The following is a 72,089-nucleotide window of genomic DNA, read 5'->3' on the forward strand; positions in this document are numbered from 1 at the left end:
TCATTGAGTAGCCGATTGACTAATAAATCATCCGATTAATTGATTCAATTATTGATTAACTTATTGATTAGCCTATTAATCCCTTACTCGTCAACCAACCGAGCAGTTACCAGTTAACGATTTCCTCAACAATGCACAGAACACCTACTTTATGGTTTATTGCATAAAATACTGCTCTCTTCGTTTCAAAATAAATGTCTTAAGCTTAATACAATTTTATACTATCTTTAATACAAAGTTGAGTTAGTTATTTTGGGACAGAGGGAGTACATATTAATGTACTCTGTTGCAATTAGATCTAATCCAGCATTAGGTACATTGATCTGATTTCTTACATATAGATCCCACTTGTAAGTGGACGGATGGTAAAGAAAAACGGCCATCAATCAACCGGATTAGCATGGGAATGTTAGTTAGCCCTTTTTAAATTTAACATTTTCAGAAAAAGGAAAACAATAACAAATCATGTTGGGCCCAATACTAATTAGATGCAGTTTCAGCAGAACTGGGCCAAAGGTTTTTTAGTCGGCCTGTTGATGTGGCTGATTTCTTTGGCTAACCATGCACTTACCAATTAGATTCACTTGTCTCAAATCATGTAAACCTATCTAAATGCTGGATTAGACTTAGCTGCAATAGATTACACCAATATATGATGTTTTCTGCAAAATCAACAACAACAGTAGATGTTTGTGCAATTACCCCGGTTCGGTTATGTCGACTCGTGGGAAGAACAAAATGCATGATTTAAGCATGGCCGCCCTGTCATCTGAACAAGTCCTTAATTAAGCCACTCGTGTATCTGATGCCACCGCTGATTCTCCATTATATATTTGGTCATTTTTCGATCGATCTTCCGCAGATGGAGGGTACAAGGTGATGGCGACCCAAATCCAAAGTTTAACCCGCAAGTTTTGTTCTCCTCTTCCTCCTAATACACTACACAGTATACCTGTAGCTAATTAAGAACGAAAAGTGGAGTCCAGCGCTCGACTGTCGGCGAGGAGTATACACCATCAATTCAGTACAAAAGCCGCTGGGTGAGCTGACGAGCGAGACAAGGATGTTTACTCTGCTCTGATGTGGTACTTAACAATGTCGCCGACAGTATCTGTGGACACCTCCATCAAATCAGGTACACAGAGAAATTAGCGATGCATCGACATCTTGCGGTGACGAGTGCAAGATTAGTATAAGCAGCAAGTTTCGCTAACAAGGAGGCGGGCAGGTTCAGAGTGAAAAATATTAGGGCAGAAAACAAAGAAGTTTGTAGGAGACAGCAAAAGGGCTCCGATTTAAGATGCCGCGTCATATCAGGTGGGCGTGGTAGGGTGTGAAGGCCACACGCGCGCTGTACCCGTAAAAGATTGTCCGGATTGCCATGAATTACAGGCAAAGCAACCTAAGATCAGCTGTTTTTCTAGCTGTAACCTGGGAACTAAAAAAGGGTCGAGCACTACGCATAGAGGAGATAAAGAAGCAGGCTGCTGCAGTTATCCCAGGACGACGACTTCTGGGCGTGCACCTATATACTTTCCTGGGTAAATTACTGGCGGTACAAGGTGTTAAATCTGCAGAGAACAATTCGGCGGCTAATTAACTGAGACGGGCAACGGCCGGCAACCACTACACTGTGCTGTACTACGTAGCTGTAATAGCCATGCGGCTATTAGTCTCCGAGCTGTCTAATTAGGTAAAAAGGGAGTTGCTTCATCAGATCATAATGGTGTGCTCATACTGTAGCATCTGTTGGGACGGTACCACGGCACGCCGATGAGTTGCATTGGCTTTCTTTCCTTGGGCTGTACTGGTGGTCAGTGAGCGGGTGACTGGACCAAGGACGCCGGGCCTAGATCACTGTACTGGAATCCGCTCCTGCACTGTCCACGGATCTTTTTTCTCCAAAGTTGACAGCAATTTGTTTCCCTGAACAGGCTATGGCATAATGGGAGCCGAAGGTCCCAGAACCTGGCTTATAATATTGAAACTCGTACAACTCTGCACGAATGACCCCAAAGAATAAGTAAGTTAGAACCATGTCCTCCTGATGTGCAAACAAGACCCGTAAGAAGTAACTAAAATACAAATGGGCTTAGGTGGTTTCGGCCACCTCACCGGATACGCTATGACCACCATCGCCGGCCAGGTCCGTGCCAACAGGCAAGGAGAAGAGGGCTTTCCACGTCGAGGTTGAAGAAGAGGGGATCGGTCTTTGCCAATAGAACAACATGAGGTCGGCGATCCACACTAGCCATCCAAAAAACTTGTTAGAGGCGTGTCAAAGGTTGATCTGGAGCTTCAACAACCGAGGTCGGAGCAAAGGAAGGAGATTGGAGTACACGAACATCAAAGCTAGCTTCAAACTTCCTTGCAGCTTCAGACCAAAGATGACTACCGCCACCACCACGACTAGAAAAGGTGACCAAGATGTGATCGACCAGATTTAGCATCTCATTGGACTTATTGACGGAGATATCAGAGCACGGCACCACCGTCTACCATGAAAGATGACATGAGAGCCAAATCGTCGTCCACTGACTGCAGTCCATGCACTCCAGTGGTGAACTCTAAAATGACATAAAGCCAAATGCCTCAACATAACATCCCTACGACTACTTTGTACAGAAGCTACACGGCCTCCTCTATCATCCTGGATCCTATCGGTAACGATGACACATGAGAAAGGAAGGGAAGCCACGGTGAAGAACATGACTCCCAACGGGGTGTGAGGGAAGTGGGAGAGAGGACAAGAGAATAAATGACCTCCCTTCACTTGTCAACAATGTTGTCATATCTACTAGAAGGAGAAGAAAGGAAGAAATGTTTACAACTCAAACCTTACATGCATATTTTGCATAGAAGATAAAAAAGACCCACCCCATTAAAAATAGGGGGCTTGGAAGGAAGCGAAGCAGCCCACACGCCGTCGTCGCGGGATGTCGATGGAGCCCGAGGAGGACAAACGCCTCCTCGCATGGCTGTACCGCTGGTCCCTCACGACGGTGGAGACGGACTCTCGGCGCCTTCAACAAAAGAATGCCAAGGTGCTCCTGCTTGCTATTGAGTAGTCACAACGCGAGACGAAGGAGCTAGTGGAGGAGAAGGCCTGGCTCGCAAAGATGAAGCGGGAGCAGGACATGGCCGTCCGTCGGATGAAGGGCCTCATAGTCCTCTCGGACTTTGACTTCGATAACGGCGACAATGGCACCTTGTCCTCTAACCCTCCTCGAGTCGCGGATGGCTACAACTGCGCGGGGGACCCGAAGGGAAAAGGGCCGGCGAGGAAGTGGTCATATGCCCCACTCTCCTCCCTACGCAATGTTTATATAGTTTTTAGTAGTAGTAATTTAAGAAGTATGTCCGATGAACCGGAGATGATCTTTTGGCTTATGTTTGATGTCCTTTTGAAGCCGATTTTGTGTTTGTGTGTTTTTTATTTTGTCGTCTGATGTTTGATCACTTAGGGCGTGTTTGGTTGCCTGCATCGTTTTTTGCTCATTTGCATACCTGTCCCACTTGGGTCTGGTTGAGCATATGCAGGAAAAAAAACAACATCTGCATGTTGATTGGTTGCCTACATGTCCTATCCCTGCATCGTAGTGACGCCTCTACGCACCGCGTATGGTTGCTCCCACTGTATGTGGTCACACGAGTGCATGTTGTTTGGTTACATACAAGCATAGACTTGTGCTCACCTTATACCCTACTTGATGAGCTTACCAACACCACTACATCTTACACACATTCACACCGAGCACACCAACGCACAACACAACTATGACGATGAACTGGACGAAGATGATGAAGTTCTTCATCCCTAATGGTCAATCCACCTTGCCAACCGCAACCTTGCTGCATGAATGCTCTCACACATACTTGGAGTAAGCATCTTTTGTCGCGTGCCTAATCTTAAACCCTCCTCTGTGGTTGCTGTTGTCGTACCCTAAAACTTGTTTGTTGCAAGCTTCCCATGAACTGTAACCCCCTGGAACCCTACCTTGGAACACCACATACCACTTGCCCTGGCACAAGAGCAATAAGTTCAAGTAACAAGCATTGCAACACACATACAACAAGCAATGAAGAACTCTAGGAGCAACCAGTGGAGCAGAAGAGCATTAGTAAGCATGCATGATCATAGCAAGTTCAACCTACACTACTTTGGTGTCATCCTACCACCACATCCAAAAGAGGGTGTATTCCTACCACCGCAGGTTCGTGATCACCGTGAGGATCACTGTGAGGGGTTAGTATATACCACCTTGCCAAAATATATAGACCATAAGATTGTTTCTAAGCCCTAACTACACAAATATACATCGTCATCGTCATCGTCGTCCTTACTGCCACCGCCATTGAGGATCATGCACGCCGTCGCCACCAGAAGAAGCAACACTAATAGTAGTGTTTGCCGAGACAGGTCCTCAGCCAGAGCATCGTGTGGGCTGGTCCCATGGCAACAAACCCAACGCCGTGGGCTTTGTTGTCCAGCAGGTGGCTGAGAGCCACCATGAGAGCCTCTGGGATGAAGCCTATCTGCTCCATGAGGGTGCCGTAGAGCTGAGCGTGGATGTCCACACTCTTGCTCTCCCTGATGGCGGTGACCACCTCCTTCACTGCCTCAGTCATGCTGCTGAAGACGTTGAGCTCCTCGTCCATGAAGCTTGCCCTCTTCCTCTTCCTACCAAGCACAAGAACATTCTCACCATCCTTCTCATGATTATCGACGTTGATGGTGTCTGACTCCTGGGTGTTTGGATACTCGGGCATCGGTGTGACAGCCCGATGCCGACGTTCCAGAAGATTCCCCTTTTCTTTTCGTTTTCGTCGTGTGTCTATTTTCTTTTGGCGCATCATCATCGCATCATGCGCATCATCTGCATTGCATCGGCATCTTTGTTGCCGCCAGTTTTCAAAAGTTGCATCCGTTGTTAGTTGCCGGTTATCGTCGTTGGTCGTTCCGAGTCCGACCGCACTCGCACGCGCCCGCGACATCGTCAAACCCTGTTTTAAAAGTGTGCGTAAAACTTTCTCTGATCGAGGTGAAACTTGGCACGCGGTCGTGATTAGTTATAGCCAGACCGCATGTCGAATTTTGTCGCGATCGGGGTCCGTCTGGTACCCGAACGGTCAACCGTAGCGGCACCGTATTCGGTCTACCGTCAGACGTTTGTCGGTGTTTTAAAACTCGTTGCCACGCCGCCCGTTCTTCCTCTCGTCTCCTGTTTTCCCCTCTACACAGCCTCGTACCCGTTCCCACGTTCGGAATTATCCGATTCCGACTGCGCGGTTGGATCCGGAACGCGATTCCAGTTAACCTAGCCCCCCATTTGTCTATATATAGGCCCTCCTCCTAATTTTTAGACAGCCATCCCTCTCCACCTCGAAAACCGCGCCCCTAACCCTAGCTCCCGCAGCCTCTCTCTCCCACCAGCGCCGCCAGCTCGCCAGGCCCGATCCAGGCCCACCTTGGGCCCAGATCCGCCGCCCCCGCGTGCTCCCCCAGCTCCAGCGCCATGGCCTCCCTCCCGAGCTCCCTGCCCACCTCGCCTGCGTGCCGCCCCAGCTCCCCGTGCCGCCCCGCAGCCGCCGCCGGCAGCTCGCCGGAGCCCCGCGCCCCCTCAAGCCCTGCTCGCGCCGTCGCCCCGCCTGCTCCTCTCGCCGCCTCGCCCCCGTGCAGTCCCGCCGGCCAACCTTCGCGCCGCCGCTCCCCTAGATCCGCCTAGATCCGCCGCCCCTCGCCTCCCGGAGTCCACCTCGTCGCCGCCTCCCGGCCCCCTCCCTGCCAAGGCCGGCGCCGCCATGGCCGAGCTCGGGAGCGAGCAGGAGAGGAACGAGAGCGTCCCTGCTCGTCGCGTGGGTCTGCTCCTCCGCGTGGGCTGGCCTCGCCTCCCGGTCCAGCTTGGCCTCCCGTGCCGCGCACCGACCGGGCCAGGTCCCAGCGCCTCCAGCCGGCCAGGCCAAAGTGGCCAGGGTGAGCTATCCCTCGCCCCTGCACACCTTATCTGTATTACACCCCGTTCGGCCCATTAGTGATTTAGCTTGATTTAGGAATTAATATAAATTCCAGATAAATAGGTAACATTTAGATGCCCGTAGTTTAATATCCGTATGTCGGATCGGAACGTATATATATGTTTTTCATGTAGTTTCTCGCGTAGAATCCGATTATAAAACATGCATAATTGTTTGACATTGTTTAGCATGCCATAAGCCTAGAAATGTGTGCTGTCTATATTGTTTCGTCCCGTAGATATTTTTTCGCGCGTGCCCGGATTGCTCGAATGCCTTAGGTAAAATGTCTATGTTTTAGGAACCATTTTTCCATGCATTTTAGAGCGGTCATTTGTATCTTTGCATGTAGGGATTGCCGCTAGTTTATTTTCCCGTGTATAGGTTATTTTTCTCGCATTTTCGTGTGGCATTATATTGTTGTGCAACCCCACATATTTTATATGTTTCCGGGATAGAAAAATCCTGTGCAATTAGTTTTCGCTTTTGAGCAAATTAGTTCGCGCGATATTTGGCCATGTTGTCCTTTTGTTTAATTCGTAGGATTTATTCCGTGTTTCGTTTGTCGGAGTTGTCAACTAGGGAGTTGTTCTTGGATGTTTGCTCTAGCCCCTGGTATTTTTGGTTGCAATAGAAATGCATATTTAGGTGTGATTTGCTTGCTCTCAAGTTGCTAGAAATAGTGCTGATTTGGAGGAGCTGAAATATTTTCAAAGTCTGGAATCTGTTATATTTTGTTGCTGTTTTGTTTTGCTTCTATCTGGTGATCTATAGCTCTTTTGAGGTTGGTCCAATGGAGTTAGTTGTAGCCCTTGTGTTTCTCTAGCATGCTGTGAATTTTCATACCATTTGGAGCCCTCTAGCTATAGGTTTTGATGCTGTCAATATAGCTTCAGATCAAAAACTGCACTTTCATGAGGTGTTATTTTCACTAAGTCTGAAATAGAGTGTGAGATGTCATTTTGTGTCTTATTTCCCTAGTGATTCATGAGGCCATGCTAGTTGTTGTTAGTTGTTTGTAGTAGTGATTCTTGCCCTCGTTCGTGTCATGCCTTGCTCGAGTTTATCGGAGTTGTGTAGCCCGTAGTTGTGGGGCGTAGTAAATGCTATGTGGCTGATTTTGGCAGATTGTAGTCATTTCTTGTGTTGCTCGTAGTTTTTGAACCGTAGCTCCGATTTGATCGTGTCCTATATGAAATTTGCTTAAAATCTCGTGTAGTTTCATTTTCTCTTGCTGTTTGTATGTTTTGAAGTGCTCGTAGCCGCCGTTGCACACATATTGCATTCATGTCATCATATCTTGCGATGCTTGTATCTTTTGAACCGTAGCTCCGCTGGAGATGTTCTTTATGTGTAGATTGCTTGAAATGACGCGTAGAATCACGTGAACCTATTTGTTTTGCTATTTAACAACTAATTAAATGCGTTAGTTCAAATCTGGACAGAATTGTAAATTAACATGTGAGGTCGTCTCGGAGGTGCTATATGTCATTTCCGACCTCATTTAAAATGCCTAGATAGGTAGATTAATTGCGCTTCACCTCTTGCCATGTTTAGCCACATTTAATATTGTCGTGTACCTATTCGGGATAGAACTAAATAAATAAACGTGGAGTTTCGTCAATATGCAACTCGTTGCATATCGAGCTTCACTTAATGTGAAGTGTTTGATTGTTGTGATTGTCATGCCTTGCATTAGTCCGTTCATGCATCATATGTGTTGTGCATCGTGTGTTGATTCTTGTTTTCGGTTTCCTCCGTCTCGATAGAGTTCCGCAAGCGTGTCGGATTGTGAGGACTCGTTCTACTACATCGCTTCGTCTACTTCACGGAGGCATTCTTCTTCCAAGCGGGATCTCAGGCAAGATGACCATTTTCCCAGATACCATTACTATCATTGCCAAGCTAGTTTTACCGTTTCTATCGATTATGTCTCGTTGCCTACCACCTGTTAAATATTAGTCTCTGAACAATGCCATGAAAACCTTCAACCTGTTCAACCTAGCAAACCACTGATTGGCTATGTTACCGCTTGCTTAACCATGTTGTCAGCGTTGCTAGTTGCAGGTGCAGTTACTTCCATGTGATAACATGGGTTCCTTGTCATATCACCATATTAATGCTATTTAATTTAACGCGCCTATATACTTGGTAAAAGGTGGAAGGCTCAGCCTTTCTAGCATGTTGTTTTGTTCCACCTTTGCCCCCTTAGTTTCGGCTACCGGTGTTATGTTCCATAAACAAGCGCTCCTAACATGATCGGGGTTGTTGTGGGGACCCCCTTGATAATTCGTTTTAGATTAAAGCTGGACTGACAAGGCCCAACATTGGTACTACATTTTCCCAATATAATAACTTTGTTAATACTGAAAGCATAGGGCGTCATGAACCTGAGGAGTAATTTCACATAATACAGGGAGGGCCAGTGCTGATGGTGCTGGTCCAAAACAGAGCACTGTGCGGGGCCACCGCGAGGAAACTCGAGGTTTGGCACTCGTACGCGTAGCTTATCCGTCGTGTCCTGAGAACGAGATACGCGGCTCCTATCGGGATCGTCGACACGCCGGGCGGCCTTGCTGGATTAGTTTTACCTTTGACGAGATATCTTGTGCATCGGGATTCCGGTGATGCTTTGGGTAATCTCAGAGTTGAGGTTTTCCACTAAGGAATCCGACGAGATCGCGAGTGTCGTGATTGATGATTTCTATGCGGCTTGTGGTAATTTGTGATGGACTAGTTGGAGCACCCTTGCAGGGTTAAATCTTTTCGGAAAGCCATGCCCGCGGTTATGTGGCAACGTGAAAACTTTGTTTAACACTGGTTCTACATAACTTGAAGTTAACTTAATTAAAATATGCCAACTCTGTGCGTAACCGTGGCTGTCTCTTTCGTGAGTTCCTTCTCCGATCGAGGACACGGTGGGGTTATGTCTGACGTAGGTAGGTGTTCAGGATCATTCATTTGATCATGATTAGTACACGTCCGTTATGCGTAGTTCTTCCCCTCTTATTTCTTGTACTTGTATGTTTAGCCACCAAATATATGCATAGCCGCTGCTGCAACCTCACCACTTAACCATGCCTCACCCATTAAGCTTTGCTAGTCTTGATACCTTTGGAAATGAGATTGCTGAGTCCCCTGTGGCTCACAGATTACTACAACACCAGTTGCAGGTACAGGTAAAGGTTACTTGACGCGAGCGCGTTGATTGTTCATTTGGAGTTGCTTCTTCTTCTTCTTCTTCTTCTTCTTCTTCATCGATCTAGGATGGGTTCCAGGCCGGCAGCCTGGGATAGCAAGGATGGACATCGTTCTTCTTTTGTCGTTTGTTTTCGTCCGTAGTCGGACCCTGCTCTTACTCTTGATGATTATGTAATGTACTGATGTGACTCTGATGTAGCTTGTGGCGAGTGTAAGCCAATTCTATATATATCTCTTCCTTTCAGTACATGTACTTGTAACGATATCCATTCTTGCGACACGACGAGATGCGCTTCTATCCCTGACGAGGCCTTCGTCCCAAATTGAAGATAGGGTCGCATCTTGGGCGTGACAATCGGCAAGCCCATCAGCTGACTAGAGCCCATGGCATGCTTGCCGGTTGCCAACTCGAAGGAGAAGATCTGCTGCATGTGGTGGTACTTCTAGATAGGGGTGTTGAGGTACTCTGCGTCCTTGGGGTGAGCCTAAGAAGAAACATGGCAGATAGATTAGTTAGTATGGCAATGGTTCATAGGCTTGAACTATTGGTTTGTTAGAATGGCATGGTTTATGAGCTAACCGCGATGTGGCCATGGTAGTGCTCTACCTCCACAAGGATCGAGTAGGTGTCCTCATCCCATGAAGCACCGTTGAGGTCTCTGAGCTTGGACGCAGTGATCCACCTAGCTCTCCACTTCCTCAGGTGGTTGTACACCTGGGTCGAGGTGACCTCCTATCCACAGAAATCAAACACCTGCTTTGCAACAAGGTTCAAGTGCACCTCCTTGAAGCCCTTGTCAGTCCTCACCCCACTAGATATGATCTCACACATCTTGTTAATCACAAAAGTGGAGAGAAGCGGCTGCCATTTCATGCTATACCCCATGTCATCCTTCTTCTCCTTTGTTGCTGCCTTTTAAGCAGCAGCATGAGCAACAACATTGGGCTGAGCCAGCACAAATGGAGGAACCGTAGGTGACACCTCGAAAACCTCTAAATCAAAATGCATCTGTTCCATAGGAGGCTGAGAGTCCTCGACGTAGGACGGCGGGAACTGGCTCTCGGACAACACGAGGGCCTGAATAATCTCTTGCGTTTGTGTGGTCATGTCCTACAAACGTAAGCGCCATGAATTATCAAATCCATCAAAGCATACCACACATCAACACAGCAGACATAGCACTAATCTTGGACATATATGGATGATCTTGTTCAGCACTTGCACACTACAAGCAAACCATCCATGACCACTAGCTACCAACAGTTGCCCACATGAAAACACCCCCAACATGCTCCAAATCCATCATACCAAGCTACTACAACATCATAGTCAAACAGATCGGACGACCTAACCCTACCACATGGACAGATCTAGCTAGAACTAGTAGAGAGGAGATGATGATTGAACTTACATACGCCATCGGAACGGCCGGGGAGGAGGCACCTGGCACGTCCGAGAGGAGGAGGAGGACCCACCATCGTAGTCAACTGGTCGTCGGAGTTGTTGCGCCGCTTACCTCGTCGTCGAACTGGATCCGCGCTAGAGGAAAGCTAGAGAGGGGCGAAATGGTGGCGGGAGTTTTGCCGCCGCGGTCACCCTCGATATATAGGGCGACCGAATCGGCGGGCGGCGACTCGAATTCGTCCCACCGCTTTTTTGGAGATGCGCCATCGCTCCCGCCATCTCCCTCCCCTGCGCGGCGCAACGTTTCCCTTTCCTACATCGCTCGAGCCTGGCTCGCAAAAAACGACCGATTCAATCGTTCCCAGCGGGCCTGGCTGAGAGGTGCTTTGAGGTTCGTGTTATGCGGGTCAAACAGTGAATGCAGGCTACCAAACAACCCATTTTCATCCCGCGCGGGCGTGGCTGAGCCTAATGCAGGCAACCAAACGCGCGTGTAGGGTAGCTCAACGTTGTATAGATAGTATGGATATAGGGCGCCGGATATGAGATACTTGAATGTGGAGAATGAAATATGAGACGTGTCCGGTCAGTGTCCGTAGACGCGTCCATATACGCGATTGAGGGACCGGATTTGCAAGTTCGAGTGTATATGCTCTTATACTTTGGAATAAGATAATTTTTATATTGATATGGAGCGCCCTTGTGCTCGGCTTTGTAGTGTTGAGTATAACGATATCGTTGTATGCGCTATGAAAAAGGTCCCGACCCGGACAAAATTTTCAAGTAGGATCAAATCATGTTAATCATCATTATTCAAAGGATCAAAACAGTGATTTCGTTCTACTAGGACAGCCAAGTGATGGAGCCAAGACAATGCGTACCAGTCAGACTTTTTTCTTTCACATCGTACATACAGGAGCGTTTATATACACGCGCATACATTATATATATAGATTTACGAAATCATTGTAGACGTCTCATCGTCGACAGAAATGTTTCTTCCACTAAAAATACATCGTTGGAAATCCTAAAATAAATCAACAAAATAATGCAACCGCAGAACTTGAACCTTTATAGGCTAAAGATACCATCACCCCTCTTGCTGTGAGGAGGACTCTGGAGGCATCCTATCACTGTTCCGCGTGGCGAGAGAATACGATACTCCTACCTCATGCTACAATTTGCCTAGTTGCGCACTGAAATCCAATCATTATACTCTAATCATTCAGCATTACGCTCCCCTTAAAAGAAGAATAACCATCCAGCATTATACTGCCCTTCTCCTCCTCCAATCTTTAACAACACTAGAGAGGAGCCCCCACTCGCTAATCTTAGGGAAGCCACAAGCAGCTAATCAGCCAAAAAAGAGGCATCTTCTTCCACAACCGCGCAAATTTCCCGAGGGCGCACGAGACAAGCGCCGCTCAATGCCCCCATAATTAAAGGCGTCGGGGTTTCATACCCGTGCCCCGTGCTTTCGCCGTCCCCAGCTCACACGCAGAGACAAGAACACTGCTGCCGCTGCACCACCAACCGATCGCCATCGATCCGGTCCAGCCACCGGGAAGAAACAGAAGCAAAGCTCCACGATCGCCGGCTCTTTGCGCCGCGAGCCCCGTCCTTGCTTTCCGGCCGGAGCACTCGCCAACAAGCAATCAAATCCCCGTCACCACCGTCCGCCCTGCCCTCTCTCATCGATCGATCGATCAAACTCTGCTCTGCTCCGAGAAAGAAACGGGAGGGGGGCGGCTCCGGGGAGAGAAGCATCGCCATCTCGCCGCCGACGCATGCGCGCAGTAGGCATGGTGCATTCCGCCGCGGCGCTGTGAGCTCGTTCCTCCGGGGAGGGGGGAGATGGCCTAGCCGCCGGATGGGAGCGGCTGGATCTCCATTGGGTTGCAGCTGCAGTCGCCGACAGAGGAAAATAATCAGGGTAAGAAGAAGAAGAAGGCTGTCTTCTCTATTATTTGTTCTTCATCGATTGATGTTAGGTGTCGGTCGCTGCGTGATTGTTTCTTCCTTGAGGCGCGGTTGTTCCTCGTGGCCTCCGCCGGTGGATCGCCTTCCGTTTGCCGTTGCAGGATTGCCTTTCCCCTTCTTTTTTGCAGGTTTTTCGGGCCTGACCCTCCATGATCAGCAGTACCACCTTTACAAACTGCAATGATTTTCATCCTTTATTTTTTTTCTCTCCAATCTTTTCTTCGAAGATAAATTCAGTCTCATGGACGGAATTCGATGATTTCGTGTTCGTCTTCCGCTCGGTAAGATTCGGGAGGGATCTCAGTTTCTTGATGCAATCCCGTTCTCTGAAGGATGTTCTTTTCTTTCCTCTCCCTGCTCTCTAATCACCACTAATAGAGTGTTCAGGCAATCAATGTGGCCTCCTTGTCGCTGGGCTTGGAATTCTTGTGCGCTTTGCGGGTCATCTGGGAGCTGGAGAGTGGTTGGGGGCATCTTTTATTCGGGTGGTTGGGTTTTCTTGTCAGTTGTCACTGCCCACCCTTCCTTTTCTCTATCATTCTTGTTTGATGCTCCATTCATTCCTGCCTCTGCAAGCAACCTCCCTTTCTTATTATTCGTCACATTTTTTTTTGGTTCACTATAGTTTAATAGTAGAAGTAGGATTTTGAGCCGCTGGTGTTGTGAGCTGAAGCTTATGATCTCCTGAACTTCTGCAGAAAAAGCCCGCACATGTTTTTCTTTTCTGCTTTCACTTTGGATAAATTTCCTCTCTGCTCTTCTTTCCTTTTTTCGTTGATCAATTGATCACTCTCTAGATGGATGATGCTGCAGTATAGTCTCTAGTGAGTTTGTGTTGCATACTCTGCAGTTTTGTGATGGACAGCTTTGCTGTTTCCAGTTCATCATTTACTGTGTACTGCTTTGTCCATCAACTCAACTCATATGTTCAGTTCAAAACTAGTTTAGTGATCAAGAAACAAATTCATTATTTGGAGGATTAGCTGCTGCTATCGCTGCCTTGTCGTGTTGTTGATCTTGAGCTAAAATAGTACTAGCAGATAGTAACCCTTTCCCCCAGTTCGTTGGTTATTTCTGTATGTTAAGGCTATTTAACAATCTGAGGGTATTTATTTTTCAGGTAACTGGCTGGTGTTAGATTGTGATTCGTTCTTTTTCCTGTCATCCTTCTCTGCCTGCGTGATCATAGAACACCCTCTGCTGTTTAGTTTGTTGCCGTAATGGCAACGACATCGCCGACCGATGCTAAGCGCAAGTACTCATGGTGGTGGGACAGTCATATCTGCCCAAAGAACTCCAAATGGCTTCAGGAGAATCTCGAAGGTAAAATATGTTTACTTGTCGAGCTGTTTTGCATGCCATTTCCTTCATTCCTTGGATGACTGGTTCCTCTGGGTTCTAAAAACTAAACATGCCTCTGATGCTGATCTGGCATTAGAGTTGTAATCCTGATCCCGAAGTGATAAGCAAACACACACATAACTGAACTGGGTGCTCCTCTGAAATCAATTTGAGCAGACATGTAGAGTTGATATTCGGAGGTGGTTTAAAGAATCTTTACTGAAGACTGAAGTTTATCGGATTGTCCAAATGAGTGTTATTTGGTGATTTAAGTCCGTCACATTCAAAATTGGAAATTCAGAAAAATATGAGACAGTAATTTGTTGTTTAAATCTGAATTGTGAAATTTTAGATTAAAAAAAAGAAAATCATTTTATAGTTGAAATTTTGAAACCGAAAAATCTCCACAATGTACGGATGATTTGACTAAATACTTCTTTTAGGATCTGTGTTATTTATTTTTCAGGGGAGTATAGAAGCACCATTCTGATTTATAGGAACTGTGCCTTGATCTAGTGAGATTATTGCCATTGCTGTTATGTGGTCCCAAGGATGTAAATCTGAGAAAAAAGTTTCAATGATGAATTGCAAATTTCGTGTGGAAGTACGTGTGTGAAAGTCATAAGAATACTGTCGAAGCACATGGGCAACTTCAATGCTGCAAAATAGCAACTTAGCGTGAACATGTTCTTCTGCAGACACCCAGATCTTGGTTTAGTTGCGTACTGTAATGAATAATCAGATGTATGATATAATTGATTTTATGTTCGTTAATTAAGGTTAGACTGAAAATTTACTGCATTAATTTACGAGTACACACCATAGTAGAATATCTGAGCTTAATCAGCAGATCAGCTGTGCAGTACATTCGATGTACATTTCGATTATTATTACGTCTGGTAGATAATTAGCTGAAAATTCAGATTATAAAATCTACTACTCTATAATCTTGTGTTTATTGCTTAACAAGTTTAAAAAGTGAACAATCGGTCCTGAGTTGTGATCGGCGAAAAAATCTGAAGATGTCAAACCAACAGATCATGATTGAGATCTTGCAGAGTCTTATCAAGAACACAGGTCTTAACATGACCATGACTGTGTTAGATGAACGATATTCAAGAAAAATTAATATCATACTCCCTCCATTCTTAAATATATGTCTTTTTAGAGGTTCCACTAGAGGACTACATACGGATGTATATAGTCATACTTTAGAGTGTAGATTCATTCATTTTACTTCGTATTTAGTCCCCTTATGAAATCACTAAAAAGACTTATATTTAGGAACGGAGGGAGTATATACAAAATTGTACAAATGGAAATGCATGACACTTGCCTGTTTAATAATTAACATTAGAATGCAACTTCTGAATGTACATTTTGGGCAAATGATATATCGTAAGATTACTAGGAGTGGGACATCTTGTAGAGGAAAGTTCAAATGGAGTTCAGGCATTATTGCAAAATTATGTGTACTTGCAAGTTTTATGAGCAAATATGCATTTTTAGCTGTAAAAAAACTTTAGGTGCGACTAATTTCTATTTCAGCCATACTTCCTTTTTTTTTTGGTGCAGACGACAAAACGAAAAACACAAAGTTTGTGTTGTATTTTCACATGTACACACATATTGCTTAACTTAAGAATGCATTTAAAAATAATAATAATAAAGAGAACATTGGTTCCTGGGATCCAAATATCTTCTGTATTCTTTTAGGCACTAGTGACATGTGATGTAATGTGATAATAATACGGATTCTCTTGAATTGGGGGAATCCCCACTGGCTCCATTCCATGATTAAGATGTCATTTCATAATCAGTCAAGGGAATGCTAATTTACGCTGCATGTTTTAAAAGATAAATATTTAATAAGAAAGCATAAATGAATGTTATCGTTCCCTTTGTATTTGGATGATGCTTCAATTTTTTGAGAAGTTCGCTGCAGTTTGTACTGGGCTCATTTCTTTTAATTCGTGATCACACAGACATGGATAGCAAAATTAAGCTGATGATCAAAATCATTGAAGAAGATGCAGAGTCTTTTGCAAAAAAGGCGGAAATGTACTACCGAAGGCGGCCTGAGTTGATGGCCTTGCTTGAGGAGTTGTACCGTGCATACCGAGCTTTAGCTGAAAGATATGATCATGCAGCCGGGGACCTCCGACAGGCCCATAAAAAAATAGCAGAAGCATTTCCTGATCAGGTGCTTATGGACCCGGATGATGATCTGCCAGCTGAATCTGCAACCACTGAAACTGACCAGGACAATGCAGAAATGGCTCGATATTTCCTCTCTTTCATGAATGCTGGTGACCCAAAAATGCATGGCAAAGGTAAGAGTTTTTTTAGGAAAAAATGCAAAACACACACACACACACGTGGAAAATAAGTCGTGACAAGCAAAATGTGTTCTTACAGATGACCAAGATTACGAGAAGCTGCAGAATGAACTAGCAAGCCTGACACAGGAAAACCAAGACCTGAAGAAGAGGATCACATCAGTGCTAGAACAGAGCAACTGCGCAGAGTCCGAGGTTCTTTGTCTCAAGGAGGCTCTTGCGCAACAAGAGGCGGAGAAGGAAACTGCAGTTCTGCAATGCCAACAATCCTCTGCTAGATTACAGAACCTCCGGTCTGAGATATTGCATACCCAGGAACAGTTCAACAGACTGAAAGAGGAGATGCAAACTGGATTACTGCCTTCAAGCGCAGCGGACGAGCGTTTCCTCATGCTCGAAAGAGATAACCAGGACTTGCAGTTGGAGTTAGAGAGGCTGAAACATTTGCTGAAACAGAAGCACGATGAGCTAAATGAGAAGCAAGATGAGCTGGAGAAGCTTAACATCTCCACAGAAGAGGAGCATCTCAAGTGCATGCAAGCAGAAATGGTGAGCCTCTCTTTGGAGAAGAAGCTGTTGATAGCACATGACAAACTGAGCCATTTGGCTCTTGAGAAGCAGAGAGAAGAAAGCAAATTGAAGGACATTGAAACAGGCAAATTTATGCTTCAGAAAGAACTGGACAGTATTCTAGAAGAGAACAAAAGGCTGACTCTTGAGAAGCAGAGAGAAGAAATCAAAGTGAAGGACATTGAAACAAGCAAGATTAATCTTCAGAAGGAACTCGACGGTATTGTAGAAGAGAACAAGAAGCTGACTAGCCAATATCACTCTTCTTCAGCTGTGATAATTCGTCTTCAGGATGAGATTATTTCCATGAAGAATGCGCAACGAAAACTTGAAGAAGAGATTTCTAAACATACAGATGAAAAGAAGACACTTCAATATGAGCTTTCTAACCTGAAGGAGGATAGGAGTGAACTGGAGAGGAAACACTTTTCGATCAAGGAGCAGATACAATCGGTGAACGTAAATGTGGAATCACTTCAAGCTCTTGCACATGAGTTAAGGGATGGCAATGTTGAGCTGAAAGACATTATCAAGAACCATGAGAGAACAGAAGCGCTTCATGCCGAAAACCTGAGGCAGTTGGAGAGGATGTCTGAGAAGAATGCACATTTGGAGAAGTCCTTGACAGCTTCAACCACTGAGCTTGAAGGGTTAAGAGAGAAGAAGGCGGCGTTGGAAGAATCATGCAAGGAACTCAATTCCAAGATATGCATTCATTTGTCTGAGCGAGCTGCGCTTGTTGCGCAGCTTGAGGCAATTTCTCAGACCATGGAGGTGCTGCTCGATAAGAATGTTGTTTTGGAGAATTCATTATCTGATGCCAGTGCTGAACTCGAGGACTTGAGGAGGAAGTTGAAAGAGCTGGAAAAATCTTCAGAGTCAGTCAACAGTCAGTATTCGGCTCTTCAATCTGAGAAGACAACTCTTGTTTTTCAGGTATTGCCATAAATTATGTGAATAACCTTATTGTTTTCTACCAATTGCCATAAATTTTTACGTTTGATTGACCATCTTAATTATGTACTTACCTTAATTATTGTTCCAGGTTGATAGCATCAGCAATACTCTTCTGAGCTTAGAAACACAATACACGGAGCTAGAAAGACGACACTCAGCTCTACAAAAGGAGAAGGACTCGGTGCTTGACAAAGTGATCAAGCTACAAGAACAGATAAGGCTCGAGAGGAAAGAACACAAAGATCTTGCACTTTCAACAAGCAAGACTCGGTTTGATCTACAGAACAAAATTGACCTATTGCTAGAGGAAGACAGAAATAGAGAGGAGCAGCTTCAAGAGGAGAAGATGAAGATCATCAAAGCTCAGACAGAGATCTTTATCTTAAAAGAGAGTTTGCGCGATATGGCTGAAGCGAATTCAAGCTACTCGGCAAAGCTGCAGAAGAAGGAAGAAGCATGCAAGGTTCATGAGGAGAAATTGGACTGCTTGTCACAGGATAATCAGAAGTTAACCGAAGGGATCGGTTCATTACGGAGTGTCCTGCACTTGGATGAGAAGTATGAGTCCTTGGACCAAATGAAGCTTGACATCATTTTGCAGCTCATCCTGCATGAGGTCAACTGCTTAAGGAGTACAATATCTGATGCCCAGGATGTGAGACAGAAAGAACTTGTTGAGAAGTCACTTGTTGTCACACTTCTGGAGCACTTTGGGCAGGAGGTGGCCGATCTGCGGTCCGAGCGCAACATCCTCAAGCAAGACCAGCAAGCAAAGAGCGAGGAGTTGCTCCTGCTGCAGGCAGAAAGGCAGGAGCTTGCGGAGATCAGCGGTGAGTTCTGGGAAGAGATGGAGTCTCGTAACCAGAGAGTTGACGACTTGAGAGCCGAGGCGAAGTTCTTGGTTGGACAGTTGTCAGAACTTCAAGATTCTCGGAGGTCACTGCAGAGTGAGATTATAAAGCTGATTCAACAAAATTCTTTGCTGGCAAATGAATTGCATGACTCCAGGGAGAAAGAGATGATCTTTGAAGATGATTTCAGGGTTCTCATGAGCGAAGCCGTTAGCAAAGATATCCTTCTTGTGATATTTAGAAGCCTTCATGAAGACAGGTCCCTGGAGTTGAAGTCTTTGCATGATGATTTTGTGTCTCTCCAAGCTGTAGGAAGTGAGCTTTGTAAGGACATCAGGATGATGAACAAGAAGCTTGATAATTTTGAATTCCTGGATAACCACCTCGGCAAAGATACAACCATGAGCATTTGTGACCGGTCTAGTGGAGAAAATAATCACACAGAAGTTGACGACGCTGGCCTTCAGGAATCAAATGAAATGCTACTGGAGGAGATACTCAAGTTACATGGAAATGTGGAAATGCTTATTAGCAAGGAGAAGTCTTCTGTCGACATCAGATCCTGCAATGAAGAGATCACAAAGTTGGTAGCTCACATGCAAATGGCCTTGATGAATGCAGCTCTGTTCAAGGAGAAGATCGTCGAGCTCATCGTAACATGTGAGAGTTACGAGATAAGCGCCATGGTGCAGAAGGAGGTGTTCAAGGAAGATATCACCCGAAGGAACTCGTATGTGGACGAGCTGAAAGACAAACTAAATGCTGTGGAGATTGAGAACAGAAGACTGAAGGTCGATCTGAATGGCGACGTCACGATGTTAGGATCATTGCAGACCGAAGTCAGTGCCCTGGAGAAACAAACCGTGTCCCTTGCTAATGATTTCTTGCAATCAAATAAACTCAAAGTGGAGGTACACATTCCCTTTTCCATGTATTTTCGGCGATTACAAACAAGACGCGCACATGCACACAAAAGTTCAGCAGTCGGTTCCAAAAATTTAGTATTTTTCAGAAAATGCCATCTATTTAGTAATATAGGATTCGTTCTTCTCCTAAAAAATTCTTTTTAGTAGTGCCTTAGTACAAACAAATAAAAAAATTCTCCTTAATCTTCTGTTGAAAAGAGATATTAAAATCTTTAATTCTTACAATTACTCTGTTATTGGAGGATCTAACTACTAATGATAAGCATGGGAAATCTCGTATGCTTTCACTCAAAATGATATATTTCCCTAAGAATAAACCTGGCGCTGTGTACATTTCATGAAGTTATCCTTTTCATTCCAGGACTTATTTCACCCTTTTCTTCTTTTTCTTAGGAAAATGCATCATCTTCTCAGCCTCTGGAAACCATAGTGGGATCCAGTGATCAGAATGCAAATGAAACAGTGAAAGACATGGAGCTGCAAAAGTTGCGTGGAACAATCAAAAGGCTCCAGAATGTGGTCGCGGATGCAAGCGCCCTTCTCGAGCAAGAGAGGCTTGGTTTCAATGCCAATCTGCAAGAAGCGAGGAAGCAGATTGAGGCGCTGAAGCTTAAGGAGATCTTGGATGATGACTTGGTCGAAATGAACTACGAGCAAATGCTGAAAGACATACAGCTTGATCTCATCCAAACTTCTTCAGGCCGTCGAACCGAGGAGGCCCTTGGTCAGCAAAACAAAATTGCAGCACAGGGAGATCACAGGGTTCATGGCCTTGCTGGACCAAGCAACGGCCATGCGCGCGATGATTTCGGACCACCGCAAAGTGAGCCATTTGACAGTGGCAGCAGCAAACAGTCTCCTGCTGAGCTAGTGGTTGTGAAAGAGCTGAGCATTGTGAACCAAGAGCTACCAAGGTCCATCACCACGGAGCCGCACCAGGAGTGGAAGAACAAGGTGATTCAAAGGCTATCTTCTGACGGGAAGAGGCTCAACACCCTCCAGTCCAGCATTCAAGAGCTCAAAACAAACACCGAGGCGTCAGAAGAGAGCGAGCTCGAGGACGTCAGGTACCAAATAAAGGAAGCCGAGAGCACCATCATCGAGCTGATCGACACCAACAGTAAGCTGGCCAAGAAGGCCGAAGAGTTCACGTCGGCCGACGGTCTCGACGGGGACAACATTGACCTGAGGAGCAGGCACCAGCGCAAGATCCTGGAGCGTGCAAGGAAGATGTCAGAGAAGATTGGGAGGCTGGAGGTGGAAATGCAGAAGGTCCAGCAGGCCCTGGTGAAGTATGAGGAGGAGCAGACAAGCAGCGCGACGTCGAAAACCGTGCATCATCGGTCCAAGGTGCAGCTGGTGGACTATCTCTACGGGCGAAGGCGGGAGAATCGGAAGCCGCGATGCTCACCCTGCGGTTGCATGAGAGCGAAAACCATCGATGACTAATTCGGCCTTCGTTCGCGCCGCTCCTTTTTTGAAGGCGGAGTAGGGAAGGCTGGGGTTTTCAGTTTCAGATGGCGCGACTCATTATTAGTTCATGTTTTTCTAGGTAAATACAGAAAAAAGAAGTGGTAATGTAAGGGTTGTAAATGGTAGTCATTGACTGTAAGCATCTGCTATAAACTTACTGCCGGGCTTGTAAAATCACTGCTAACATTTGCTGCGTGTAGCTTTGCGCCGGCCCTGCATCGTCCCGGGTGAACATTACAGTGGAAATTGTTTGTAAACAAGAGAGGGCATAGAAATAAGTACCCGGAGAGCATTTTTGTGTGGTATTTTGTACATTCATCAATATCTGATCATTTGTCAATTTGACTGTTATCACAAGAATGCCGACTCGATTACGATTCTGAATCTAATGAACATAGTCTTTTTTAAACATCTTGTGTACTGGTCACAGAGATGTCAGGGGAAGGATCTAGTGCACCGTTGTTCAAATCAAAATTCAAAACATCATCAATATATGTTGTCACAGTTTTTCTTTGTTTAAAGTCCTTGGTTGTCAGATTGTAGTCAATCTGAACTTCATACATGCTTCCCCGCCCTTTTCTTCTCCTATCTATAAAGTTCGTATGCAGTTCCCCTGCATGATTCAGAAAAACAAAACAAAACAAGGCTCTGGATGCAAAAAATGACAAGTTCGACACTGAATAGTGCATAACATAAGTTGGTCTTTTGATTTGACCCATTATATCTATTGATAGCAATTTGCCATCTTTGTGCCTCGAGCTATCCTCTGAATTTTTGATTTGGAATCCTGTCGAAGTTTGTGAGTGCATCACAGCCATTTTGCAGCATGAAAGCATTAACATGGGGGCATCCTCCCTGTAAAGAAAGCATTAACATGGAGATTAGCAGCGTTCACATCCCTTTTTATTCTCAGGTTGTGTTGGTCCTTGTATAACTAAATGGTGTGAAAAACTTATGTAAAGCCTTGTGTACTGTCCTACTGCATCCAGTTGTCGGAATTTTCACATCAAGAGAACCGATTAAACTATTTCGAGGGGCCAATGATCAGTGTTTGCCGTTCCAGTATTCTACAGCTAACCTGTCAAGAGGTGCATGTTTTAGCCATGGCATTATTGTTATTGGGTTGGCAGGGTCAGTCAGACACTGGAGGCCGGTCTCCTCTTGTTGCCATGGAACCCACTCAAATCCAGTCGGTGGGTACCTAATAACCTCATTTCTCAGAACCTGCCGCGATCCCTTCCTCGTAACTTTGTAGTACCAAGTTCGATCGTATGTCGCCGAAACCGAAAAGCACAAAGTTGTTGGGGGGGAAAGAAGAAGCGCGGCATTCGTCGTCTGGGCTTCACGTTAATTACATTTTACAATCCTAATTCGTGGCTTGGGATACAGTTAACAGGGACCCGTGGCTTACCTCTCCCAGGGAGCAGAATTTCCAATGGAGTATTTGACTGCACAGTTGATGGATCGACGGAGCTGTCGAACCCCGACGTTTGGCCTTCATTGATGACGCCATTGGCTGTTGCTCTGACGGTTATATGTCATCCGCCTCATGGCCCGTATCAAGGCCAAGTCCCAGCTGAATGCGGCGACATGTTGATCCAATCGGTCGATCGCTTGCTCCAAACTCTAATCGGATGATCGGGCGGCCTTTCCAGCCGAAAATATGTTGATGTTAGGAAAAGGAAAAGCTAACGATGCATATCTGCATGGTGAGATTTCGTGTCTGCTGGACGGCCTCGTCTTTCAGAATAATAAACTAAGAAGGCGCATGGACGGACGTCACCGTGTACCAAACAGAATGGAGGCGACAGAATTTCTCCGCCGGGGTTCCTTTGTCTGCAATTAAGATCGGAGCAACATGCGTGCGTGAAAGCTCAGTCTCATCGACTACAGTTCTGAATATGTGGACTTCCTGTGTAGAAAGCACCAAGATTTTTTACCAGCTGAAAGAGATGAATCATCTCATCCGACAGGCAGAGCAACTTCCTAACTACTGTTTGCTTGACAAATACTCCTATTATTGTACGTACATGGAAAGTAAATAAGCTGTCGGCCGCTAAGTCTGAAGATTAACCTAGCTCATCTTCGTGGGCTAATCAACAATTAACAACCGAGGGAAGTAAAAGGAACGGGTCCGTAAACATTTACCTAAAATCGCATTTGCAGAGAGAGATCAGGCAATGCAGATGCATCCTCCCGACCAGCTGCCATTTTCACTCACCTACCGGATCGCATCAAGCTGCAGGACGCATGAGAGAGAGAGAGAGAGAGGGAGAGAGAGAGAGAGAGAGAGAGATGTTTGATGCAAAACACTTTGGTCTTCTATAAAGTGTCAAAGATATGCCAACTGCCAACAAGAGATAAGCAAACAAGTCATGTTCCAAAACTGCACTGGAAAAAGTGGCAATTAAGTGGGTATTAATAGTGCCTTTGATGACCTTTCTTCACGTAGTACTAGATCATCAACCCATTAACGAAGCCAATGATTACAGCAAGCAAAATGAATGAAGAAAACCACGCCATATCCTAAAAGTTCAATGTGGTATTATCAAATTTTAGTACTTCCTACGTCACGGTTTAGAAGACACAGTTAGACTTGCGTGCGTTTTAAAATAGACAAAGATTAAGGCACGTGGCATTTACTCATATCAGCTAATTAGTACTCCGTTGTACTACTTCTATATGCATGCGTAGTGTGAATGCAATTTTTTAACTCATTTCACAACCAATCAATAACCACCTAGGTCCTAGAGAATTTGCATGCACGCATTCTAAACCGTGACGGAGGAAGTACCAACAGAATAAGTCTAGGAAGGCAGCATCACTCCCAAAATTTAAAGAAAGTAAATGAAGAAACCATACCATTTCTTCTTGAGAATTGCAAACTGGATGAATTCATAAATTCATGCCTGTGTCCTGGTAAACGTCTCACCTGCTATTAGTCTTAGTCATGTTACATTTTTTATACATGATTTTTTTTATCTTGTTTCTGTGAAATATGTTGTCCGCACTTCTTCACTATTGCAGTCTTTTGGTGGAACTGGCCAGTGCATGAATTCAATACGGTTATCAGCTGATAGATCTCAGGGTCAATACCCATGCACTATTAATGAAAAATAGTTGTGACCTACAAGGATCCAACATGTGTTTTGTGTGAAACGATTCGTGCATGAATTTGATAGTTGCATGTTGGTGTAGTAACTGAATAAAGAGAACAAATAATTTATCAGTTGTCATATATAATGAACTACATATGTCGGGTATTTAAAATGAAAACACGCTACGATTTTTTTGTCACGGCCACCATAGTGCCAATACTTGCTAGCACAAGTTCAAACACGCATCACAAGAATCTTCAATTCAATCCTTGGAAGTTGGCACTGTTATAGGAAAACATTGAGCACTACCTTTCTAACCTCTCCTCGGTAGATTATTCTTAGTGATAATTCTCTAGTGCGAGTTTCCTTTTATTGGCACAATTTTTAGTGAAGTTGACGAATCAAATCATGTTTATAATGAAAAAAAAATCCTCTACACCCATTTAAGATGAGTCTCCTTTTGTTGTAGCAGAATGTATGAGGGAAACTCCCTTCTCTACTGAAACTCTCCCTCCTAAAAACCCTCTCTCTCCTAAAAACCCTATACCACCACCAACCCTCTCTTCCCTCTCTTTCTCCCTCACCACTATTATAGGCGGCCATCGGGAAGGAACACAGAGCCGATGAAGATAGTGGTGAAGCCCTCATTGATCCTTCACAAGGAGAAATCGAGGAGCCAACTTCGGGTGGAGATGGCAGCGGCGGTGCTACCCTTCTCTCACGCAATGGTGTCGAGTAGAGTGGGTGCGTCGACAACGAGATATGTTGTGCGACCTCAGGCACAGTGGTGCCTGATGGACGGAGCCGCGGTTACCCTGTGCAAGATGGCGTTCGATCTATCTTAGTGGTGCCCATATCTGGCGGTTTAGTCAGTGTGAGAGGCTGCAACGGGCAATGACCATATATATGTGACCTCCCTCAGCGTTGTTCCCCTTGCCTAGGGGTCTGACCCAATCGATCGAGGTTGTGGTGGTGTATGCCAGGGTGGCGGAACCGAGGATGTGGTCTACAAATCTGAAGTGGCCACATCAACGAGTGGATCTGGGTGTAACCCTATGTCAAGTATCCCCCTCTCGCTCATCAAAGGGCATTGAAGGCGTTGCAACAGTGTCCAAAAGCCAGACGATGAGGCCCTATATATGCTTCAGGTGTTTAGTGCGGCAACATGGGTGATATTGGAGATCTCACAATTCCGAGATCCTTCTTATGAGTCGTCGTCACATTGTAGAATGGTTGTTGCAAGTGACGTCTTCGGTGACATGTATGGGCATGCTTCAATAGAAAACGTGTGATCTCACCTCCTCTACTTGATCAGGCAATGTCGACGTGCATGCGTCTTGCCCTTGTTGAATGTGTCGGCTTGAAGCTTGGCTTTAGGCTGCTCATAGTGGAGAGTAACATATAATAGTATCATGCATGTGTTGCTATTGTATGATACTTTCTTCATAGTGCATAGTATCATAAACTAGTATCATAGGGGATCTCATTTATTGACATGCATGACACATAGTAGCATAGCATTTAACATTGTTACGGTATCTACCTATGTTACTCTAATCCTCTCTCTCTTCTTTAATTACTTGCCACATCATCATGTTTGCTAGTCCCAAGACTATGTTACTAGCTATGATACCCTCACTATGGCCAGCCTTAGGATGAAAATCATAAGTCCAACTCTTGGTTGGACCCATCAGCATTAGCGCATGTGCGACAATCCATTCCTGAAAGTGTTTAGAGTAGTGTATTTATTGTTTCTTCAGTCATTTGTCATAGGATTTGATGCCCCCCTTTTCCTATCCTGGAGGCTCCCCAGACACGGGGGCAAAGGGGGTTGTTATTTCCACCCTTTCTCCTTGTAGGTTCGTAGAGATACTGTCGTGAGTCGGATCCTTTTGTGGATTGCCTAGGGTTTCTATTTAGAAAACCGTAAGTCGATTATTTAAGCATCGACGATGAGCTTTGCTTGGCATCGTTAAATAATCTATAAGATATGGTTGAGCACATTACCAATGCAGATGTTGAGGATTGATCCTTCTTTTCGGGAAAAAGAATGCTCTAATGGGCAGTTTATCAAGCAAAAGTTTAATATTTTTCTTAAATATTTTTGTGACGAAGTAGTAACACATTAGTTGTTTGTAGAAAATTTGGCAACAAAAATGCATGTAATCATCACGTGGATTATATAGTTTAACTCTTGCACACACCATATTTTCTCTTGAAAAGAGAGAACACCTCCCGCATCTACATTTATCAAGGCACAAACCATCTCTTATTAACAAGTGTCAAGTACATCATGAAATCAAATATATCCAATAGTAGAGTAAAGCTAAGACAACCAAAATGCAAGTGAAGTTACATGAGACACTTATTTTTTTATAATCATATTACTAGACCGTCATCCAAATTGGTTGAGTATGGTCCGTGCAACTATATTTTTTAGAGAAAAGGCTTGACCAAGCCCGACGCGGCTTTGAATTAACAAATCCATTAATCAGCCAGGATATAACAAACAACAACATACAAACATAATAAAAAAGTAGAATAAAATGGGGATGCAACCCCAGAAGGCAAATACAAGGCGAGGAAGTTAAGAAAACGACACGGAAGCTCAAAACCGAAGCTAACATATCACAGTCTCGCCCATTAGTGCACCAGAAGCACAGGAATCATCGATGCCCCTAACACGAAGCACATCAGTGCGCTACAAAGGGACAGAGTCACCACCTGAGACATGACTCCCCGCTAATTGCGTCGATTTGCCTCCAAGCTTAAAGGATGATGTAGCACAACGACGGCAAGTATTTTCCTCAGTTATGAAACCAGAGTATCAATCCAGTAGGAAGATCCACAAGATTATGTAAGCAACACGTGCACACAAATAGCAAATCCTCACAACCCAACGCGTGGAGGGATTGTCAACCCCTTGTGTGTAAGATAAGGATAGATTGATAGATGCAAATAAGAGTGATAGCAAATAAAACGCAACAAGGTATTTTTTTTTTTTTAAATATAGATCTGGAAATAAAAGAGCAAATAAAATAGAAACATGAATAGCAAAGTAAAGATTGCAAATAGATGATGTGAAGTACACTCGGGGGCCCAAGATTTCACTAGTGGCTTCTCTCGAGAAAATAGCAAACGGTGGGTAAAAGAATTACTGTTGGGCAATTGATAGAAGAGCAAATAATTATGACGACATTCAAGACAATGATCATGTATATAGGCATCACGTCCAAGAAAAGTAGACCGACTTCTGCTTGCATCTACTTCTATTACTCCACACATCGACTGTTATCCAGCGTGCATCTAGTGTATTGGGTTCATGAAAAAACATAGTAATGCCTTAAGAACGATGACATGATGTAGACAAGATCTATTCATGTAGGAATAGACCCCATCGTTTTATCCTTGATAGCAACGATACATGCGTGTCATGTCTCTTTCTGTCACTGAGATTGAGCACCGCAAGATCGAACCCATCACAAAGCACCTCTTCCCGTTTCAAGATAAAAGATCAAGTTGGACAGACAAAAACCAAATATCGGAAAATAAATAAGAGGCTATAATAATCAAGCATGAATATGATTTCATAGATCTGATCATAAACTCACAATTTATCAGATCCCAACAAACACACCGCAAAAGAAAGAGTTACAACATATGGATCTCTAAGAGACCATTATATTGAGAGAAAAAACGAGAGAGAAAGCCATCTAGCTACTGCCTACGGACCCGTAGGTCTGATCTGAACTACTCACGCATCATCGAAGGAGCACCAATGAGGATGGTGAACCCCTCTGTGATCGTGTTCCTCTCCGGAACGGGTTCTAGATTGGATTTCGTGGCTTCTGGAACGTGCGGCGCCTGAAACAATTTTTCGTCGACTCCTCTTGGGTTTTTCGAATATTGGGGTATCTATAGAACTCAGAGGTGGTGGACGACGTGCCCGAGGGCCCCACTAGATACCAGGCCACGCCAGGGGCCCTAGGCGCGCCCTGGTGTCTAATGGGGCCCCTTGGGCCTCGTCTGCTGCTCATTCTTTTCTCCCATGTTCCTTTCTGGTCCAAAAACAATCTCCGTAAAGTTTCGTGGCATTTGGACTTCATGTGATATTGGTATTTTGCGAAGGAAAAAAGGAAAAAAAAAACAGCAAGTGGCACTGGGCACTGTGTTAATAGGTTAGTCCTAAAAAAGATATAAAGTTGCTATAAGATGATCATAAAACGTCCAAAAATGATAATATAACAGCATGGAACAATCAAAAATTATAGATACGTTGGAGAGTATCAGCATCCCCGAGCTTAGTTCCTGCTCGTCCTCGAGTAGGTAAATGATAAAAACAAAATTTTGACGTGGAATGCTGCCTCACATGTTCATCATATTCTTTTTCTTTTTAGCATGGACATATGGACTTGTAGATGATGCAAAGCAATAGTCTATAGTTTGACATGAAAATTTCAATACTCAAGCATATCAACAAGCAACCAAGTCTTTCAAAATGAAAATATCAATGCTAAAGAACACTATCCCTAGCCCATTACACTCTATCATTTATCCATTCATGCAACACACTCACATATTAACTACATCCAATGCCCAAGTATGATAATTGTGTTCCTTAATTGGCGTTTTATAAAAGAAGATGGAGACTCAAATTCAAAAATAAAATTAAATAAAGTAAATAGATATGCCCTTCGTAGAGGGAAGCAGGGATCTGTAGAGGTGCGAGAACTCAAAGTGAAAAACTTAGAGATAACATTTTTTGGATAGTATGCTTTTCCTGTCAATGAAAACGACTAAGAGTTTTCAATATCCTCCATGCTAAAAAAATTATAGGCGGTTTCCAAATTGAAAATAAAGTTTATTCTTTTTCCACCATTCTTTCACATTCCACGGCTAGCCGTATCCACGGATACCGTCCATACCAACACTTCCCAAGAAATTAATTATTTGACAACATATTTTTTTTTTTGAATTGGGTATCCCTATTACCGTCTACAAACTAATGATTTCCAGACTTCGGTCCCTTAAGAAAGCATCATGTGCCGGTTTAGTGTGTGACCTTATGGATAACTTGTTTTTTTTAATAAAAAATTTAAGTTGCCAAACAAAAAGCGCACACTTCCACTCGAGCTTGGGGTCAGTCACAACTAGCCTTTTGTCGAACATATTCTCGATGCTTGTAAGTGAATGTAAAAAATAAACAACATGAATAGTATGTCAAATCAGGGTGGTGAAATGACAAGACGGGAATAAATATTTCTGTTTTCATCTCGTCACAATAGCAACACTTCTTACTCCCGTACCATATGTGATTTGCCAAGTTATCTTCCGATAAGATCACTCTTCGACATAGACTTTAGTTTCTAAATGTATTCTCTACGAAAAAGATTGCCCTTATCTACCAAATCGGCGTACATCGACCTAACAGAGAAGACACAAGATGAACAAAACAAAAAAACAAGTGCAAAGATGGCATCTCCGTCGTTACTACCGCTTTAAAAACCTATTTCTATTAAACAATATTATACAAACACGGTGTAGATCACCTAAACTAAATATCTTCTCAAAATCTTGTGGTGATTGCTCAAACCATATGCGTGAGAATTACACCAGCCAGGATGAGACCGCGCATGAACCCTACCTCGGCCTCTAGCTATAGCTAGCGCACTGTGAGGCTTAAGCCTGACCTCACCGTGATCTTAATTGGGATGGAGACCGGGGCCATATGACCTCTCACCTGAATCCCTCCTTTTTTGTGTGTAGTGCTGCTAGAATCGCTTGTCCTGGCTAGTGTTGCAATCAAACAAATTTATTGTCCTAGTGTACAAGCACTTATTCATGGGTCGATCTCCAAAAGTTGGCAGCACAAATAATGCCCATACTAGGTACGGAGAACACTATAATATCAGTGCACCAAAGAGTGTCGAGGGCCCGGTTGGTTGAATGAATCAATAGAAATTGCAGGTTGATGTAGTACTAACTACTAACTAATATTCCGTAGACCTTTAATTTGTGTTAATCTTCATTGCACGGGCAGGGACTTGCTTTTGGCTAGAAATCAGTGGGTTTTAAGCAGTGACCAATCATTCATCTTAGCCACGCATGCTGATAGAAGCAGACAAGATAAGATATTTGTTTGTTGCGTATATCACAAAGTCACAAACTATCAATTGCTTTGAGTTGCTTTTTGCTAACTTGAGGTCGTGGGGTAGTTTATGCTACTGAACAATACCGCATTGTTTCTTTTTCATGAATACGCAAAGATTGCGTATCCTTACATTGATAGAAGAGATGAAAAAGTATAGTTTTTGGTTACAAGAACCACACGTACATAGGACGGCACGGGCCCAAAGAACCGTAACAGTGAGAGGCTTGTCCCCAATACAATAAAAGAGTTCTATCTCTCAAAAATCATTGTTTTTCTTGTTGTTACCTTTGGTTTTTGTTTGTTGTGTTCTGTTGTTGCCCAATTTTCCATGTTAATGACAGAGTTCGTAGATGTCGTCTATTTCAGATTCTCTACTTTTCTATCATCCATAGGAAAAGGAAAAAGAAAGCCCATACATACTTTTTTTTGCTGGGACATCGTGTACTTGTTATGTTTTTTTTTTCCTTTTCGAATGTAATGTAGAACTAAAAATCCCTTTACTACATGGTTGAAAGGTAAAACGACCTACCTCGCAAAAAAAAGAGGTAAAACGACCTCAAAGTTGAATAGGGCCATCCTACTTCTTAATTATGAACATATCCCCCGGACCAATAAGACGGCCATAGGTCATCAAGGACGAGCACGAGGGTATGTAAGCATAGATGACCAAGTAGATGGCCGACGGCAAATCTGGCGACAGGAGTTAGCAGGGACGAAAACTAATGCCAGGTTGAAGTAGTGGAGAAAAGGTAACGGCGAGGGTAACCACTGGAACACAGTGTTGACATGATGGCCCATTAGACCCATAGCTGGTAAGGCTATGGTGATGAATATGACTCATATAGGAAGGGACGGTGGTCGCCGAATAGTGTAAGCAGTGTGATGTTTTAGTCAAAGGCTCGAAGCTATTCAACTCTGAGGTCGTTTTACCACGACAAAACCATGACCAACATTTCGAAACGGAGGGAGCATATCATTATTAAAAATTGATCAAACAAAAATAATACCATCTAATCTTTCAAGAAAAATATTTCATGACTTTGTAATTTAACCTTTTATACTAGCATGCACATGTTCATTCTTAACACATCACCAAAAGTTGCCCACTAAAAACTACTCCCACCGTTCCAAAATAAGTGACTCAAAAGTGACTTTATTTTGTATTAAAGTTAGTATAAAATTAAATTATTTTTAAGTCACTTATTTTGGGACGGAGCGAGTATTTATCTGCATTAAATGTATGCAAGTTGGTATGGAAGTAATGAATACTTGTGACCGACTATTTTCAAAATATTTTAAAATAGTTGTTTCTCAATCAACATTCTTAGCCGCGATGACTGTAGTCCCGGGCCAGTGGCCCTTAGGGGCAGTGGCAGAACTAAGGGGGTGGTCCGGTGGGCCACGGCCGTGGCCCACCCTTGGACCCATGACGATAATGATCCTTTGATGGTTTAAGGACCTTGATGTATTTTTTTAATCATGTTTGGTTTCTTTGTACTTTCGATGAACTTATATAGTAGATCCTAGGTCCTGGTTGTTTTGAAAGAAAAATGCAGATGTAAATATAGATAATATCGATCAAGAATATGATTCAAACCAGTCACATACGCTTGAGCTAGAGTCACTTTAGCAATTGTGCATTTGAGTGCATGCGAGCATTTGTAGTTGTACTGTATTAAAAAAATGTATGTTTAAAATATGCCACCTGTTAAGGTATTTCTTTTGTGTTAGTTAATCAAATGGTAACCAGTAAACATGGCATCCCGGTGCCAATTAAGGAAGAAGATTCCTTAAAAATGTATAGAGATTTTTTTACGATAATCAAGTCACCATCCATGACTAATTAAGCAAAACTAGTGATCATCTTCTCCAACCCCTCACCCAAAAACCAGTATATATAACCACCGGAAAATCCAAGACTACACCACAGCAGTACACACATTCCATCTCTCTCCCAAAGTCCCTAGCTCATAATTAAGCACCCAAAATCTAGACAAAAATGTCGCCCCTCTCAAAGCCAAGATCAGCCACGAGAGCTCTCAAACACATCATCCTTCTCTCTCTCCTCCTTCCATGCCTCCCCCAACCTCTCCCTTCCTCTTCTCCTTCCCCCTCCCCGACGCCGGCGCAGCCGTCCCTGCCGCTCTCGCCGTTCAACGAGCGCCTCGACGCGGCCTACATCGCCTTCCAGGCGTGGAAGCACGCCATCACCGAGGACCCCAAGAACCTGACCGCTGACTGGTGCGGCCCCTTCGTGTGCAACTACACCGGCGTGTTCTGTGCCGCCGCGCCGGACGACCCGTGCATCCTCACCGTCGCGGGCGTCGACCTCAACCACGGCCGCATCGCCGGCGTCCTCACCGACCACCTCGGCTTCCTCGCCGACCTCGCGGTCCTCCACCTCAACTCCAACCGGTTCCACGGCACGCTGCCGACGTCCATGCAGCACATGCGTCTCCTCTACGAGCTCGACGTCAGCAACAACCTCCTCTCCGGCGCGTTCCCGTCGTTCCTCACCTCCCTGCCGTCGCTCAAGTATCTCGACCTCCGGTTCAACGACTTCGACGGCGAGCTCCCGGACGCCGTGTTCGGCCGGCAGCTCAGCCTGGACGCGCTGTTCGCCAACGACAACCGCTTCAACGTGTCGCTGGCGTCGGGGAGCCTGACCAACTCCACGGCGTCGGTCATCGTGCTCGCCAACACCAAGCTGGCCGGCTGCCTGCCCCCGAGCATCGGCGACATGGCCGACACGCTGGTGGAGCTCATCCTGCTCAACACCAGCATCAGCTCCTGCATCCCGCCGGAGATCGGCAAGCTGAAGAAGCTCAAGGTGCTCGACCTCAGCCACAACGAGTTCGCGGGGGAGCTGCCGGAGAGCATCGGCGACATGGAGAGCCTGGAGGTGATCAACGTGGGGTACAACATGCTGACCGGCGCGGTGCCGGAGACCATCTGCTTGCTGCCGAACCTGAAGAACCTGACAGTCGTGGGCAACTACTTCTGCGAGGAGCCGGTGTCCTGCCTCCACGTCCCCCGCCGCGACGACCGGATGAACTGCATCCCCGACTGGCCGCACCAGCGCTCGCACGAGCAGTGCATCGCCTTCGAGCACCGCCCGCCGGTGCACTGCGGCGCCGACGGCTGCATCCTTCCGCCGCCGTGAAAGGCTTGCTGCCTGTTTCTGCAGCGTGCATGGACGCGCCCTACGTACCGACGTACGCATGACGACGACGCGTGGTTGGTGTTAGCGGTACACGTACGTACGACAATTCTAAGCTGCATTTGTGGGGGTTAGGAGCAGTAAACATGCATCAAGAACCATCTAATTAATCATAATGTTCTCTAATGCACAGGTTAGTTTGGATTATGAATTTCTGTCGTCGGTGCGCGCGTGCGTGTGTTTGGTGGGTGTAAGGTGAGAAGGAAGGAATATTGAATTGCAAGTGTGGTGTCCTCTTTAGCCTTTTGTTGCTGCACATAAGTAAGTGCCACAGCTCATGTAGCTCTCAAAACACAAGTGTGATATGTAAACTTATACTAGCTAAAATAAGGATTTCAGCAATAAAGTCTCTTTACGACTGTTTTGCCATGCACATTATTTTCTTCTCTTTGTTTTTTTGGTTCTAATTGTATTATTAAGTCTGCTCTTTTCTGTACAGATAGTACATGTCACCATATGAACATCGAAACTACCTTGCGTACGATGATTTTTCATACGATTTTTGTACGACAAGACACATGCACGTTTCAAAAGGTTTGGGCCCACACCACCAAACCAGTCTGGTCGTACCAAAGTCGTATTGATTTGTATCGTACGTATACCAACTCTCTATGAACATACAGCTCACAGGTGCTGCATCGTCTTGGACATGACTACACACATTGTTTTTTTTGGCGAAAGAACCGTTATAGGAATTGTCCACGACCAACAAAAAACTTTAAAAGGGGTAAAAACTAAGAACACTTTCGCTATGGGGTGCTCCTGTTGAAAAGATGCTAAATGGGGGTAATTATATAAAAGCGATGCTAAATGGGGCTGGAATTTATTCTCTAATGATTTTTTTTAGAAAAAGGAGGTTAAGACCCCTGCCTCTGCATCAATCGATGCATACAGTCATCTTTATTACTTATTCAACAAAGGTCTGACAAAACATACATCAAGTCATCCGAAGCCCCCACTCATACCTACAAAATGCGATAATGTAGAGTGCTCTCATTCACCATATCTAAAACCGGTGTCGTTGTCGATCCATCCACATAACGTATCGGAACTACCAACCGATGCAGCAGACCTAAAGCGTACACCACATGCACACGTTTTAGAAGTCGCCATCATCGTCAAACCGCTGACCCATCTTTAAGAAAGAAATCCACATCATCCATGCCATGCCAGTCCGGCCATCCGTCGACGCCAACACAACGCCTAACGGCGCCACCTCCCTGCGCTCATTCATCCAAACGCGAAGACTCTGTAAGATCTATCATGTGTAGCACCTGCCAAACAGGCATGACAAAGCGTAGCGCCTGTCGGCCAGGCATGTGACCTGACATCACCACCGAAGCTCCGTGCAGTACGAAGACGCTCCACCTCTTGCCTCTGTCTTCCAGCGCTGCTCCACAAATGATGCTCCCTAGAAAGGAACGACACCGCAATGCCGCCATCGTCCGATCTGGAAAACCAGATCTTAGGGTTTCCCCTGGAGTAGCACGAGTGGATCGACCTCCCTGCGCTCCTTCATCCAGACGCGAAGACTCTGTAAGATCTGTCGTGCGTAGCACCTGCCAAACAGGCATGACAAAGTGTAGCACCTGTCGGCCAGGCATGACCTGACATCACCACCGAAGCTCCGTGCAGGACGAAGACGCTCCACCTCCTGCCTCTGTCTTCCAGCTCTGCTCCACAAACGATGCTCCCTAGGAGGAACGACACCGCAATGCCGCCATCGTCCGATCTGGAAAACCACATCCTAGGGTTTTCCCTGGAGCAGCACGAGTGGATCGACCTCCCTACGCTCCTCCATCCAGACGCGAAGACTCTGTAAGATCTGTCGTGCGTAGCACCTGCCGAACAGGCATGACAAAGTGTAGCATCTGTCGGCCAGGCATGACCTGACATCACCACCGAAGCTCCGTGCAGGACGAAGACGCTCTACCTCCTGCCTCTGTCTTCCAGCTTTGCTCCACAAACGATGCTCCCTAGAGAGGAACGACACCGCAATGCTGCCATCGTCCGATCTGGAAAACCAGATCCTAGGGTTTCCCCTGGAGCAGCACGAGTGGATCGACAATAGTTACAGGACGAAGCCTTCATCAAGGTAACGGCGCAGAACGCCGCCATTGTCCGCCGTTGGCTCGGTTTTCACCGACAACTATGTCCCCCCAACTCGCGGCCAGTACCCCAGTGGAGGGGACGCCGCCACCATGGTCGAATCCGTGTTAGCCATCGTCGTCGTCACTGCCAAGACCGGATCCGGGCTGAGCGCCGCTGCTTCCATCCGTCGGCGCCCTGCATCGCCCCTCTGGCAGCTCCCCATCTCCAGCCCGATCCAGATCGGGGACGAGGGGATCCACCACCACCGGCCAGCCCCGCCACCACAGCTCCGCCCAACACATGGCCTGAGCTCAGCCGCCGCCGAAACAACGTCGGAGAGCCGCCACGTCGCGACGCTAGAAGCCAACGCCGCATCCCACCATGGCCGCCATGTCCCGCACCAGAGCAGCCGCGTGAGGAGCCGATGAAGGCCCCGCCGCTGGCGGCGGCGGCCAGGCTTTGCCCGGCCGCGCCCTGTGGCGGCGGCGAGGAAGGGGAGCGCTCCTAGCGGCGGCGGCGCAGACGCCCTCCCCGTCGCAGGCTGGGCGACGTGGGAGGGGAGAGGGGGGGGGGCAATTGAGTGTAAGTGTGTAACTATAATCCTTCTTGTATATTATATTGTTTTGACAAGGGATTACCGTAGATCTCTATGAAAACATTTTTATCAATTTTTTATGCTTACGCCTCAACTAGAAATGTTAAAACAATAGGGAAGTAGAAGTGACCAGAAATGCATGTCCACTAGTTGAAAGACCTGAGCGTCCGTCGCAAACGTAAATGTGGCAGCATTTTGTTTTCACACTGCTGACTTCCTCCTATGTTGAAGAACTAGAGTTCTTTCCCGTAAAGAAGAAGAAGGAGAAGAAAAAGAAGAAGAATACACATATACACATGACTAATGGGACTGGACAAAGTTCAGCTTGTACCATTTTTGGTGATTACTTTCTTGAGACAAATTAAGGAGAAGGTTTTGCTCCTTGTCATCTGAGTTCTTTTTTTTTTGCGGGGACTTGTCATCTGTGTTTATAGATGCACACGACTCTATTGGTGATTAATTACTTGAAATGAACTTGACTATGGAGATGATCGCGTGTGGTTTTATAAAATAACTTGAGAAAAAAAGTATTATGACTGGTTGTTAAGCCTCAAAGATGGGTATATATTGTACTGCTAAATACTCCATCCGTTCCAAAATAAATGTCTCAATTTTGTATTAGCTCTAATATAAATTTGTACTAAGTTTGAGATGGTTATTTTAGAACGGAAGGAGTAGGTAGTATGTGATTTCATTGGGCGATGTGGAAATAATTTGCACATAAACGAGGATAAAGCATGATACGACACAGGGACATTAACAACCGAAGATTTCTTGTGCCTTCTCAAGATTGTCCAAGGTGTATCTTGTGACCTACATGATCGTCTTGATGTTTGTACATACATATGTGGTGGATACCTTTATTTGACTAGCAGGCCCAAGGTCAAAAAGTGGAACTTCACTTTTGCTCTGTGCCCCACATCCTGATTCTTAACTTAAGCATCCACAAATATAAAGTTAACTAGGTATAAGGCGCACAACATGACAGTGACAAAAGGGCGATCCAATGATGAACATCACACTCACAACGTTATGTGTTTCTGGGAAGCTTCTTTTATATATAATCTAGGCAAGTACTTCTCTTGGCACTCAGTGACACAAATGTCAACTGATTAGCCATTCGAGTAGAATGGAAAATGACTAAATTTAAAAAGCTATGGAGTTAAAGAGAAGGCAACTAAAAAGGTAGGGTAGTGCTAGTTCTTTGACGAAGCACCGCATGTGCTCTATCTTAATTTTGTTCTCCCGACTCATACTTCTCTTCCCCCTTCCAAGATCTTTTTTTTACATTATGGATGTGTCTTGTAAGTAAAAACAACTTAAAAATTACTATTTTAAAAACTATTTAGATTGAAGAACTTGCAAATCATATGTATAGATTGTTTTCCCGCAAAAAAATATGTATACATTTTGACATTCTGGATGTGTCTTATAAGTAAAAAAAAGAGTTAAACATTACTATTTTAAAAACTATTTAGACTGGAAACTTGCAAACCATATGTATAGATTGTTTTTCTGCAAATAAATATGTATAGATTTTTATCAAGGAGTACTTTTAGAACATTATAGTATTTTGGGGTCGTTATATATATATTATAATACGAAACTAGTGGACAAAGTTAAACTTCGAAGACATATTAATATCAAAAACACCAATTTTTCTACCGCAATCTAGGAGTAATGAATTTTGTTTTCTTTATGAATAGAATATAGTTTTAGTTAAAGGCATCATGGGGAAACAAGACAAAATATATGCAAGTTTACTATGCAAAGTCGCCACAATTTTTTCTTCCTAAGTGTAACTTTAGACTTCCTTTGATTTTGTATTTGCGCCATTTGCTAGGCCCATGGCTTCAATTGATTTTTCTTGGAGTTCGTTTTGTGGGGTGGTTGGACATATATAAGAGGCATTTTGGTGAGCAATATCTTTCTTGAGCAAATATCGTTGGAGCTATTTTCCACTATATAAGCAATATACATGAGTGAATTTTCCTTCTTTGTACAATTATGTGCCTATCAAGATTTACAAAAAGGTGGCAAGCTCCATCTTCAACCATGTAAATGACTTCGTACATATCCAAAAGGCTAGCAAAGCAAAACATAGAAATAATAATCATGTAAGAACTCTAATTGGTCTTAGCTCTTGTTCATGGTTATTATGGCTATGTGGTGATTGGTGGTGAACCATATATGAGTAGTTACATATATATCAAAAGTAAATTTGGCCACTATTTATAAGGTGTCTAAAATTAAAATAGCTCCAACTATCCTTTTGACAACTAGATCAGCATCCAACGAACTAGATATTGTCTTTTCTCACTCAACACTCACCCCTATCTTTCCTTCAGTGTGCAGTCGGAGCCGCCCTCATATTAATTTCTTGCCACTCTCCATCACAATGACAACCATGAGGGCTAAACACATTCCATCTGCTCTAGCTCGTCGAACCATCATTACAAACTAGCCCACCAATTGTCCCTTCATTGGTTTTGACAGTCACCCATTCCTATAAGGAGGTGCAACATGTTCTTTTGGCAACGGTGAGCATCCTTGTCTCACCCTAACACCTAATCTTTGAGCCTTAACCCCACTTCAGTCATGAATGCCTCCAACTTCATATGGCCTTATTCATGGCCAGAATTGATGAAAAATATGGAGATGAGCACGATGTCGATAGAATCCATTCAAGCCAAGTAAAGATATTTATCTAACTAAATAATAGTAAAGATGATAGTAAATCACTCTTCTCTCTAAACTTTATCCTTAAGTTCTAGTTTTTTTCCTTTGTGTTTTCATGTTTGTAAGGTCTACTTTGATTCAAGGAAGGTTTCCTTGGAGGATTTGGATCCTTAGAATTTTCCTTTTTACTATGGTGGTCATTTGATTTGTACAATTGGAAACCTTAGAATGTTTTCCAGATGACTCTTTGTACTCTATTTTGGAGGAAAAATTTCATCCATTTAAATTTCTTGGTAAAATTCCTTTGTTTCCCAATGCTATCATACACTCTTCCATGCAAATTCTTCTTGTTTTGTAATCTTATAGATAGAGCACTCTTTTTTGCGAACAAGCCTCTGGATTTATACTGAAGACTATAAACTATACAAGACATCCCAAGAAGAACAGAAATTATAACATGGTTCTTAATGAGGCAGACAACTCAATTTCCAACACGAGTCAAAGGCGCATCGCCCCTGCTCCATAAATGAAGTCATCCTGACATTGTATCTTGCAGTCAAGGGTCCAGCTGGACCAATGCCTCCAAAGAATAAGCCCTCATCGTAGAAGCCTTGTGTAGATTACAAATCCTAATGTTGAACCATCTCCTGAATAATACTTTCATTGTATTCCCAACGACGGTCAGGAGAATGTTGTTGCAACAGAGAGGGATCACGAACCACCATAGGTCGATTTGTCGTGTCAAGGAGGCACCCAAGGGGAGGAAAAAAGTGACAACCTTGTCGTTGTTGCAAAAAAACTCGAGGGTGGGGGCATCACCCCAATCTACAATGGTCGGTCTTCCGCCATCAACGCTGATGGTTGCCCGCATCACCTTCACCACAAAGAGCAGGAAGAAGAAGACAATTACCTCGACACCAACATGAAGACATGTTAGCCCCCCACCCCATCCCCCCCCCCCCCCCCCCGGTTAGAAGGACTTGATATGTCTGTCATAGAAACCACCTCCTAGGTCCAACACCGACAACCAAGAGAGCCACCGCTTTGATGTGAGATCACGAGTAAAGTTATTTGTCATCGCTAGAGCTGAAGCCACGAACAATTCAAGACAGCTAGACTACTGAACGCACACAAAACAAGATCATAGGGTTCCATTGCTCCATCCTCCACCAGAGGTGAGGGAACCCCGGTGACACCAGAACCGGTTAAATAAAGTCACTCCCCTCGAAGCCTCGAGCATCTCCAGCAGATAATATAGATGCAAAAAAGATTACTCGGGATTTGCTCATGATGTAAAATAGCACACGACGTGATGCAATTTGCATCATTTGGCCCGCTCGAGCGAAGCGCGTGCGACCCCAACTGCAGCACAGAACCTTCACGACACGTGTCACTGCCGCCAGACCCCATGGGCGCCTTCTCAGACCCCGTGGCCTCCAACGACGCTCCGGCGCACCTCACCTTGACCACCTCCATGGTGATGTAAATTTTACATCACCTCTTGGAGTTGAAGACTTTTGGTGATGTAAATTTACATCATCTATTGGAGTTTAAGGTTTTTGATGATATAAAAATCCATGTTTTGGTTATGTAAATTCTACTCAAAACACAATTTGATGATGTATTTTACATAATCTATTGAACATGCTCCTAGGTCGAACATCGAGTCGTGCATTTTTTTTCCCTATCCTCTGCCACATGAACCAGTCTCAACATGCATTCGTCTAGCCTCGGGAAAATTGTTTGCGCGACCGGCCGCGAGACATGCATGATGGAGGGATCTTGCAAAGTTGCGCCGGGAAAAGCAGCGGCGCACCAACCCTGCTCCATTCGCTCGACCATCCAGCGGCAAACAGAGCCGCCGCATGCAGTTGCGGCGCAGCAAGTTGTAGCAGGCGTTCTGGTTAGGCGGTCGCAATTACCGTGTCAAACTCAAGCGAGATCCATCGATGTTGTCCTTTAAGTCCGCATCGCCACGCCACTAGCCCGTCGTGTCGGTTCCATCGTTTCACGCATGTGCTGCCTCCTCGCGATCGCTTGGCGTTCCTTTCATCCTTGTCGGTACGTACACACATATTGACCTGATGGTAACACGAAAGATTGAACGAATGATCAGTAAGCCACAAGAGGAGCTTCATACAGTGGACTTAATTTTAAATTCTTTGAATTTTGAGTTTGCTAACCACATGCCTCAGGCGGTGGACTTACTTTTAAACTCTGAAAGGGAGAAAACATGGTAACTCATATGCTTCATTAGTGCACTGATGCGTTCCTAGAAAAAATACTATCACTACAAGTCTAGAAAGAAATCACTAGTTAGGGCATCTCCGACGGCGACCTGCAAACCGCTTGCATACGTTCAGTGGAAGCCATTAAATATGGGTCCGTATCGATCCGTCGAATGATCCAAACATATTTTCCCGCAAACTGGAGACAAACGTGAGGGGTTTTGCGGGAGTAGCGATACGCGGAACATAGGATTCCGACACCCCGAATCCTCCCTCTCAGTCCCATTTTCTTCCAATCCACCCATTCTTCCTCTTGCTTTGCATTCGCATCCTCCACTTCCATCGTCGCTCATGTACGTCTCCGTTCGTCATAGAGGCATTGCCGAACGTCCGCATGAGTTGTTGTGTGATGCGTAATTTGTTGTATCCGCATATTTTATAGGCAGGAGCAGAGGGGAGACTTTCTTGCAGCAAGTGCATGAATCGTTTCACCAACAAAAACACATTGCACCCTACAACATGTACATCATTCAACAGCACGCAATGTGAGATCGTTATTGTATCGCCGGTATACTATTTACACTCGCGTCATCAAGTTTTGTAACGTGGTTCGTTAGCTGGAGGCAAGCTTGCCATTGCACGTGGTAGAGGACAGGATCATAAGTTTTGCTTCCTTCATGATGTTGATTGATTTCTTCATTCAATGTTGGTCTATACATTATGTAGCCCGCACGTTCTGCGTGATGTATCACGAGACAGAGGGGCAATCATTTGCGTACATACACTGTTGGATAAAGCTGAAGGGTGGGTATCTGTGTGAGGGCATGATCCGTTGATGCTGTTGGATATCCGGTTAATTTAGTCGAATTTGCGACATTGTTGTACTATACTTAGTTTGCATGCTAGGTACGGATGATTGGTGCTTTTTTCTATCCGAACATTGATGAACATTTGTTGGTTTGCATGAATTTCATCTGGTTGTTCAAATGCGGGTTCAAATGTATGGGGATAGCGTTAGATGGCAGTCTCCTACATTCGTGTCCGTGGACAGGACCCTGTCCGCCGACGGGTGCAAGAGGAAATTTGCGGATTTTCGTTGGGGATGTCCTTAAAGAGTATTCTTTGCAAAGATCACTTAGTCTCACCTTCCCAGGTTGCGACAAGTGTGACACTGCATGTACGCCACATGTCGCAACCTAGGAGTTTTTCTTTCAGTCGTAGATTCGTATATTCAAATATTTTAATTTCTCAAACCGCACGTCCAAATTATGAACCATTTTTACTGTTGAATTTCTTGCTTCAAGATCTTCAAAACTAGAACTCATATTGATAGATTTTGACGAACTTTTCTTTAAAAAAACGGACGTAAAAAACCAAATCCAAAGCGCTTTTTTCTTTTCGAGATGCACGGCTGTGCCACTTGTAGAAGTAAGCATGTGTCTCTTGTGATAGGGAAAAAATGCGTAATTTTTTTCTTCTGCGAGGGCTACACCATGCGTCTCACATAAGAAAACGCATGCCTTCATAAGAAATAAACACATGCTTCTCATGAAAGAAAATAAATAAAAACGTGGGTTTCACCTTTTCAAGAGACACGACCATGCCTCTCGCAGAAGCCTCTACGAGAAGTAAATATGTGGCATTTATGGTAGGAAAGAACATGTTTTTTCTTTTCAAGAGGCACGGCCGTATCTCTAGCGGAAGCAAATTTATACCCTATGAGAAGTAAATCCGTGTCTCTCATGATAGGATTTTTTTTTTCCGATAGGCACGACACAAAACTAAATATGTACCTTCACAAAAAGTAAATTTATGCCTCTCGCGAGAAAAAGGAAAACATTTTTTTCACAATTTGTTATTGGTCTAAAACCTAAAAAGATTGAAAAACTCAAAAGACAAAAAAAATTCATCTACAAGTGAAAAACACATGCAGAAAAGTTAAAAAGATTCAAAAGGAGCGTCCAAAACACGACACGCTACCGCAGCTGAGATTGCACCATATGACGCGCCAAATGACCCTTGCAAGAGCTCCCGAAGAAGCATTCCAAGTTTCTCCCTGCAACTGTCAACCCGTTACCTGCAAATGCCATAGAGTCGTTTTCCTATTTATTTAGATTAGAAACACCAGGCCGAACATTCACACGGGACCTATATCTCACTGGTAGCGAGATGTTAGCTCCCTCGCCTGAAACACTCCACGGCGCTGGGCGAATGGGCCAGCCCAGTATGATGTGTTTTCTTGGTCGTTCGTTGTTATTCGTTAGTTTCTCATCGCTGCCTATTTCATTCTATTTTTTTCTTCTTTTTTTATTTACTAGCAAACATGTCCGTGTGTTGCAACAAGAAAGTAAATAGTTTTAATCTGAGCCGTTATTTTCATTTTGATTTAATTTTGATTTCGACTCGTTATATTGATGACGCACACCTACGACCATACTTACGCATCATCTGGACGGGCTGTTCGACATCAAGAAGGCCAATCTATAAATTAACTTTATTTAAGAAAGCCTATATGTATTACTATCACATGCAACAGATAGAACATAAATTAAGATTATACTTATCAGTTAAATATTAACGTTCATGACTATCGCATATATAGTTATGATATTTTCAAAATAAACTATCATGTACTTATGATGTTCATGAATTTGTAAGTGTATATATATCTACACAAAAAATTATGTACTCACTACAAAAAAATGTGTAGTTCAATGGTAAGTACGCGTCTGGATTTCACCAAGAAAATATATGTATGTAGGATCTTAGATCGTGAAACATGTATAAAGAAAGAATCTGATGCAAGTATAGCATGTCTAAGGATTATAATTTTCCTTTGCTCGTTCCATGCCAACCAGCGCGGTAAATAAAAACGGATCGTGCATCATTGATTAACATTGCACCCTAAATTACATTTTCAAATTAATAAAAATGTAAAATGATATCATATTTAAATTTTACACGTTTTTATAATTAAATTTGATATCTAACATGTTCAATTGGAGTTATTATTTAAGAGATATTGTAATATAAAAATATTTATTTATTTTTAATAGACTGCAAGGTGATTAAAAACTGGAAAAAAAACAATCACTTAAATATGGACTGCAGGTTGGTTAGCATAAAATACACACGGCTCTGTTAAAACACAAAAAATGATTCATTCTGACTTAAAAAAGGACTGCAGGTTAATTACTGAAAAAATAAGGGACTTCCTACAAAAAATGTCAACGACTTATGACCAGAATCAGTCCGTGATTTATTAATGGGTAGATATTTTCAAGTTCACTCTGGTTTTCTTTGTTATACCTCTTTTTTTGTTTCTTTTATGGTTTTCTCTGGTTTTTTTTATTTCTCTTTTGCTTTTTGCACTATTTTGTCTCCAACTTATACCTTCTTTTTACCATTTTCCGTTTCTTTATCGGGTTTTTTTCTATTTCAATGATTTGTTTTGATTTTCCTGCTTTCAACTGGTTTATTTATTTCTTCTATTTGTTCTTTTTTTTGAATGTTTCTTGTTTTTCACTGGTTTCCTTTGTTGTTTTTGTTTCTTTTTCAAGTTTCACTGTTTTTCATTATTTTTGCACTTCTTTCCTGGGTTTTATTTTTCAGTCCTTTCCTTGTTACTGCTCCGTTTGTTTATTTTTGTTCCCACTCTACATTTTTACTATACGCCATGAACATTGTACTAATGGACATTTAACTTTTTTTTAAATATGAGTTTAACATTTTTAATACATTGCTAAAATGTTATACACATTTTAAATATTTTTCAACTGCTTGTTTAACCATTTTCAGATACAGGATCAACATTTTTATAAAACATGGTCGATATTTTTATATGCATTTTTAATATTTTTCATATGCCTATTTACCACTTTCCAGATACAATATTATCTTTAATGAATACATGGTCAATATTTTATCTATACACACTTCAACTTTCTCAAATGCTTGATTAACAGTCCAGAAATACAATATTAATGAAAAATTTGTGGTTTTTTTGGGCTTCTGTAATAAGCTGGCCCGTACTGTGCTTATTCTAGGAGCCCAACAAAAATATTTTTTTCGAAGGCTACTAGTAAAGTCTTAACTAGTAGGCTTCTAAAAAAATAAATTTGGTTGGGCTTCTAGGGTTGGGGCCAACTTATTGTAGAAGCCGTGAAAAGATCTGGCCCTAAGACTTTCTAAATACATTGTCAACATTTTTTATATGCATTTCACATTTTTAAATGCTTTACTAACATTTTCTAAATAAATGGACATTTTTCACACACAATATATATCTTTTGTATACATGATAAATATTTTTAGTACACATTTAACATTTTTCAAATGCTTGGTTAATTATTTTTGAATACATGGTCAGCATTTTTTCTATACACATATTCAAGATTTTTCAAATGCTTGATTTACGTTTTACAAATACTAGATGAACATTTGTTAAACACATGGTTAACATTTATTTCCATACACACATTAACATTTTTTAAATACAAGTTTGACATTTTTGTTAATTCATGGTCAACATTTTTTTCTATACGCATTTAACATTTTTCAAATGATTGCTTAACATTTTTAGATACATGTTCAACTTTTGTCACACACACACACACGCACGCACGTTTATTTCTATACACACAAACATTTGAAAAAAACAAGGTCGTGGCGTCCCACATGTACCAGCCTATTTGGGGAGGCGCATGTGTCCTCGTGTGCATCGGGCCGGTGCTGAAAAAAAGAACGAGCACTACTATGTCTTTGCCATTTCGGAAACTAGTAAGCATGCACGCGCAACGCACATCTTTATTAAAATATATTTTGTTGTGAACCAGAATAATTTTATCATAACATAAACTTATATTTTGAAAAACTGAAATCCCATACAAAGAGCATATAGTTCCTAATTCCTAAGTCATACATATAACTAAAAATTTGTGCTTTATGAATAAACATGCCCATGACCATTCCTTAGCAACTACCACAGATCATTAACTAATTGATAGAAAATCAGTCCATCAAGAAAATCAAATGGTGGTCAAGTATATTTGCACTATGGCCATGCCTCCTAGCTAGTGCATCTCGGCAACCAATGCCATCACCAATACCTCATCGGCAACCAAGCAAGTTGTTGGAAATATGCCCTAGAGGCAATAATAAATTAGTTATTATTATATTTCTTAGTTCATGATAATCGTTTATTATCCATGCTATAATTGTATTGATTGGAAACACAATACTTGTGTGGATACATAGACAAAACACTGTCCCTAGTAAGCCTCTAGTTGACTAGCTCGTTGATCAAAGATGGTCAAGGTTTCCTGGCCATAGGCAAGTGTTGTCACTTGATAACGGGATCACATCATTAGGAGAATCATGTGATGGACTAGACCCAAACTAATAGACGTAGCATGTTGATCGTGTCATTTTGTTGCTACTGTTTTCTGCGTGTCAAGTATTTGTTCCTATGACCATGAGATCATATAACTCACGGACACCGGAGGAATGCTTTGTGTGTATCAAACGTCGCAACGTAACTGGGTGACTATAAAGATGCTCTACAGGTATCTCCGAAGGTGTTCGTTGAGTTAGTATGGATCGAGACTGGGATTTGTCACTCCGTCTGACGGAGAGGTATCTCGGGGCCCACTCGGTAATACAACATCACACATAAGCCTTGCAAGCAATGTAACTTAGTGTAAGTTGCGGGATCTTGTATTACGGAACGAGTAAAGAGACTTGCCGGTAAACGAGGTTGAAATAGGTATACGGATACTGACGATCGAATCTCGGGCAAGTAAAATACCGAAGGACAAAGGGAATAACATACGGGATTATACGAATCCTTGGCACTGAGGTTCAAACGATAAGATCTTCGTAGAATATGTAGGATCCAATATGGGCATCCAGGTCCCGCTATTGGATATTGACCGAGGAGTCTCTCGGGTCATGTCTACATAGTTCTCGAACCCGCAGGGTCTGCACACTTAAGGTTCGACGATGTTTTATGCGTATTTGAGTTATATGGTTGGTTACCGAATGTTGTTCGGAGTCCCGGATGGGATCACGGACGTCACGAGGGTTTCCGGAATGGTCCGGAGACGAAGATTGATATATAGGATGACCTCATTTGGTTACCGGAAAGTTTCCGGGCATTACCGGAAAAGTTTCGGGCTCATCGGTAGTGTACCGGGAGTGCCGGGAGGGGTGCCGGGGACCATCGGGAGGGGTGTCACGCCCCAAGGGGTCTCATGGGCTATGGGAAGAGATAAACCAGCCCCTAGTGGGCTGGAATAAGTTCCCACTAAGGCCCATAAGGTTTGAGAAGGAAAAAACACAAGGTGGAAAGAGTTTCCAAGTGGGAAGGTGGAATCCTACTCCAAGTAGGATTGGAGTAGGACTCCTCCACCTCCAATTTCGGCCAAACCTTTGGGTTTTGAGGCTGCCTCCTCCCCTCCCTCCCACCTATATATACGGAGGTTTTAGGGCTGATTAGAGACGACTTTCTCACGGCTGCCCGACCACATACCTCCATAGTTTTTCCTCTAGATCACGTTTCTGCGGAGCTCGGGCGGAGCCCTGCCGAGACAAGATCATCACCAACCTCCGGAGCGCCGTCACGCTGCCGGAGAACTCTTCTACCTCTCCATCTCTCTTGCTGGATCAAGAAGGCCGAGATCATCGTCGAGCTGTACGTGTGCTGAACGCGGAGGTGCCGTCCGTTCGGTACTAGATCGTGGGACTGATCGCGGGATTGTTCGCGGGGCGGATCGAGGGACGTGAGGACGTTCCACTACATCAACCGCGATCTCTAATCGCTTCTGCTGTACGATCTACAAGGGTACGTAGATCGCTCATCCCCTCTCGTAGATGAACATCACCATGATAGGTCTTCGTGCGCGTAGGAAAATTTTTGTTTCCCATGCGACCTTCCCCAACAGTGGCATCATGAGCTAGGTTCATGCGTAGATGTCTTCTCGAGTAGAACACAAAAGGTTTTGTGGGCGGTGATGTGCGTTTTGCTGCCCTCCTTAGTCTTTTCTTGATTCCGCGGTATTGTTGGATTGAAGCGGCTTGGACCGACATTACTCGTACGCTTACGAGAGACTGGTTTCATCGTTACGAGTAACCCCCTTTGCTCAAAGATGACTGGCAAGTGACGGTTTCTCCAACTTTAGTTGAATCGGATTTGACCGAGGAGGTCCTTGGATGAGGTTAAATAGCAACTCATATATCTCCGTTGTGGTGTTTGCGTAAGTAAGATGCGATCCTACTAGATACCCCCGGTCACCACGTAAAACTTGCAACAACAAAATTAGAGGACGTCTAACTTGTTTTTGCAGGGTATGCTTGTGATGTGATATGGCCAACGATGTGATGTGATATATTGGATGTATGAGATGATCATGTTGTAATAGAAATATCGACTTGCACGTCGATGGTACGGCAACCGGCAGGAGCCATAGGGTTGTCTTTATAACTAACGTTTGTGCTTGCAGATGCGTTTACTATTTTGCTAGGACGTAGCTTTAGTAGTAATAGCATGAGTAGCACGACAACCCCGATGGCGACACGTTGATGGAGATCATGATGATGGAAATCATGGTGTGACGCCGGTGACAAGAAGATCGTGCCGGTGTTTTGGTGATGGAAATCAAGAAGCACGTGATGATGGCCATATCATGTCACTTATGAATTGCATGTGATGTTAATCCTTTTATGCACCTTATTTTGCTTAGAACGACGGTAGCATTATGAGGTGATCTCTCACTAAAATTTCAAGACGAAATTGTGTTCTCCCCGACTGTGCACCGTTGCTATAGTTCTTCGTTTCGAGACACCACGTGATGATCGGGTGTGATAGACTCAACGTTCACATACAACGGGTGCAAAACAGTTGCGCACGCGGAACACTCGGGTTAAGCTTGACGAGCCTAGCATGTGCAGACATGGCCTCGGAACACATGAGACCGAAAGGTCGAGCATGAATTGTATAGTTGATATGATTAGCATAGAGATGCTTACCACTGAAACTATTCTCGACTCACGTGATGATCGGACTTGAGATAGTGGATTTGGATCATGTACCACTCAAATGACTAGAGAGATGTACTTTTTGAGTGGGAGTTCTTAAGTAATATGATTAATTGAACTAATTGTCATGAACATAGTCTAATGGTATTTGCGAATTACGATGTAGCTTGCGCTATAGCTCTACTGTTTTTATATGTTCCTAGAGAAAATTTAGTTGAAAGTTGATAGTAGCAAACTTTGCAGACTGAGTCTGTAAAACCGAGGATTGTCCTCGTTGCTGCACAGAAGGCTTATGTCCTTAATGCACCACTCGGTGTGCTGCACCTCGAGCGTCGTCTGTGGATGCTGTAAACATCCGACATACACGTTTCTGATTACTACACAATAGTTCAGTGCAAGATACTTAATGGCTTAGAAGCAAGGCGCCGAAAACGTTGTAAAACGTCACGGAACATAAGTGATGTTCTAAAGAGATGAAATTGTGATTTCATGCTTGTGCCCTTGTTAAGAGGTACGAGACCTCCAACAAGATTCTTTGTCCACAAAGTAAAAGAGAAAAGCTCAATCGATGAGCGTGTGCTCGGATTGTTTGAGTACGACAATCACTTGAATCAAGTGGGAGTTAATCTTCCAGATGAGATGGTGATGGTTCTCCAAAAGACACTTCCACCAAGCTGTGAGAGCTTCGTGATGAACTATAACATATTGAGGATAGATACAATGATCCTTGAGCGATTCGTGATGTTTGACACTGCGAAAGTAGAAATCAAGAAGGAGCGTCAATAGTTGATGGTTTGTAAAACCACTAAGTTTCAAGAAAGGCAAGGGCTAGAAGGGATACTTCGTGAAACGGCAAAACAGTTGCTGCACTAATGAAGAGACCCAATATTAAACCCAAACCCGAGACTAAGTGCTTCCGTAATGAGGGGAACAATCACTGAGGCGGAGCAACTCAAGATACTTGGTAGATAAGATGGCTGGCAAAAGTCGAAAGAAGTGTATTTGATATACATGATGTTGATGTGTACTTTACTAGTACTCCTAGTAGCACGAGGGTATTGGATACCGGTTCAGTTGCTAAGTGATTAGTGACGCGAAATGAAAGCTACGGCATAAACGGAGACTAGCTAAAGGCGAGGTGACGATACGTGTTGAAAGTGTTTCCAAGATTGATATGATCAAACGTCGCACGCTCCCTCTATCATCGGGATTGGTGTTAAACCTAAATAATTGTTATTTCGTGCTTGCGTTAAACATGAACATGATTGGATCGTGTTTATTGCAATACGATTATTCATTTAAAGAGAATAATGGTTACTCTATTTTCTTGAATAATCACCTTCAATGGTTTATTGAATCTCGATCGTAGTGTTACACATGTTCATGATATTGGTGCCAAAAGATACGAGTTGATGATGATAGTACCACTTACTTGTGGCACTGCCGCTTAAGTCATGTTAGTATAAATTGCATGAAGAGGCTCCATGCTGATGGATCTTTGTACTCACCTGATTTCGAATCACTAGTGACATGCAAATCATACCACACGAGCAAAGCCTTGTTTTCATTGAGATGAAATAAGATAGTAACTTGTTGAAAGTGATACATTTTGATGTATGCAGTCCAATGGGTGCTGAGGCACGTAGTGGATATCATTATGTTCTTACTTCACTGACGATTTGAGTAGATACAGGAGTATTTACTTAATGAATCACAAGTCTGAAATGTTGAAAAGTTCAATTCCGTTTCAGAGTGAAGTTCGTCGTAACAAGAGGATAAACTGTCTACGATATGATCATGGAAATGAATATCTGAGTTATGAGTTTTGGTACGCAGTTAAGACAATGTGGAAATTGTTTCGCAGTTCATGCCACCTGGAACATCATAGTGTGATGATGTGTCTGAACGTCATAGCCACGCACTATTTGGTATGGTGCATACTATGATGTCTCTTATCGAATTACCACTATCGTTTATGGGTTATGCATTAGAGACAACCGCACTCACTTTAAATAGGGCACCGCGTATTTCCGTTGAGATGACACTGTATAGACTGAGGTTTAGAGAAATCTAAACTGTCGTTTCTTGAAAGTTTGGGGCTTCGACACTTATGTGAAAAAGTTTCAGTCTGATAAGCTCGAACCCAAAGCGGATAAATGCATCTTCATAGGATATCCAAAACAGTTGGGTACATCTCCTATCTCAGATCCGAAAGCAAAGTGTTTGTTTCTAGAAACGGATCCTTTCTCGAGGAAAGGTTTCTCTCGAAAGAATTGAGTGGGAGGGTAGTAGAACTTGATGAGGTTATTGAACCATCACTTCAACCAGTGTGTAGCAGGGTGCAGGAAGTTGTTCCTGTGGCGCCTACACCAATTGAAGTGGAAGCAGATGATGGTGATCATCAAGCATCGGATCAAGTTACTACAAGCCTCGTAGGTTGACAAGGTCGCATACTACTACAGAGTGGTACGGTAACCCTGTCTTGGAGGTCATGTTGTTGAGCAACAGTGAACCTACGAGTTATGGAGAAAGCGATGGTGGGCCCAGATTCTGACAAATGGCTGGAAGCCATGAAATCCGAGAGAGGATCCATGTATAAAACAAAGTGTAGACTTTGAAAGAACTACTTGATGGTCATAAGACTATTGAGTAAAGATGGATCTTTAAAAGAAGACAGACGATGATGGTGATAAGTCACTATTAAGAAAAGCTCGACTTGTCGCAAAGATGTTTTCGACAAAGATCAAACAGTTGACTATGATGAGACTTTCTCACTCGTAGCGATGCTAAAGGTCTATTGGAATTATGTTAGTTGTTGATGCATTATTTATGAAATATTGCACGTAGGATGTCAAAACATTGTTTTCTCGACGGTTTCCTTGAGCAAACATTGTATGTGATACAACCAGAAGGTTTTGACGATCCTAAAGATACTAACAAGTATGCAAGCTCCAGTGATCCTTCAATGGACTGGTGCAAGCATCTCGGAGTTGGAATATACACTTTGATGAGATGATCAAAGATTTTGGGTTTGTACAAGGTTTATGAGAAACTTGTATTTCCAAAGAAGTGAGTGGGAGCACTATAGAATTCCTGATAAGTATATGTGGTTGACATATTGTGGATCAGAAGTAATGTAGAATTTCTGTAAAACATACAAGGTTGTTTGAAAGGAGTTTTCAAAGGAATACCTGGATTGAGCTACTTGAACGTTGAGCATCAAAGATCTATGGAGATAGATCGAAAAGCGCTTAATGGAAGTTTCAACAAGATGCATGCCTTGACAAGTTTTTGAAGGAGTTCAAAATAGATCAGCAAAGAAGGAGTTCTTGGTTGCGTTGTGAGGTGTGAAATTGAGTAAGACTCAAAACTCGACCCCGGCAGAATAAAGAGAATAGACGAAGGTCGTCTTCTATGCCTTAGCCGTAGAATCTAAAGTATGCCATGCTGTGTACCGCACCTGATGTGTGCCTTGACTCAAAGTATGTTGAGAGGTACAGAGAGTGATCCATGATTGAATCACTAGCAGCGGTCAAAATTTATCCTTAGTAACTAATGGACTAAGGAATTTTTCTCGATTATGGAGGTGGTTAAAGAGTTCGTCGTAAAGGGTTACGTCGATGCAAGCTTTGACACTAATCCGAATAACTATGAGTAGTGAAACGGATTCGTATAGTAGAGTAGATATTCTGAGTATTTCCGAATAGCACATAGTAGCAGCATCTATAAGATGACATAAAGATTTGTAAAGAACACACGGATCTGAAAGTTTCAGAACCGTTGACTAAAACCTCTCTCACGAGCAAGACGTGATCAGACCCCAGAACTATATGGGTGTTGGATTCGTTGAAATCACGTGGTGATGTGAACTAGATTATTGACTCTAGTGCAAGTGGGAGACTGTTGGAAATATGCCCTAGAGGCAATAATAAATTAGTTATTATTATATTTCTTAGTTCATGATAATCGTTTATTATCCATGCTATAATTGTATTGATTGGAAACACAATACTTGTGTGGATACATAGACAAAACACTGTCCCTAGTAAGCCTCTAGTTGACTAGCTCGTTGATCAAAGATGGTCAAGGTTTCCTGGCCATAGGCAAGTGTTGTCACTTGATAACGGGATCACATCATTAGGAGAATCATGTGATGGACTAGACCCAAACTAATAGACGTAGCATGTTGATCGTGTCATTTTGTTGCTACTGTTTTCTGCGTGTCAAGTATTTGTTCCTATGACCATGAGATCATATAACTCACGGACACCGGAGGAATGCTTTGTGTGTATCAAACGTCGCAACGTAACTGGGTGACTATAAAGATGCTCTACAGGTATCTCCGAAGGTGTTCGTTGAGTTAGTATGGATCGAGACTGGGATTTGTCACTCCGTCTGACGGAGAGGTATCTCGGGGCCCACTCGGTAATACAACATCACACATAAGCCTTGCAAGCAATGTAACTTAGTGTAAGTTGCGGGATCTTGTATTACGGAACGAGTAAAGAGACTTGCCGGTAAACGAGGTTGAAATAGGTATACGGATACTGACGATCGAATCTCGGGCAAGTAACATACCGAAGGACAAAGGGAATAACATACGGGATTATACGAATCCTTGGCACTGAGGTTCAAACGATAAGATATTCGTAGAATATGTAGGATCCAATATGGGCATCCAGGTCCCGCTATTGGATATTGACCGAGGAGTCTCTCGGGTCATGTCTACATAGTTCTCGAACCCGCAGGGTCTGCACACTTAAGGTTCGACGATGTTTTATGCGTATTTGAGTTATATGGTTGGTTACCGAATGTTGTTCGGAGTCCCGGATGGGATCACGGACGTCACGAGGGTTTCCGGAATGGTCCGGAGACGAAGATTGATATATAGGATGACCTCATTTGGTTACCGGAAAGTTTCCGGGCATTACCGGAAAAGTTTCGGGCTCATCGGTAGTGTACCGGGAGTGCCGGGAGGGGTGCCGGGGACCATCGGGAGGGGTGTCACGCCCCAAGGGGTCTCATGGGCTATGGGAAGAGATAAACCAGCCCCTAGTGGGCTGGAATAAGTTCCCACTAAGGCCCATAAGGTTTGAGAAGGAAAAAACACAAGGTGGAAAGAGTTTCCAAGTGGGAAGGTGGAATCCTACTCCAAGTAGGATTGGAGTAGGACTCCTCCACCTCCAATTTCGGCCAAACCTTTGGGTTTTGAGGCTGCCTCCTCCCCTCCCTCCCACCTATATATACGGAGGTTTTAGGGCTGATTAGAGACGACTTTCTCACGGCTGCCCGACCACATACCTCCATAGTTTTTCCTCTAGATCACGTTTCTGCGGAGCTCGGGCGGAGCCCTGCTGAGACAAGATCATCACCAACCTCCGGAGCGCCGTCACGCTGCCGGAGAACTCTTCTACCTCTCCGTCTCTCTTGCTGGATCAAGAAGGCCGAGATCATCGTCGAGCTGTACGTGTGCTGAACGCGGAGGTGTCGTCCGTTCGGTACTAGATCGTGGGACTGATCGCGGGATTGTTCGCGGGGCGGATCGAGGGACGTGAGGACGTTCCACTACATCAACCGCGATCTCTAATCGCTTCTGCTGTACGATCTACAAGGGTACGTAGATCGCTCATCCCCTCTCGTAGATGAACATCACCATGATAGGTCTTCGTGCGCGTAGGAAAATTTTTGTTTCCCATGCGACCTTCCCCAACACAAGTGTGTGCATATAGGCAACTGAAATTAGTTGGAAAGTTTCGGGATACAATTTTGCGCATCTAAGGAACAAAAGATTTGTTAGTTCATACAAAAGCAAACCCATCAAGTTGTATCAACATGGCATCCCTACGGCTGTACCAAGCAACGTGGAACCAGGTAGAGAACTCGATGACTGGACAAGCAGATGCGCAAACCACTGAAGGTAGAAACACGCTTACTCATAATCTGGAGGTCCTAACCAATGTAGTTCATCTATGGTCATTTAGTGTTCATCATTCCATGCCATGGTTCAGAGCAACGAAGGTATTTGCAACCTCGTTGTTTCAAATAAAATGCTTCTCTTCTAAACTTTCACAATAAAAGCACATACCAAGTTTTTAATCATCTAAAAAATAACAACAGGCAATTGGGATTATAAGTGGAATAGCTCTTAATAGCTCTTATGTGAGAAACAACAAAATCCGATAGTAGCAAAACATGACCACGATGCTTCTTCATGTGTATGAAACTAAAAAACAACAACAATAAAAACCTCCAAACCATGATGAACTCCTAATTTCAATAATCATTACCATCCCAAGCTTAAAATAAGCTATAATTGATGGTTTATTACTACATGGAAGGATAATAAAGCTTATAATTTTGTGAAAATATAAGTTAATAGTACTATGATAAAGATTGTTTGAATACATGGTCAACATTTTTCAAATGCTTGGTTAAAGTTGGTTACATACTTGATCAACATTTTTTCTATATACATTTAAAAAAAATCAAATGCTTGAATAACATTTTTTTAAATACTAGATAAGCATTTTCTAAAACATCGTCAACATTTGTTTCTATACACGCCTTACATTTTTCAAATACAAGTTTGATATTTTTGTTAATTCACGGTTAACATTTTTTCTATATGCATTTAACATTTTTTAAGTTCATGGTTATTATTTTTTCAAATACTTGTTTAACATTTTTTATATACACGTTCAATTTTTTTCACACATTATATATATATATATATATATATATATATATATATATATATATATGGATTTATCTATAATATTTGGAAATATAAACGGAAGTAAAAAGTTTGTGAAAAAAACAAGGTCTAGCATTGGATTGCAAAGTGACGGTTGAAGCAATCAAGGAAGGAAGCGCATCATCGTATGATGCAGTAATACATGAAACAATCTATGTGGTTGGATGGTTAGAGGGACAGTGTTATCTTAAGTCTATCATGGTTCAAGTTTTGGTGCTCGCATTATTTTTGGATTTGTTTTAGAATTTTTCTACAGTACGCTTTCAGTGGGAGGAGACGTTTCTGTCTGTCAACAAGGAGTCGTCTCTAATGACTTTGTAAATCTCAAGATAATATGTCGGCTCAGTCTCTTAAAAATGCTCGTAGAAATAGGGTATGAGTGTGTATGATATTGTCGCAGAACACCACATTGCGTATTTCGACCGTGGTATTTGCCGCCGCTGGATTGAGATCCAAAGGTAGAGATTAGATTGGTACACAGGATGACGAAGGTTCAACTCCCCCCTCCCTTCCCCCTATCCTATCCCCTTCTTCACCTCCGGCCCGTCGCCACTCTGCCCCTCCCGTATTCCTCCTCCGTCCGCCATAGCCTTCTCGCCACGAGCTCCCAAGCTCCCCTTGCGTCAGCTCCCCTCCTCCTCCCCCGCTTCCCACAAAGAGCAACTCGCCCCTCGTGCGCACCATCTTTTCCCGTTGACAAACCGCCCCGCCGCTCCTTGTGCGCCCGCCAGATGCTCGTGATATTTCCGTAATGGCCTTCGCAATGCGCCTAGCCTCCTGCCCCGGCGCGTCGCTGCAGGCGGCGACGGCCCGGCCGTCCAACCTCGCCTCCCCGGCGTCGCGGCCGCGGCCGCGCTGGCGGTGGCCCCGTCTCGTGCCGTCCGCGGCCACCTCCGACCAGCAAGCGCTTCTGTCCGCCCTGCGCGAGCAGGCGGACCCCGAGGCGGCGCTCCGGATGCTCAACTCGGCGCTCGCACGGGACGACTTCGCGCCCGGCCGCGACGTGTACGAGGAGATCATCCGGAAGCTCGGGACGGCCGGCGCCTTCGACCTGATGAAGGTGCTCGTCAGGGAGATGCGCCAGGAAGGGCACGAGGTTGGCCCGGGCGTGGTGCTGTCGTTTTTAGAGGGCTACGCGCGGCTGCACATGCTCGATGATGCCTTCGACTTGGTTCTGAACCAGCTTGACATATTCGGCATTCAGGGAGACGCAGTGGTGGTGGTGTACAATCACCTTCTCCGTGTTCTTATGGAGGGGAGCAAGATCAAGCTCCTTGACTCCGTTTATACGGAGATGAGCAGTCGGGGCGTCAAGCCTGACCTGGTCACCTACAACACGGTGATCAACGCATTGTGTCGAGTTCATCAGGTTCGGACTGCCGTTTTGATGCTGGAGGACATGTCTAGCAACGGCGTGGCGCCTGACGAGGTGACATTCACTGCGTTGATGCAAGGTTTTGTCGAGGAGGGGAGCATTGAGGCGGCACTGAGGATGAAGGCACGGATGTCAGAAATGGGATGTTCGCCAACGAGTGTAACAGTCAATGTTTTGATTAACGGGTACTGCAAGCTGGGAAGAGTCGAAGATGCTCTCAGTTATGTACAGCAAGAGATTGCAGATGGTTTTGAACCTGACAAGGTCACGCTCACTACATTTGTTCATGGTCTGTGCCAAAACGGGCATGTTGATCATGCCCTCAAAGTCATGGATTTGATGCTCCAGGAGGGCAGCGATCCAGATGTTTTCACCTACACTACTGTTGTGAACTGCTTGTGTCAAAATGGAGAACTTGACGAGGCTATGGCAATCATAAATCAGATGGTGGATAGCGGTTGTTTGCCTGACATTACCACCTTCAACACTCTCATCGTTGCTTTATGCACAGAGAATCATCTTGAGGAAGCCTTGAACCTTGCACGTGATCTAACAGTGAAGGGACTCTCTCCAAATGTTCATACTTTCAACATTTTGATAAATGCCCTTTGCAAGGTTGGAGATCCTCATCTTGCTGTTCGATTGTTTGAAGAGATGAAAAGCAGTGGCTGCACCCCTGATGAAATTACATACAATATATTGATTGATAACCTGTGCTCATCTGGGAAGCTAGCCAAAGCTTTGGATTTGTTGAAGGAGATGGAAATTAGTGGTTGTCCTCTGAGCACAGTGACATATAACACTATAATTGATGGGTTATGCAAGAAACTGAGAATAGAAGAAGCAGAAGAGGTTTTTGATCAAATGGATGTAACAGGTATTGAAAGGAATGCGGTCACATTCAATACACTTGTTGATGGATTGTGCATGGCCGAAAGGATTGATGATGCAGCACAACTTATTGAACAAATGATAAGTGAAGGGTTGCAACCTAATAATATCACTTACAATTCTATTCTAACTCATTACTGCAAGCAAGGAAACATAGGTAAAGCTGCTGATGTTTTACAAACTATGACCGCAAATGGATTTGAAGTTGATACAGTTACATATGCAACACTCATTAATGGCCTGTGCAAGGCTCGTCGGACTCAGGCTGCTTTGAAGCTTCTTAGAGGTATGCGGATGAAAGGGATGAGGCCAACTCCAAAAGCCTTCAATCCTGTGATCCAGTCTCTGTTTAGAGGGAATAATAGCAGAGATGCTCTGAATCTGTATAGGGAGATGACAGAAGTTGGCGAGCCTCCTGATGCTTTGACATATAAAATTGTTTTCCGTGGTCTCTGTCGTGGTGGTGGCCCTATTAAAGAAGCTTTTGATTTCCTGGTAGAGATGGCAGATAAGGGTTTCATACCAGAGTTTTCATCATTCCGCATGCTAGCTGATGGTCTACTGAACCTGGGTATGGATGATTACCTCATAAGTGCTATTGAACTAATTGCAGAGAAGGCCAACTTCAGAGAGTCCGATGTTTCTGCAATAAGGGGTTATCTCAGGATTCGTAAGTTTTATGATGCATTAGCAACTTTTGGCCGTCTCCTGGATATCAATAACCCTCGATGGACTTATCGATGAAACATGAGAAAATAGTATCTGGGAAAGTACTGGGTACATGAATTTTTTTGCTGGTTAGTTCATCAGGATAGATCTTGTTTAATTATGAATAGATGACTATGCTTGTTACTTGGTGGGGATGAACTCAGCATGTAGTAGATGCTTATCTTGCTATTGAAACTCGTGAGAATTGTTTATCACCATTTCCACTGTGAACACTGTTTTTTGAGTTATATATTTTAGGGGTACTAATGTCAGATTATGTTGCTGCCATTTCAACTAAGTCTTCATTTATCAGTCTATTATGTCTTCACTTAATCATGTTTTCATATTAATTACAGCTAGAAATGTTAGCAGCAACCTATATTCTAACTATAAAAGTATACAATACCGCATCTCTTTCCATGAAGCGCCTTGAGAACACACACGCGTAGGTGCTTCAGATTTAGCTTGTGAATGTATCATGACCGAAGATGGTTTTATGCGGCCAAAATGAGGGGACAAGTTTAAGATTCCAAGTTGAAGAATGGTGTACATGTGAACATATATTGGTAAGGATCTACACATTGATACCTATATATTCGATCATTGCATAATTTTTTTATTACCATATGAAATCTGGTAACCATCAGTTGTACATGAATAATGTGGATGCTTTAGAGACATCCTCAAGGAACAAGCGCCATGGATTCCTAACAAACAGCTCACTGACTCACTGACTCAGCTTGCTGTATAGAATGAGCAAGCAGTAAAAAAGAAGGAAACTGAGAATTTTTCATTTTGCCATTTTCATCGTCATTTTCGAAGATATGCCACCATGTTACTGGAAATTGTTTGCAGTATGTAATGTCTTTAGTGCCATTTGGCAAATCCAATAAAAGGACAAGCTAGCGAGCACCCCAAAGCATGTTCGAAACATCTTTTTAATCCTTCCTGAGCTAGATAATTCATACGGATAGAATTGGAAAGGTAGGTACGTATTGCCTGTTGGGGATCACAGCACCCTGACCTCGCCCTCTTTGATCGGGTGATGAGAGGAACTCTGCACCTACTCGCTAGCGATGTGATTTGGAACATGGTGTGGGGCAATTTGGCTCTGCAACCAATCACCCCGCAGTGCCCAAGCCACAAAAGTAGGCACCCCCTTAGAGGCAACAGTCGAGGCGGTTGTCGCTATTGAGCAGGCATAGCTCATCCTCCGTGAGAATCAGCGCAGAGTGTTGTGTATCCTATTCCTACCATGTAAGTGTGGAGATGTAGAGGCAACACCCGTTCGAGGCCATGAAAAGGGCCACTAGGTGGTAGTGACACCAAGTTATATGTGCCTAGAACTTCTTGCTGATATGTTCTATGGTGCCAAATCTGATATTTGGTTACTAGGTAATAGTCATTCAAATGTAGCAAACTTTACAGACAAACTGAAAGATGTAAGTCTATGATTGCAATGTTTAAATCACTATGTTTGAGGATGTTGTATGTATGAAATGACTGCTCCCAAAGCTGCATTTAAAGCTTTTGTAAGTTCTGAGATTGCTTGTATTCTTATCTAATCAGTTTGAAATTTAAGCAAGTTCAGTGCTGAACTGAAAAAATAGTCTGTACATATTCTTATTGTCCCCAGTTGCTGCTGGTATTGTCTTTTTTAGCTAACTAGCTTGCTGAATTAGGGGCCTCCCCTACAGTTTCCCAGTAAAAAGAAAAGCTAGCTTACTGAATTTCGTAGTTTCTTACCTGCAATTCTGACTATTTATCATTTATTCATGTTTATGTAACTCAATTGACCTATTTAAGTGGACGTTTATATCAGCGAAATCTGGCTGATACATTTGACTGATCCTCTCACCTTATGACTGGGCAACCTTCAACAGATTTGATCGATCATGATTTCATCCTTTCCATGGTAGGATATGCTATACTTATCAGTAAGATCACCAAGTCAAATGTACCACCGTTGCCAACACGATACTCTGGTGGATTGTAAGTTTCCGGGAATTATGCTTTGGTTGTTTCCTTAATTTCACTTGTAACTTGAGTGGAGCTTGTTTCTCGAAGCTCATTCGCTCATCTAGTAGGGACTTGTTAAGAGCATGCTACGGAAAAGTCCAGATCACTAATTTCTCGAAAATCCTCTAATACGCATGTTGGATTCACTTATTAAATATAGGTTTTGCTCAAGTAAAAATCTTGTACTTGAAAGTAACATTCTTTTGTGCAGGCAGCTGGCCTACTCAACCATCCGCACTTTCAACCATCTGTCATGCAAATCCATTTGAAATCTTCTTCTGTTTGCAGTCTATTTCCTGTTGATCAGTTTCGGAGTGACGAGGTTAAGAAATTTATGATACCCGTCGGGTCCATGTGCAAAGGCAAGGGCCGGAGGAGCTCTTTGGGTAACGAAGGATTGTGACCTTGAGCAAACCTTTGTATTGGAAGGAATTTTGTCACCTCTGTTCGCAGCATACAGAATTACTCCATCCAGTCCTTTTTACTCCACATATAAGATCTGTGTCAAGTCAAATTTTACAAAGTTTGACCAAATTTATGTTAAAAAGTATCAACATCTAAAATACCAAATATATATAATGCGAAACTACATTTCATAATGAATCTAATGATATTGATTTGGTATTGTGAATAATGATACCTTTTTCTATAAATTTGGTCAAATTGAGGTGCCTTTTCTTTTGAAGAAACAAATTAGAGATAATGTGACTTCATACAAACTTACATGCAGACTAAAAAGGACCGGAGGAAGATACTAAAACTAAAATTATAAATTTTTAGTTGGGGTCACATCTCTGCATTTGTTATATGTTTTTTCTTACAAGTGTGGTAAACTAGTAGTGCATTTGTTTAGCTGTGTTAGACCTGATATGTGACTAAAGGTATATTTGTTTAGTTCTGTAACAACAATTGTTTGATGGTCTGTCTATATTAGTGGTCTTGTGGCCTCATGGTTCGGGGGTAGTCCGCTTGCATCATGGGGTTGTGTCTTGATTGTCTTTCATGACCAACTTTGTAATGTTTTTTCGTCCTGGTTTTCCACATATTAACCGAACAACTCTCTTCCTCTTAATTAATGAATAAGGTAAATTTTACCTCCGTTTCAAAACAATAATAGTGTAACAACATTTTTCAGTTAGAGCATGGTAATGTACTATGCCTCATGCATCCAGTTTAGTTCTGTTGTAGGAGGCCTTTGGAGTTTGTAGTTGAGTTGTTATTGTGTTGACCGGAGGACTCTCGTGAGTCTTCATGACACTTGGCGTCCTTGTGGTTAAGGTTTTAATACCTATTTCATTAACATGACTGTCATCAATAGACAATCCCGTCACACTCTGAGTAGTTGTATAGTCCTCCAAGCATTTCTTTTATTTCTATATCATAGGATAAGAGAGCAAACTAGTTGCTATTCAAACAAGTCGATAGACCTTATCCTCCTACATGATCCACTGTGGAGTTAGCACACTAATGCCCATTCTCCTATGTTTCAAAATTGGGGACTGCTACGCATCTACCGGTGGATATTTGTTAAATATCCATCACCTGAACAGCCGTTCGATCTCGCGCGTGTAGCCGTCCGATCCGCTGCGTCTGATCCTCTCTGGACGCAATTCCTGAAACGATGCTCGAGTTGCAGAAACTTTCGCTTTGTTGCAAAAAATAAACTTTGGATCCGTTAATTCCTGAAACAACGGCCGAGTTTCAGAAACAATTTGCTTGTTGCAGAAGCACTACCCCAGCCGGGATCCGGTCTGGCGCGGGGAGGCAAGGCCGACGCGAGTCAGCCGGCGGCAGGAACGCGACGACGATGGCTGGGGGCTCCGGCGCCGGTGGCTGGGGCTCCGGTGGCTGCAGGATCGGCCGGCGGCGGCGCACCACGGCGGGGTGTGCGGGACCGGTGGCGGAGGGGGTGGCAGGGAAGCAGCAGGCCGACAGCAGGGGGGGCGGCGGGGCTGCAGCAGCGGACGGCGGAGGGGCGGCGAGCCACAGCAGGCCGGCGACGCGAGGTCGTCGGGGCGGAGCACGGACTGGACAGTTTCTCTGAAACAACTGCCCAGTTTCAGAAACTGTGCCCCAGTTTCAGAAATCGATTGATGCGCGGGACGAGGAAGCGGTGGACAGTTTATTTGGATCCGTCGGTGGAAGGTAAGAGTTTCCCTTCAAAATTCGTATTATTGTCTCACTTTCAATCTTGCCAAGGACCTATTGTGGACACCGAAGAATCTCCAACGTCTGTACATTGACTGCTATTATATTTTGGTTCTCTCTTCAATCTGAACCGCGCAACAGCCACAAGTCTTTCGACGAGTTTTTCATCTTTTTACGGCTTTGTAGCATCACATGGGATTGTGCTTGTATCGAGTACTTCCCATGTTTTGCTTAAACCAGGAAACCAGGAGCAGAACAAAGCATGCACGGTTCAGAAAGTACTCCCTCCGTTTCTAAATATAAGTCTTTTAAGATATTTCATTAGTAGTCTACATACGAAACAAAATGAGTGAATCTACACTCTAACGCATGTCTATATACATTCGTATGTAGTCTACTAATAAAACCTCTTTAAAGACTTAGGGAGTAGCTTTTTGAGCATTAACATATCCACCCTTCGTCAAGACATCAGGATGCCTATGGTTGCTAGCTTTTTATTCTCACTTTTCTGCTATGCAAAAATTATACCTGACGAAATACAATGTTTTGGGCCCCATTATTGTCCTTCACATGGCATGCATGTCAGACATGGCAAAAAGTTGACAGTCCAAGCTCTCCTCTCTCACACAATAAACCCAACCTTTTATTACATCTTTGCTAAATTAAATCATTTATATATTTTAAATCGTAAGTTTGTATCTGCAATAATTTATATATCTGAACTCATGGACTCAAGACCTTCAGAACTAGACCAATCTTGGATACATTTCAAACATGTTTAAATTTTACCGTTTCACATTTCATATGTGGAAAAAACATATATCAGTTGAAAAATATGAAAGAAACCTATTTCAATAGAAATACGTGAAACCAATAAATTTCAAAATTATGAAATATGAAATAAGCTTATTCCAAAAGAGTGAAATATGTTATTTCAAAATTGCGCAATTCAAATATATGTGAGTTTTTTGAAATGAGCTAGTGAAAGTGAAATATAGGTTGTTAAAGTGAAAAAAATATGAAACTGGAATGCAAAACTGTGATATTATTATTCAAAATTGTGTAACACTTTATTTCAAAAGAGTGAAATATGTTTTTCAAAACTGTGCAATTGAAACAAAAGTGACTTTTTGTGAAACAAGTGAGTGAAATATATTATTTGAGAAATGTGAAATTTAAATAGATGTCATTTTTGTGAAAAAGGCTAGTGGAAAGTGGAATATAAATTATGAAATGTGAAATAGTAATGAATTAGTGTGAAATTGTTTAAAAAATATATGAAATAATTTATTTCAAAATAGTGAAATAGGTTTGAGAAATGTGCAATTAAATAGATGTTATTTTTCTAAAAAAAATAGTGAAATATAAAATGTAGATTCGGAATTGCGAATCAGTAACCCCAAAAAGTTAAATTGCAATGTATCAGTGTGAAATTAATTATTCTGAATGTGAAATGTACATTCAAATTTAAACATGATTGAAAAGTACTCAAGATTGGTCTCATCTTAAAGATTTGGCGCAAAGAGTTCAAATATAAAAAAAGTTTCAAAAATTACAAGTTATGAATGTTTTAAATTAGCCAAGGTGAAAGAAATGGCTGAATTTATTGTGTGAGAGGAGGAAGATGTTGGGCTAAGTCCCTCCACATGAAGGTGTGTTGGGAGCCCAACATCAGCCCATAAGTCCAACACATGTGAGCCGTTGATCCTCGCTGCATCCAACGATTGAGAGTGCTTTCAAGGAAAGGGAAGCAAGAAGAAAACCCTAGCCACTCCACCCCTGCCTGTGGTGGCTGCCATTCCGAGAGTGAGAGAGAGCACACAAGAGAAAACACAACCTGTTTGAGAGAGGAAGGAGAAGAAGTGGAGGTTCTATCTAGATTTGGTGCATCTGACTAGACAATGTTCAAACTAGTGATTGGAGGCTCAAACATGCTTCGATAGACCCCAAACTTGGTGAGCTCGTTTCTTACTTTGAGTACTTCGACCTGGTGAGCTGGCTTGAGGATTGGGTCAGTGGAGCATCTGATTTGAGAGTGGTTTTGTCAGCTCTAACTGCTGCAGTTTTAGAACAGAGTAGTTTTGGAAGACAAACAACTTGGGTAGGCAAACGGTGTCCGATTGATCTGAAATTTTGAGGGGATCTCAGGAACTCGTGTGTCTACTTGTATGCCAAATTTGGCGTTGTTTGGTTTAGCGGTTTAAGAGCAGTTTGCAATATACTGAAGGGGACAGAAGCTGTGTATACTCTGCTTTGCTGAAATCTTGCCTCTTGTGGTTGTTGTTGCTGTTGCCGGTTGTTAATGTGGAGAGTGTGTTGTAAATCTCTCTAGAGGTTCTAGAGAATACTTTGTACTCATCATTCTCATAGTGAAGTTGTGTGGACCGGTCGGTCCACAGCCGTGGTTTTTTACTCCTCGACTTGAGGAGGGTTTTCCACGTTAAATCTTGTGTCACATGTGCATGTTGTTTGTGTTATTCCGCTGCTGACTTGTTGGTTGAAGCTGTCCTCAAAGTTCATCACAAGAGAAGGGGGCTGTGTAGTGTGCATATTTGCCGTGCAGGTGAATTTGTGCAACTCATTGTTGCTGTCCAGCCTCAACAAAGTGGCATGAGAGCCTTGATTTGCATGTGCAAATTGCTGAATTTCTTGTGGTGAAAGATGGAAGTGAATACCAGCAGGATGATATCTTTGAATGGTACAAATTACCAAGCATGGAAGGGCAAGATGGAGGACTTGTTATATGTGAAAGAATACTGGAAGCCAGTGTTCTCCACTGGGATGTCGGGGGGCATTGAGGAAGGTCAGTGGAAGGTACTTCATCGTCAAGCTTGTGGGTTTATTTACAATGGGTTGATGACAATGTTTTGAACCATATCATTGATGAGACACATGCACACACCTTATGATAGAAATTGGAAGAGTTGTTTGCCCGAAAAGAAGGTACAAACAAGATGTTCTTGATCAAACAATTGATGTGTTTGAGGTACAAAGAGGGCACTCTAATTGCAGATCATGTGAATAAATTCCAAGGCATTATAAATCAGCTTTCTTCAATGGGAATACATTTGAAGATGAAGTAAGAGCCTTGCTGCTACTAGGCTCATTACCGAAAAGCTGGGAGACCTTTAAGGTCACAGTTTGCAATTCAACACCTAATGGAGTTGTCACTTGGGATCTTGTGAAAACCAGGGTACTAAATGAAGAATCCAAAAAGGTGGCTGAAGCTAGTTCTTCCTCACATTCAGATGTGCTGGTCACTCAGTCCATGGGGAGAAGCAAGAGTAGAGGTCCAGGTAAAGGGGCAGAAAGACGTTGGAGCAAATCAAGGGGCAAGTATGCTGATTATGAGTGTCATCACTGCCATCAGAAGGGCGACATTAAGTGGCAATGTGACAAGTGGAAGAAAGACAAAAATAAAAAGAAGAAGCAAGATCAGAAGCAAGCTGACAGTGATAGTGACACAGAGGGCAACCGAGTTACTGCAGTAGAAGAGGACATCATGCTTGTGATGCATGAAGAAAATGAGGGCAGATTTGGTTCCACTATTGAGGAGAGGATCATTGTTGTTTCTGATGAAACCGTCAACCTTGTGGATGGTGACAAGATGATTTGGATACCGGACAGCGGTGCTACCATTCATGTTACATCTCGCAGAGAGCTCTGCACAAACTATATATCCGGTGATTTTGGTGTTGTGAAGATGGGGAACAATGATAGGGCAACCATCATTGGAAAAGGAGACGTGCATTTGGAGACCGCAAATGGTACAAGGTCAGTCCTCAAGTCTGTGAGGCATGTTGAGACACTTCGTCTCAATATTATATCAGTTGGTTTGCTTGATGGAGATGATTACTTGAGCAGTTTTGGAAATGGGCAGTACAAGCTCACCAAAGGCAACATGATTGTTGCAAGAGGTAAAATGGTCTCAGTTTTGTATCATGTTCATACTAAGCTCTTTAGTGCTTCTGTCAATGCACTAGAGAAGGGTGATCATTGTGCTCTATGGCACATGAGACTTGGGCACATGAGTGAGAAGGGGATGACAGTGCTAGTGAAGAAAAAATTGTTGAAGGGTGTGAAAGGAGTTCACATCAAGAAATGTTCAGATTGTCTAGCAGGGAAGCAACACAGAGTTACCTTCAAGACTCTACCCCCTCACAAGAAACCTGAGAAGCTGGACTTGATACGTTCCGATGTTTGTAAAATGTCGGTTAGATCTCTTGATGGTGCAAAGTACTTTGTGACTTTTATTGATGACTTTTCCAGGAAAGTTTGGGCCTTCACTTTGAGGACCAAAGATCAAGTACTAGGTGTATTCAAGCAATTCCAAGCCTCAGTTGAGAGAGAAACTGAGAAGAAGATCAAGTGCATTCGCACTGATAATGGAGGAGAGTATATTGGGCCATTTGATGCATATTGCAAGCAGCAAGGTATTAGGCATCAATTTACTCCCTTGAAGACACCACAGCTGAATGGTCTTGCTGAGAGGATGAACAGGACAATTGTGGAGAGAGTTAGATGTTTGTTGTCAAGTGCAAAGCTACGTAAACACTTTTGGGGTGAGGCTTTGATGACTGCAGTTTAGCTTATTAATCTCTCACCAAGTTATCCTTTGCAGGGAGATGTTCCTAATAGGGTTTGGTGTGACAAGGACATCTCATACGACCACCTAAAAGTTTTTGGGTGCAAGGCCTTTGTTCATATTCCTCAAGATGAAAGGTCAAAGCTTGATTCGAAGACACAACAGTGCATCTTTCTTGGCTATGGAGGTGATGAGTTTGGCTACAGGCTATTTGACCCTATAGCAAGGAAAGTTGTGAGAAGCCGTGATGTTGTGTTTGTAGAAGACTAAACAATTGAGGATATTGTGAAGACAAAAGGGCAGGTTCCTTCTCAGCAGCAGCAAGACATGATTGATTGTGACCCAGTTCCTGCAGCTCCAGCTCCTTTGCAAGTTGAAGCAGATGGAGAAGATGTACATGATGATGTACATGGTGGTGGAGGTGAAGAAGATGATCCCCAACAGCAGCAAGAGTATGATGTTGAAGTTGATGATCCGGGTCAGCAGGAAGCACCAGCACCAGAAAGTCCACCAGCCGCTCCACTCAGAAGATCCAACAAGGGTCGAATTCCTTCCACCAGGTATCCCTCAGATCAATACGTGGTGTTATTATCTAACGGTTCAGAACCTGAATGCCTTGCACACGCAATGGAAGATGAGCACAAGGAGGAGTGGAAAAATGCTATGCAAGAAGAGATGGATTCCTTGCATAGGTATCATACTTATGAGTTGGTGAAGTTTCCCAAAGGCAAGAAAATTTTGAAGAAAAAGTGGGTCTACATAATCAAGCAAGAAGAGCACACACCACATCCAAGGTACAAGGCCAGGTTAGTTGTAAAAGGATTCAACCAAATAAAAGGCATTGACTATGATGAGATTCTTTCTCCGTTTGTGAAGATGACATCCATTAGAGTAATCCTTGGCATGGCAGCAAGCCTCAACTTGGAGGTTGAGCAAATGGATGTGAAGACTGCAATTGGAGGCTCAAACGTGCTTGGATCGACCCCAAACTTGGTGAGCTTGTTCCTTACTTTGAGTACTTCGATCTGGTTAGCTGGTTTGAGGATTGGGTCAGTGGAGCATCAGATTTGAGAGTGGTTTTGTCAGCTCTCACTACTGCAGTTTCAGAACAGGGTAGTTTTGGGAGACGAACAACTTGGGTAGGTGTCCGATTGAGCTGAAATTTTGAGGGGATCTCAGGAACTCGTGTGTCTACCTGTTTGTCAAATTTGGTGTTGTTTGGTTCAGTGGTTGAAGAGCAGTTTGCAATATACTAAGGGGACAGAAGTTGTGTGTACTCTGCTTTGCTGAAATCTTGCCTCTTATGGTTGTTGTTTCTGTTGCCGGTTGGTAATGTGGAGAGTGTGTTGTAAATCTCTCTAGAGGTTCTAGATAAGACTTTGTACTCATCATTCTCATAGTGAAGTTGTGTGGACCGGTCGGTCCACGACCATGGTTTTTTACTTCTCAACTTGAGGAGGTTTTTCCACGTTAAATCTTGTGTCACATGTGCATGTTGTTTGTGTTATTTCGCTGCTTACTTGTTGGTTGAAGTTGTCCTCAAAGTTCATCATAAGAAAATGGGGCTGTGTAGTGTGCATATTTGCCGTGTAGGTGAATTTATACAGCTCATTGTTGCTGTCCAAACCCAACAGAAGAGACTGGTTCTGCCACATAACTGTCATGCACACGTGTGAAGTACATTTGTGGGACTAACAGTTAAAAAGAGAAAGCAGAAGGTGAGAATCAAAGAAAGAAGTGCAATACAAAAATACATGGCCTACAGTGATATAGATGACAACTTTCTATTAGAGGACTTCTCGTGGGTACCTAGCGTTACCGTGCAATTTTTTATTTTAACACACAGTTGCACATTGTCTTTTTTGAGTTATCAAACCACTCATATCAAGCGGTAGTGCCCATTGTGAGGAATGCTAGGTTCAGTTTCACCCTTGAGCATGGACGAACAAGTTATCAATTGTGTCATCTCTACCACCGAACCGATCAGAAATACCAAGCATCCCAAATAGAACAAGATATTCCCAGCCCTCAAGAATTGTGTTTGGTTTAGGGTAATAAAAGACATGGAATGGGAATTAAAAAGGTACGAGACTTTAAATCTATCAGGGGTTGGGAATTTATAAAGGAACATGCATGAGATTTGATACTTCAACTCCTACCATTTTATTAACAGAGAAGGGATGAGAGTTGGGAGAAAATTGTTTTAGTGAATCAATCTTAACCCTTCATCATAACTTATGTTCACTTCCCTGGTCTAGTCCCTCGTCAATTCCCATGAACCAAACGACGGAATACAATTTTTCCTTAAATTCTCACACACAATTTCTATCATGTGCCAAACAGAGGATTGGGAATAAAACTACTCATTCCTTGTCTAATCTCAATACAACTCCCTACACTAAACTTTCATTCCTCTTCCCAAATATTGCCAAACGCGTAGAATTTTTGGGATGGGGAATAGGGATTTAGAGAAGGGAATTCGAGATTGGACATGAGAAGTGTAATTTTATTTCCAAACCCTTGTTTGGTATTAGACGAGTTTTATACGTGGGAAATTAAAAGGAATGTTCATTTCCTTGTTTGGTTAGTGGGAATTCGCGAAGAATTAGTCAAGAGACAACAACATAAGTTATGATGAAGGACCGAGGTGTTCTCTATAAACTAATTTCCTCTCAATTCCCATCCCTCTCCTGTTAATAAAATGGTAGGAGTTGGATTCTAAACTCACACGTCCAGCCCCTAATAAATTCTCATTTCCTTCAACCAAACAGATAACTTTATATCCTAGAAACCCCTTATTTTCATTCCCTTTCTCTAATTACCCCCAACCAAACAGGCTAAGTGGAATTTTTTTAGAATGTCGGCAATGGATTGCCGAATTAATTGATCAGAGGAGAAAGTATGACATACAAAGCTACTCCAAAGCGAGCAGTACGGACCAGGGTGGGCAAGCGCCAAACTCAAACGAAAAGAAGAAGAAATAACAAGAGAAGAAGACCAGGAAAAGAGGTTGAAACACGCCCATCTCAACCCGGGTCAAAAGGGATTCCTGCGCGTGCCATATTCCAGTGGTGAATTTCATCTACTACCTTGTTTAGGAAGACATTAATCTGTCGTGTGTCGAGGCTAAAGATACGCCGGTTCCTCTCCCGCCATATTTCCCACAGGACCAAATGCGTCACTGTTAAAACTTTTTTCCTTCTGTCTGCGTGAGCCAGCCTGAATCTCATATTCATCCAGGTTTTGAGGTCAGAGGAGTCGTTCCATGTTGCCAATTCCAGGGAAGGTAATTTTGTCATTGTCACAATGGCATCCCAAATGAATCTGGACCATGGGCAGTCCACAAGTAGGTGAAAAGTGGTCTCTAGACTCCTCATACACAATGGGCAAAAGTAGTTATTGAGCCATCCACGCCGTAGCAAGACATCAGCAGTAAGTATTTTGCTCAAGATAGCGCTCCAGACGAAGAACCTGCATTTACCAGTAGCCCACGCGCCCCAGATTAGATGATGGCAATCAAACTTGATTGCCCCCTCAAATTGTAGTAGATATGCAGACTTGGCCGTGTAGGTTCCCTCCTGCGAGAACCTCCAGACAATGCTGTCAGGTTGGTCAGGTTGCAGCTCGACATCATCCAATAGGGCTGCCAGCTTCGTAAGATCATCGGTCATTTGTTCTGTCAGTCCACTTTGAAGGTCCATAAGCCATGTCTCATTCGCTAGCGCCTCCTTCACCGATCGGTTCTTGCGCACTGATATCTTGTATAGGGCTGGCGCAATCACCTTCGGGCATTGCCCCTACAGCCAAGCATCATTCCAAAAACTAGCTCTAGCGCCATCGCCCAAGATAATTTTGGTTGCCATGGAGAAGAGCTCCTTTTCCTTGATACTACATGGTAGCGGCCCTTGAGCCCTTGGCCTCTGCTCATCTTTCCAAGAAAGCCACAGCCATCTAAGTCTCAACGCAATTCCAAATTTACCAAAATCTAGAACTCCAAGTCCACCAAGGTTTTTTGGTCTGCAAACGATATTCCAAGCCACCCTCCATTGACCTCCATTGCAACCACTCTCTCCGTTCCACAGCCATGCACGACAAAGTTTTGTAATTTGTTGGAGCACCCCCGCCGGGATGCAGTGCACAGTCATCAGATAGACCGCAAGAGCTGCTAGATTGCACTTAAGTAGCACTAGTCTTCCGCTTTTTGCCATCATTCCCCCTTTCCAACCAGACAATCTGCTCCCAAATTTGAGTACTAAGGGCTCCAGGTCCACCTTAGTCAGGCATCTTAGAGATAGAGGCATTCCCAGATATGTTGTTGGAAACTGCTTTACCGAAATTCCTAGTGGAGCAAGAATGCGCGACAGTCGAAAATTTGCACAGCGGATGGGCAAGGCCATGCTCTTGGAAGCGTTCATGCGAAGCCCTGAGATAGGAGCAAAACTGTCTAGCAGTAGCTTT

The 72,089-nt window shown here is 43.4% G+C and overlaps 3 protein-coding genes and 1 pseudogene across 3 annotated transcripts; 3 read left to right on the forward strand and 1 right to left on the reverse strand.

Annotated features, from left to right (window-relative positions):
* Positions 1 to 5,621: 5,621 nt before the first annotated feature.
* LOC123397124 lies at positions 5,622 to 10,099 on the reverse strand (annotated as a pseudogene).
* Positions 10,100 to 11,893: 1,794 nt separating this feature from the next.
* On the forward strand, positions 11,894 to 21,360 carry LOC123452138 (protein NETWORKED 1B-like). Its single transcript, XM_045128731.1, has 6 exons — positions 11,894 to 12,551; positions 13,719 to 13,921; positions 15,925 to 16,272; positions 16,358 to 17,784; positions 17,894 to 19,567; positions 19,976 to 21,360. Exons 2-6 carry the CDS (start codon positions 13,819 to 13,821, stop codon positions 21,029 to 21,031), a joined length of 4,608 nt encoding a protein of 1,535 aa, XP_044984666.1. The 5' UTR covers positions 11,894 to 12,551; positions 13,719 to 13,818; the 3' UTR covers positions 21,032 to 21,360.
* Positions 21,361 to 32,216: 10,856 nt separating this feature from the next.
* LOC123398265 (leucine-rich repeat extensin-like protein 6) lies at positions 32,217 to 33,866 on the forward strand. The gene has a single exon (XM_045092753.1). The coding sequence runs from the start codon at positions 32,304 to 32,306 to the stop codon at positions 33,465 to 33,467; it is 1,164 nt and encodes a 387-aa protein (XP_044948688.1). The 5' UTR covers positions 32,217 to 32,303; the 3' UTR covers positions 33,468 to 33,866.
* Positions 33,867 to 56,656: 22,790 nt separating this feature from the next.
* LOC123397125 (pentatricopeptide repeat-containing protein At3g53700, chloroplastic) lies at positions 56,657 to 59,151 on the forward strand. The gene has a single exon (XM_045091792.1). The coding sequence runs from the start codon at positions 56,657 to 56,659 to the stop codon at positions 58,913 to 58,915; it is 2,259 nt and encodes a 752-aa protein (XP_044947727.1). The 3' UTR covers positions 58,916 to 59,151.
* Positions 59,152 to 72,089: the final 12,938 nt, after the last annotated feature.

Source organism: Hordeum vulgare, chromosome 5H (genome assembly GCF_904849725.1).
Source record: "Hordeum vulgare subsp. vulgare chromosome 5H, MorexV3_pseudomolecules_assembly, whole genome shotgun sequence".
Lineage (NCBI taxonomy): Eukaryota > Viridiplantae > Streptophyta > Magnoliopsida > Poales > Poaceae > Hordeum > Hordeum vulgare.

Bases quoted from the DNA above. Each gene is read 5' to 3' on its own strand.
- LOC123397125 (XM_045091792.1), top strand. From the start codon at position 56,657: ATGGCCTTCGCAATGCGCCTAGCCTCCTGCCCCGGCGCGTCGCTGCAG.
- LOC123398265 (XM_045092753.1), top strand. From the start codon at position 32,304: ATGTCGCCCCTCTCAAAGCCAAGATCAGCCACGAGAGCTCTCAAACAC.
- LOC123452138 (XM_045128731.1), top strand. From the start codon at position 13,819: ATGGCAACGACATCGCCGACCGATGCTAAGCGCAAGTACTCATGGTGG. The intron at 13,922-15,924 runs GTAAAATATGTT...GTGATCACACAG, and splicing joins GCTTCAGGAGAATCTCGAAG to ACATGGATAGCAAAATTAAG. The intron at 16,273-16,357 runs GTAAGAGTTTTT...GTGTTCTTACAG, and splicing joins CCCAAAAATGCATGGCAAAG to ATGACCAAGATTACGAGAAG.